The following is a 72,089-nucleotide window of genomic DNA, read 5'->3' as shown; positions in this document are numbered from 1 at the left end:
TATAAATAGGAAGGGACCCATAAATGCTATTTTTAGAACTTTCTATTTTTAGCAGTTTCACCTCTCACCCAAGGTGGCCAATGACCTCACCAGCTAAACTGCTATTTTTAGACGTGATATTTTTAGACATTCTATTTTTAGCACATTCTAAATTTAGCATTTCTTGTTGCCCACTTTTCAACAATAACTGATCACACACCTTTTTGTAATCATATTCTTGAAATTCATGAAGGAAAATCTTCGAAAATTCATCCCAACTACATATAGAGGCAACTGGAAGTGATAAGCACCACTATTTGGATTTTCCTATCAATGTACACGTAAATATTCTGCAAATAATATCTTCATCAATATTGAAATTATTTCAACTTAAATAAATTGAAAGAGATGACAAAAAGAAGATGTCTTACCATTGTATTTTACTTGAGACAGGATCTTTACTTCCTTTACTGGAGTGGTTCTTCGATGAGGTCCAATAAAGAAACTCCAAGGAAGTCTTTTACATGGATCCATACTAATAAAATAAAAATATTCAAAGAAAAAAACTTATCATGCCCTCCTAGCGCCAAAAATTTTGAGGGCTCGAACTTCTCCGCCTCAACATTATAAGGGAGACCACCCAGTTGGGACCTTAGAGCAACTCCTTTTCTATTTGGAATGGTGGCTCCAATTGGTTAAGCTAGGTCTAATTTACTTCTCTCTATCTCTACTGGATTAAAGTATGACATTCACTTACCAATAAAGAAGAGACATTAGATCAACCCTCTTGCTGATCATGCAAGAAATGTATCCTTAAGGTGATTTGGAGCTCAGCCAAGCCACAACTAACTTTTTCATGTTTGATCAGAGGACTTCTAGGAATGTAGAATTAAATCTAAATGCAAGAAAAAGGAAATAAATCCTAAGTCTATCTCGTTTAGAATGATATAGATCTAACCCAACTATGAGAAAGGTAATTAAATTGATTGATATTTCGACACACCTGGTTTATGATGAATATATAGATAATGAAGTAGCTCAATTAACTGATATTATAATTCACTAAACATGTTGTTTATAGATCTATTAACAATGAATGATGAACCAATAACATTAGGAAGCAGTTCTCATAATGCCAATGGAAATTAAATCATACTTAGATGACATATTTCTGAGTAAATAGTTATTCAGATACCTAATTTAATCATACGAGCATAAGAGGAAATTAACAAGATATCTATGAAACAAACAAATTAGATAGTTAATCTATAAGACAGGAATTCATATCTACAATATTGCATAATATAAATCCAATTAACATAATTCTGCCATCAAAAAATAATTTCATATTAAAAATAATAGTATTTCTAATACAAATAAATTTGAACCTATTCTCCTTGTCTATTATTTGAATATGATATCCTACAATCTTCTCCAAAGCATAAACTCCACTGCTAAAAGCAATAGTTTCAATAGTTCAAGCTCTGCCTCTCATACATAGTTAAGATTTGCAAAAGATAAATCCCAACAATTCCTAGATCTAATATTGATCCTCTCTACCTACAACCTAAAATCCCTATTACAATAGTGTTTTAAAAATTTCATAATTGCAGAAGAGAGAAGCCCTTTTCTCATTCTACAAACCATTATTTTAATCTACAAAATGAATTCCAAAATAGGAGAGCCGTTGAAGAGTAATTTTGCTCCAACAATTTTCACTGGTTCAAATTATTTCTTTTCTATTCTTGGAGCAATACCATTGACTGAAATATTTTCCTCCACACCTCTTCAACTATTTTCCTATCAAAACCAATCAAAATTTATTGAAATTCAGCTTAAAATAAAAAATATCAAATCTGAAAAATAAAATATCTTTAATTAAAACTCAATTTAAAAAATAAATAAAAGTAAATATGAGTTTTTCATTAATCCCTGTAAATTTCATATTAGTTTAATATAACATAGTCGAATGGATCTTCTCTTAATAGAGGCTATGAGAAAATGGAAATGCAGTAAATTAAACTCAGAAAATTAATTTTGCTTACAAATTCAGAGCTTGATTTTATGCTGAATTTTACAATTATGAATCTGGTCTTGTAACCACTTCATAAATATTCTCCATGATTTTATCTATCCAACAAGTCATCGTGGGCCACATTTGGACAAGTAAAACTCAACTTATAAACTTCCAAAGTTGAAGTGTCAAAATTGCCAAATTCTGAAAAAATTTGTTGCCTGGGCCAAAAATAAGATTTTTTGAATTAAAATCTTATCCTAAATTAAATTAACAATTAATAGTTAATTAATATTAATTTAATTGTAATTACAATGTTAAATTAAATTACAAATTAATTACATACAATTAAAATAAAATTTATTTAAAAATTAAAATGGATTAAAAATTAAGTAAAATAAAAATTATATTATATTATAATTAAATTATATTATAATTAAAATTAAAATATAATATATTATAATATAATATAATATATATTATAATATAAAATTCATATAACAACATTCAAACCAAAAAGATGTGTACATGAAATAAGAGGAGGAGGTATTTAATGGAGGAGCGGGAGTCATAAGGTGAAGAACCTTAAATTAAAATTAAATAGTTATGACATAAAATTGGATGTCGGAGGAAAATTAATATAAGAGGTTTTAAGAGGTATGTTGAATGAAAACACCGATATCCGATAAGTCGATATCGACAGTTTTAAATGTCGATAATTTTCTTAAATATTGAAAAAAATTGTATCAGGAGTTTTTATATCGGGTTTTTTTATATGAGGACTTTTGTAAAGGAAGGGAGGAGGTGAGGAGAGGTGAAGTAGGGTTTACTTGGAGTGGAATTAAAAATCTTTAAAAATTGACTACAAATACTTGGCAATTTTGATATTTCGGGTCTTGTAATTTCTTTTAAAATTATAAATTGAAATAAATTATTGAGATCGTGACGACACATTATTTTAATTTTTCTACAATTTGGCTAGACAGTTTTGTAGTATCATTAGTGAAAAATGAAAAAATTAGTAAAAATTAACTAGGGATTAATATTTACAATGAATTACTAATTTAATTACAAAAATTAAAATATTATACATTTTGTACATTTTTTAACCCAAGTGGTAAAAATTATCGAACTTCGGATGAGCATCATTTGGAAACCATGTAACCAAATGAGATGAAACGAGTACCAAAGGAAGCTAGGGAAAATTCAAACTCAATGAAGCAATCAAAATAGAAATCTGACAAAAATTAAAAAAATTGAAAAATTGTAGGACACTTAAACCAAAAGAAAATATTAAAAGGTGATTTAGCCAAGAATTTATGGAAAGGGTGCCCATTATTTGAAGTAAATAAGTAAAAAATGCATGGTGTTAGGTTTTCCTTACAACACATTCTTACATGTGTTGCTTGCGTTTTGTTTGTGTTTGCATGTGTTGCTTTCGCGTGTTTTCATGGATCTTAAGAGTACCTCCTAGAGCCACCTCCAACACACTCTCTTGCACTAGTTGATGTTGTTTATCATTAGTAGATGTGTTAGATAGATTCTTATTTCATAATGCACCTTTTGGTTTCATTTTGACACTTGTTTCATAAAGGTATATCTTAACTGTCGCACTTGGAGATAATTGTCATTTTACTATCGTTTTACTATACACTTATTTGTTCTGGGTACTTTGAGTCTTCTTGTCATGTGCTTGGGTGCTTATGTGTTTTTGATAATGTTCGAGATCTATTATATACTCTTACTCTCTTCTAAAATTAATCTCACACTTACTCATTTCTGGAGCCTACATTGTCCTCGCAACTTGTTCGATCATGGACCAACCCTTTATCCCTTAACAACTGTGCATTGCTAAGCCACAATGAAGCACTCTTTCCCCTAGAACTAGGTGCTATGTAGTCCTATAGGACAGTCTCTCTCAATTGCGTACTTTAGAATCCTAGTGCTGATCCAAATATGGAGTCTAGATCCAGAACCGCTAATGCTTAGAGTGGAGGAGAGAACCCAACACCAGAACATTGATGAAAAAGATAAATGCATAAACTAAATAGATCCAAAACAAAATGTGAAGAGTGAACAATATATACAATAAAATTCAATTATTTATTAAATGAGAGGGAAAATTTTGTTACCTCTACATTATGTGGATGAAATTCAACATTTTACAAAATTAGACTCATTATTTATGACCTTCATAAGTTACAATACCATGGGTAATTACCATGGGTAGTTACCATAGGTGGATACCATGGTTCAATACGATGCCACTTCCCATTAAAATACCATTGGTGGATACCGTAGGTGTATACCATGGTTAATTAGCATGGCTCAATACGATGCTACCTTCCATTCAGACCAATCTTCCCCCATTAGGAAGCAATTGTTCCCATTTTGTGAATTTCCCTCCTCACAAGCCTTTTTTGAATAGAGGAAAATGAAGTTTTAGGATTTGTGTGATTGACACATAATTGTGGGTTTGTGGATGGCCCAATACCAATTGTTGTTGAAGACAAGTGTTTGCATGGTTGACCCATAAGTAAGGTTTTGTGTTGGACCCATAACCATGTTGAACAAAGATTTGCCGATAGAGATACCGTGTATGCTTGTATGTCAACTATGATACTGACAGTGTGTGACCTAGAAAATGGACTTTTATGATAAGGGTTTTGCGTGGTTGACCCATAACCACAATGAATAAATATTTGAGGATAGATATACCATGTAATTCTTATGGGCCAACTATGATGCTGACAGTGTGCTACCTAGCAAATGGACTTCAATGGAAAGGGTTTTGTAAGGTTGACCCATAACCATGGGTTTGTGGATGACCCATAACCATGTTGAGATACATCTCTTTTTGAAAATCTTGGAAGGAATCTGGTGGCTTATATTTGTAAATTATCACTATCTATGGAGAGGCTATAAATTCCTCATCGAAGTATTCAAGTTTCACGTTTGTGGTTCCCATTGCTATGATTTAATAGACCCACCATGACATTATCTTTGGATTAGGATGGGTCTTTTGTCATAGCCATAAGTATTCTTCAAGATAGTCAGCAAGGATAGATCCATAACCAATAATGTTGAGAGCGGAAGAGATAACACAACACTAGAAAATTGATAAAATAAAAGAAATGCATAAACTAAATACATCCAAAACAACATATGAAGAGAGAACAAGATATACCATAAAACTTAATTATTTATTAAATGAGAGGGAAAATATATTTGCCTCTACATTGTGTGGATCAGATACCCCATTTTAGAAAATGAGGCTCATTATTTATAGCCTTTGTAAGCTACAATATCATGGGCAGTTGTCATAGGTGGATACCATGGGTTAATACCATGCTACTCTCCATTTAGATCAAGTGGCCATTCACTCAGATCTACTAATTGCAATTGCCTAATGCACAATCTTGACTAGCATGTCCTTTCATTGCACACTTCACAATCATAGTGGATAATAGAGCCCCCTCTAGACCCTTGCAATGTTCAACTCTACAGACCCATGAGCCTTCTCTTTAATCACTACACATTGCATAGTCACAGTGTGAAACCTTGTCTCTCTTATCTCCTTCACTTGCTCAACCGCATAATGATTTGGTATTTATTCCCTCAATTACACACTACATAGTTCTAGTGGATAGTAGGGCCATCTATATTTCATTGTATTTCTCAACTGTGTAATCCTTGAGTCTCTCCCTCCATCATTGTGCATTGCACAGTGATAATGCCTAATATTGCCACTATTTCTAACTAAACTTTCCCACTGTATAGTCCCTGACCCGCCTTCTCATTAGACACTACGAATCACATAGTTACGATGCCCAAAACCTCACTCTCAGCCTCCTAGCTATGTGCACTATGAAATCAGAAGGTTTCCCTCTTAATTCTTTTCCACTATTTCATTAGAAGATGCCTCACATGAGCGAAGGTAGAATAGGTGGTTATGAGACTCGTATTTTCTTGTCATGAGTGAATTTAATTTGTGGGTTGAATCACAGTCTCATGGCATGATGATGATCAAGGAGGTCAGCAAGAGATATTACAAGAAGTAAACATGTGGAGACAATTCACAAAGATGCTATCATGCAAGAATGGAGGAACCTTGGACCATGACAGATGGATGGAGACCAAGATGACATTAAAGGATCTAGCATTATAATAAGATCCTTTGGAGGATGAAAATGAAGCATCTTGCAGAATAATCATTAGGAGTTTAAAGACATCTACAAAGAGATGAGCTTGGCCTTATGCATTATGAGGTCTTATGTTATCATGGCCAAGTCATGGCTTCTGAAAGTTTCACCAAAAAAGACGTATTTGGTTAAAGCATTTTTGCCACATTATTTGTGGATGTAATTATATAATTTCAAAAAAATGAGAAAATGTAAAATGTGTGAAAGTCACTAAAGATTTTTAAAGTCATGTAGAATCTTAAAGGTCACATACGAATTTGAAAAGTCACATGTGAGATCAAGATTGATGAGGGAATGTCAAGAGTCACAAGGGAGGTAGAGAGTCACCTCATTTGTTATATATACACCCTAATAGATCAAGAAAAGGAATTTTCACCTTGGATTCTCTAGCTTGGAATAGGAGAGAATAACATTCTTTGGAGGACGAAATGGTGACTTTATTTTCACTATTGGGGCTAGTTTTGCATCATTGTAATAGTGTATATTGGGAATTTCAATTAATATACGAATCTCTCAGAGTCAACACACTTTCATGCATATGTCGTGAATTATTGTAAGACTATTCTGTCATTATTTGTGGTGTATGTTTATGTTTACACATACTAATGAAAGGTAACCATTTCACTGGCTTTATTATAAATCTTGTTCTATGTGCATCATTATTTTCTTTTATGATCATTATTATATTGTGAACTACTTTATAGGTTAACCAATGACTATGTCCATGCTCTTGTGTGTCTCCTTTAGGATATTACTATATTACTTTTATTCTAGAGGATCACTCTCACTTTTCCCTTCCATGAAAGTACCTTATATACATTGAAATTATAAGCCTCACAGTGTCAATGTACTTGCTTGTTTCAAAGTTTTTTTGCATAATATCTTATGTTGATAATTGCAACTAAGGAAAATACCTAAGAATAATTATGGTTGGCCCTATTATATAGATTGGGCTCCTACTCCAAACAATGTGAGGTCTATTTGTGAAATCATACTGTGGAGACCCCCTTTGTTGGTGGATTTCCAACATTATCAACAATGTCAACTATTTTCACATATATTAGCATGAATTAACCCCATATATAGAATCTCTTCCTAAAAGACTAGGTAAGCACCCTAACTAAGAACCTTAGTGATTCGATACATGAGGATATATGGTGTTAAATATTACATAAATTACTTTAATGTAGTAGATAAGTCTTTACCCCTGTACCTTATTAAAATAGAGGAAAATAAATCATATGATGCTTTCATGATTTAAGAGGCCCTCACTTAAAAACAAGGAAGTGAACAGGTGTACGAAATGCTTGACATGGATTATTTCCTATTGAATTTATGGTTAAGGATATTACAACTCATCAATCCACACCAAGGTTATTAGATAAACATGTGGATCGTTGTCTACTAATTTTTTCTGAAAGATTCATGATTCATGATTTCAAGCAGGTGGAATTTAGGAATTTGGAAAACTGGCTTTGGAACCACACATTCATGATGGTTATGAGGAAACTTGATGGAGTACTACTTTGGGGACCAATTTTTTTTTCAAATAAAATCAGTTGAATAATGGTTTAACCAATGTTTTTTAATTGTACCATAATCCTAAAGAGGGGTTTTTAACATATAACACTTCGTTGATGTAATAAAGTGGAACTCATTTTGATGGCTGGTAAAATCATAGTGACATAATATTTAAATAAGAGAGTTATATTGTATTGATAACATAAATAGTTTCCCATTGGAATGATGTGGGATCAAGCCCATTCTGTTAAATGAATTCATTGTAAAGATCATGTTTTCTACATGAGCCTATTGATCCAATTTTAGTCTTGTTTGCAATATTTCTTGTTTATTAAGAAATAACACAATATACATTAAAAAAATTCCTTCCTTATGTTCAATACAACTACAACAAAGCTCTTTGCAATATTGTTGATCATATAAATTTTCAAGATTTCCTAGTGTTCCAACAATTGGCCCTAATTGATGTAGCTATCCCCATAGAATAAAAAAGAAAAGAAACTCCATGTGCTTAAGACATGGAAAACACAAAAGAAAAATTGTTGGATGGATACAACACATATTCTAGTAGTAATTTCGCACTATTATATGAAACAAATACCAAGTACAAGAAACAATACTATTACAATAGGATTCTAGGTATGTTTCAAATTGATGAAATTTATGTTTGTAGTTGTAAAAACGTGAGTTGTGGTCACCCAAAATAAGATCAAACTAATTTATATTGGCCTTATAATGACACCTAAAAACTTAGTGATAATATTTTGAATTGAATTGCCCAACTTGACTTTCCATACACCCTTTCTTTTATGGGAAGCTTCTCCAACCACATGATATGCATTTATTGGACACCTTGGAGGTGGAAGAGTACTTGGCCCCTAAAAGGTCAACCCTAACTATATTAAACATGTTATATTGGACATGATGAAGATAAATCATCAGTGAAAAATACAAACTTGTAAGGTTTCCAAGTAGAGTAGCTATATCACTAGGGAAATTTGTTTAAAAAGGCCCAAATTGAGTATATGTTTCCCTTTCTAGTGTAGGGACATGATTGAATGAGGACCATTACTTCTCGACATGACATGACTAATTAATATCAACATTTCAAGGGAAGGATTCCAACGCACATGGACCATAAAATAATTTTTATAATGCTCCAAGAGCACCAAAATAGAGTTCATATGTGGGAGTTATGGCTCTAGGAAACTAACAAATAAACTAGACTCCTCAAAATCTACCTTTTGTTTGCTACCTTAATGACTAAGGTTAAGACTTTTGGATCCCAAGTTTTTCCCTCTCAAGATTTTTATTATGTTAACATACAGTACAAATATCCTATTATATATTTATTAATGAAAAAATGTAACCATTACATTCTTCTAAATAATAATCTGCTAATGTTCTTACCACTTCATATTAATACACAAGTTGTAATATTTTTAAAATTTAGTAATTTTTAAGTTGTAATATTTTTAATAGGGTTTTCCCTTTTCCCTGGGACTCTCTTGCAATGTTTTTTGATGTTTTTCCTTTAGAAGTAAGAAAGGAAATCTTGTTTCTAGAGACGAAAGAGTATGGGGAAGGAATGTATCACTCATACTATGAATTGGTGGGGGAGGATATGAAATGGGTCCCTGATCTTCTTAGGTTATGGAAAAGAAGAATCCATTTGATGACATCTATAGCTCTTCATCAACAAATTCCAACACTCTTACTACTTATTTTTAGGGGAAACAAGTGGAAACCTATAATATTTTTTCCTCTTTAAGGGACATTAAGTGTATGTTGTGAAACCAATGATTCTTCTTGGATAATGTGGACCAACATGTATCTTGTGTGGAAATATTATTTGTGAGTGATTTTACCTCTTGTGATCATACAAATCCTCCAGATGATAGTGCTCAAACACCTTTAATTTCTTCAGACCATAAGTATAAATGGTGGTTTCTGGTATTTTTGTCCTCAATTTTCATATATGTCCTATAGGTTGTTTTATACTGTGAAGTATACATCTTATCTCTATTCCTAGAGCATGGAGCTATGATATTTTAATTTTATTTTTATTCTCTAGTTCTTTTTTATTCTCTGGGAGCCACATGTCTCTCAATATTTCTATGGGATTTCTTTGGAGGGCTTTTAGTCCTTTTATCTGGTTTCTCCTAGCATATGTGGTCATGGGTAACTGTGGTATGATGCATAAATTGTTTTTATATCTTATAGAAACATAATTCTGTTGGATCTCTAACATACAAACTAGACTCCTCAAAACCTACCTTTTGTATGCCACCTTAAGGACTAAGGTTAGGGTTTTTGGATCACAAGTTTTTTCCTCAAGAATTTTTATTATGCTAACATATAGTACAAATATCTTGTTATAGATTTATTAATGAAAAAATATAACCATTGCATTCTTCTGAAAAATAATATTATAATGTTCTAACCACTTCATATTAACATCTAAGTTGTAATATTAATATATAAGTTGTAATATTTTTAAACTTAAGTAATTTTTAAGTTCTAATATTTTTAATAAGTTCCTCCCTTTTGCCTACAACTTTCTTTCAATGTTTTTTGATGTCGTTCCTCTAGAAGTAAAAAAATAAATCTTGTTGCTGGAGATGAAAGAGTCCGGGGAACAACGATATTGTAATACCATCCTCCCACATTTACCCAAGTTAAAATGTACGCTGAGGTAAACATGTGGCGATATGCTACTATGTTGTGATTCAACTCCCCATGTACAGTTGAGGAAGTGGAAAATAAAAATCAAACCAATTTGACCTTCCAGACATGCTATAGAACCTTTAGGGGCCAACCAACCCTTTCAGGTGACCAACCCTTGAGACAACATGACATTTCACTAATATGGACCCCCATATAATACTATGACAAGACATGCATGCAACTGAGGCTTTCCAATCGCTCCCATAGCAAGGAATGCCATGGACTATGGACTTTTCAGCTAGATCTGAGCCACTGACCCCAAATTTTGTGCCACTTTTTCAAGGCAAGGACTTAGGCCACTGCCCAAAATTTCATGAAACTTCCAAAAATGATAAATTATAATGGAATAAGTCTAGTAATGCAATCATTAGTACAATTACTTGATTTGACCCCTGATATCCATGAAAATAATTTTGTCAAACATGTCACAAATATGTAATTTACATGTCATAACAAAAAATCTGAGCATAAGGGTCTCATACTTATCTGAGATTCATAAAGAATAATTGTTACCTTATCCCAATGGCTTCATTATCATATATTATGCCATATATTAATTGTACATTCATTTACAAATCAAAACATGATGAGATTCATACATCAAGTCTGTCGTAAGACATACTCATAACCAGCATATAAGCCACAGAAATGACAAGGATGTAAAAACTGTAAAATCCACATATAAGATAATAAATTTACACATGAAATACCAAGGATAAGAAGCTATTATTAATGAATGCAAAATCCAACCATGGGACTTCCACGAACCACCCGACCATAGATTGGATGAAACAAATCTTTCTTTCAGTCAATCACCCCCATGGAATATTCCAAGCATGAATGTGGGACTCAAAACCAAACCAAAATATGTTTCCTTAGTCTTTACCATAATCCCCACCAGACCAATACACCCTAAACAAGCATGGATGCCACTAAATATCTCCACCGACATCATGAGGAATTTTTCTACCTCCTAGTCTTTGTCTTTACTGTACATCTCGACATTCACTGATCAAGGATTCCTAAGCCTAATCGAGACTCCACCCTCTAGGGTTTAACGTATATCCCCCCATTCGCCAGTCGGGGATTCCTAGGCCTTATCGATGGAACACAGATTTAGGCTTTATTGTATATCTTTTCGTTTACCAATTGAGGATTCCTAGGCCCACCAAGGCACATAAAATCTGACTTTACCGCAATCCCACCTTCTCCAGTCTATGGATTCCTAGGCCTTGTGGTATTTCTTTTAGAGACCACCTCACTCAGTTTCGAAACCATCTAGTATTCCAGCTCAACTAAATACATGAGAACCCATCACACCATGGATATCTGGAAATGGCAAGGTAAGGAAACGCTGAAGAACATTGTCACCTGTAGAAAAAACCATGCCAGTGAGAGAAAGAGAACCAAATACACAAATGCATGTACCATGCATGCAAAAAATAGCAAGGAAATAACCAATGAAAAATTGATACCTGTAAATAATCTTGTTTTAGCTTCTAGATACTACTCTTCCTTGCTTTATCTTTGCTTCCCTTTTCCTTTTGTTTTCTTCCTTCGCTTTCATTGATCCAATGCTAGAGTGCTCCAAGAAAACTATAAGTGTGCAAGGTTATGAGAGAGAGGGAATAAAGAGAGAGCTCCAAAATTGAATTGAAAAAAAGGTACCTGTTGGCTTGAGGGGCTCAAATCCAGGTTCAGAGTTAGCTGCGCTAACCAAGAAAACCCTTTATCAGCATCCCTTTTGGCAACGATCTGCTCGCGCAGAACGCAGTCTCACCCAAGGCAATATTGGGGGGTGCTGGAACTAGATTTCTGCATCCAGAAGGATTATGGACCATGGATATTGATTTAGTCTGGCTCACCTATAGATCTATTAATACGCTACATGATCTTACTTAATATTATACTGAATCTGATCTATTTATACAAAAAGATTACTTGCAGATCTAAAGTTCTATCTACTGTGCATAAATCAATGGACCTTAATTGTAATTAACTATAACAAAATTAATATATTAATTATGATCTTATCTTTTACTTGTGCAGCACCAAAATTAAACAACAATTGCATAAAATAAAGTACAAAATATAAGTACACAGATATGCCTTCAAAATCTTCTTTATTATCTTTAGATATTCACAATTACAATCCTTCTTACCCTATGCACACAGCTGCAGGGGCCTATGCACACAACTAAAAACTTACTAAGGTCTCCACGAACATAGTTGTAGGATCCTTCCCCTTCACTCTAACATAAAAAGATATGACAATTTTAGACTCATATCATCAAAAGATATCCATCGATCTACTTGACTTGTCACTAACTAAGACAAATTTTTATATATCTTTTTCCCTTACAATACCATGGTCCGAAAACCATGGGCGGAGCTCAAAACATACAAATTTATCCCATAATTTTACAAAATAATGGGTTTTGACCCACCCTAAAGCCCCTATGAATCCTAAAACATTGCACGAAGTGCATTCCCCTCCTCAAAATGTGTGTTCTTTACAAAAATTTGACAAAACATTGACCTAGGGGAACCCTACACAATAGGCACCCAACACAAAGATGTGACTTGTCTCGAGTCACTTAGATGGTATGTCCTGAATCTTCACTTTGAGACCACTGTATGCATCCTTTAAAGGTTGAAGTGTATATTCACACTACGTGGTTTCCTGTCGTACTTCCTCTACAAGTTTCTCTGTCATCGTCCCTGTTATCGTGAGACCGATTGTTCTTTGTGTCTTCCTAATGATTTGTAGCTCTCTCTCAATTGTCTATGAGAGATAAATTTATTCATCGGCCAATGGCTGCATCAACATTGAAATGAGTTGCTCCGTTTTCCACAGCTCATCGATTTGTCCCTGCAAAATTTTTCCCTCCTGGAGATGGGAAAACCATTACGCAGGTGTTAGAGTCCATGCTGTCACTTTGTTTTCATCAAAGTGTTTCTTCTTGTAATGGATCTCTACCCATATATTTTGTACATGTGGGTCCTCTTGCAGAAAGGCCTATATATCCATAGTGTCTTCGAAGATCTGGCTATAGTCCTTGACTGTAGTAGCTATATTCTCCATAGAAGCCTTGGTTTTAGGTATTCACTAGGCTCGAATCGGGGATACTTGATCTGATCGTTAAGATCCCAGTCCTCCATGTGTAGCTATGCCACCCTTTCCAATAAGTCTCCCTCAATCGACATATCATCCAATAACAGTGGTGTAAATACTTTGAATTTTATACCATCTGGGTCCTTGGTAACCTTTGAAGTCAGCGTTCATGGTGGCATATAGGATGGCAACCTCAAGATTGGTTTCACATCTTATGCATCGATATATTCTACTCTGCCCATCACTTCTTCCACATATGAATCTTGGGGCTCCATTGGTTTCTTCTACTTGTCTAGCCTCTCCTTAGTTCTCTGCTCCTTAGTGATTTTTCTTATAAATTGCTTGACTGCAGGCGGCTTCTTCTTCTATGCACTTGCACCAACAATTTGCTTCCTCGGGGACCTTAGCCCGGTGACATGCATTGGAAATATTGAAGTCATGAGGAATCTTAGCCCTTGTCTAAGAAATATTTTTCTCAGTCTCCTCCCAATTCATGCAACAAAACGCACGACTCACACTTAAGAGAAAAAGAAATAGTCAAAATCTCAGTGAGAAAAATGTTCGAATGTGGAGCGGGTTGCCATATTTATAACCTTTTTGAATTTCAAACTCCATGATCTCCTTCAAATCCACCTTGTAAATGCAAGTTTGCGAGCATATTTGTCTATATATGCTCACTAAATGTGTTCCCCCCACTCCTTTTAATGGAAATTTCCCTATCAAATCAACTATAGAAACCCTAACATTCACATTCTAGATGAACTGTGTCAGACCCTTCCCTACAACATGGATACTCCTTCTTTGTTGCAGCTTCCTCCATCTGAGCCATCTTCCTGAATACTATGCAACACTTCCTTCTTGACGAAGTCCTCCTTTGGCAAATTAGTTTAAATTCTAGTGCTTCCTTCCAACTACTTGTAGCACTAAGACTTTTCTCCATTCATATAGTCATTACACAGTGCCATAGATGGAATCTGCCCTATAGATTTTCAAGCTACTACCATACTCGCCCAGGAAATAATTCTACATTTAGATCTATGAGATGAACTACACCACTATCTGAGATATCCCTGACAATGTATGGTCCAAAGAAATGCATTTTGAATTTTACTGGGAACCTTGCCAACTTACTATCTTACAACAAAACCAAGTCTCCATTCTTACAAGTTTTCTTCTTAATATGTCGGTAGTGCAAGGCCTTTTCCCTCGCTTTTTGAACTTGTTGGCACAATCCTATAATAAAATAATGTTCCTTGAGTGCATGCATTTGTTTCAATCCCCCCTCCGTAATGTCATTGTCTGCCATGTCTATGACTGCGGAAATTCTAAGACTTGGTACTAAGTATTCCATAAGCATTACGACTTCATGTGTGTAAACTAATCTAAACCAAGTCTATCCCATCAACTTCTTGAGGTAGTCTTGTATGCCCATAAAATTGTTGGTATGTGCACATCCCATTAGTTTATGTTGATCTTGCATACTTTAGTCAGAGCGTTATTCAAAATTTTGTTGAAAGCCTCAACTATGTCGTTCGGCTAAGGATGATAAGGCATTCTCTTCTAATGATGTACCTAAAATTCCTCCGTCAATGCTTCAATAGTACTGTGTAGGAATTGTGATTCTCGGTCGTTCATCAAGATCTTTGAACACCCAAATCTCAACAAGATATATTTAAAGATGAATTGTGCAGTGGTGTTTGTGTTGCAATCCTTTACTGGATGTGCTTCAGCCCACCTGGTCAGATAATCCTTCGTGGTAGTAATGTATCCCGCACCATTATTCTTTCTTGGTGGATTTATCGGCCCAACAAAGTCCAACACCCACTTATCAAAATATTGTAAGGTGACTTGTGGATTTAGTGGAAATTCATCCCTTCTCGATGGTCTTCTAGTCCTCTAGTAGGCATCGCAAGCACTATAATATTCTTTGGAACCCTTGTGCACCATGGGCCACCATAGTCCCACTCTTAAAATATTCTATGTAGTGGCCTTTCCTGCATAGTTTCCTCTCGCATGACCACCATGTGCTTCTGCTAAAATACTCTATCTTCCATGCTTAGGGACATATCTGCACAATATCCCGTCGAGGCCCATTTTATACAATTGTCCGACAATTAGAGAAAAATCCCCAGCTTTGGCTACGAGTTCGTTATTTTTTTGAGTCGTATACTCCACACAAGCTACTCCATTAGACAAAAATTAAATGGTATCATTGAAATGATCATCAGCAACCCTTACTGTAAAGAGTTGTGCATTGGGTAGTACCTCTTCAATGTTCGTTGGTTCTTCATCGATATCTATTCTGGACAGGTGATCCGACTCAACATTTAATCATCCTAGATTGACTATTACTTCAAAATCATACTCTTGGAACAATAATAGCCACATACAAATCTGCCCCCACAACGCAGACTTGTTCACCAAGTACTTTAATGCAGAATGGTTTGTAAACATCTTGAAGTTCATGCCTAATAAGTAATTCCTGAATTTCTGCAATGCGTACACCATAGCCAAGCCCTCTCATTCATTTGTGGAATAATTCCTTTCTGCCTTAGATAATATTCGAGTCATAAACGTGATGGGGTGACAAGATCCCCTTCTCTTGGCTGTGCTAAGACAACAACCAAAGATATGCATGACGCATCTACATGAACGTGGAAATTCTTCTTCCAATCTAGAAACACCAGGATCAACACAATGACCATTTTTTCCTTTAAGATGTTAAGGTTCTTTTGACATTCATAGTCCCCACAAAAGGTGACATCTTTCTTCAGTAATTTTTCTATCAGCACAGTGATCTGCACATGGGCCTTTATGAACTTCCGATAATAACTAGTATGTCGTAGAGTCACACATATCTACTTCACATTCTTCAATGGATCAAGATTGATAATAAAAATAGTTTTTGTAGGGTCCACCATCATCCCCTTCTTTCAAATAACATGTCCCAGTAATATTCCATATGGTACACAAAAATTACACTTTTTCAATTTCAACGAAATTTGATATTTCCTGCAAGTGTCCAACATCAAGAGCAGGCTCAAAACATGCTTCTTTAATAGTTCAAAGATTGCCCAGTCATCAATGTAAACCTCTAGAAAATTGTTGACGTATTCTTTAAATGCTACGATGAAAACTCTAGAGAATATTGCAGGTACATTCTTCAACCCAAATGACATGACTGTGTACTGAAACAATCCCCATTTAGTAGCAAAAGTCATCTTACTCCTATCTTTCAGCACGATCTTAATCTGATGATACCCTGAAAAACCATCTGTAAAGGACTAGGCCTCCTTTCCTCCCACAATCTCCAAAACTACATCAATGAACTGTGTTGGGAACGGGTCATGTGTGCATGTGTCGTTCAACTTTGTTAAATCAACATAAACCCTTATTTCTGCCTTAGTATTTTTCTCATGCACTACCGTCAGGCTTCCCCATTTGGATTCTTCCATGGGTTCAATTATTCCAGCTGCGACCATCTTCTCAAGCTCCTCCTTCAACTTCTCTTTGTATTTTGGGTTTAGCCTATATGGTCGTTGTTTTATGGGTTTTGCATATGGCATCAAAGTGATCTTCATTATGCCTAGATTACCTATAATGCCTTTTAACTCAGTGAAATTCATTGGAAACAACTCCTGGTACTCATGTAGTAATTTGGCAACCTTACTTGCTATATTGTCATCCTAGTAATCTTCATTGCACACAAATTTGGGCTCTGCCTCTGAGCCTATATTGACTTGCTTCATATTAACATGTTGTGTTATGTTAAGTATCTCAACTTCTAGCCCCGCAACGTTGCGTTGTCCTTCTGACTCTGGGATCTTAATTTTACATTGATCTTCCTCGCCCTCTTCCGCAGTCATATTATAACATTATATTGCATGTTGCAATTGCGCATTCCAATTAGGTTGTACCCAAGTCATTGGCTCATTTGGTGTCCAGAAAATTCCTACTCTGATTTCTTGAATGGAATCATCGATACACTAAAAACCATTTTCAGAGATAAAGGCCAATAGCAATCTTTCCTTTAGACCATACTAGTTGGCGGTGCCATGGCCTAGCTCTGTTTCGAGATACCAATTCATCGGTATCACATCCAAAGTGTGAAAAATATGTGTACCCATTTCGGTTGAGGTTTTTCGCCCCATGCCATAGTCCAATTAGACAAATGTTCTCGGGGATCATCCTTACCATTATACTTTTTTGTGAGCCTCATGTTTGCATGACTAAAAATAAGTCTCATCAATTGGCAAAACTACTTCCAATCTCCCCACCATCGCACAGTTGTAGACCTCAAAGCTATATCCAAGGCCTTGAATCGTTGTTCATTTGGTACATCCCTCTCAAACTCATCAAGAAATAAGCTGACATCACCTATCCCATCATAGTAAGGTAAATTGTGTACTTTTGTTGAGATGCAGTGAAGAGATTCTGTAAGTCTGTTACAACGCAAAGTAGAAACTTCGTGGAACCTATTCTGGCAGTTCTCCAATCCCTCATCAGAGTTTGAGATACATGAAATATCCTTTTCCCAGCTTATCCTCCCATCTGCAGTGGGGTTGATCCAATATTTGTCCCACACAGTTAACTTATAGATATGGTCAATATCTTCATTTCCATATTTGTCACGGACAAGTTCTATATACCACAATCCTTAAGAGGGGTCCAAAGGAACAACGACCATAGTACCACTCTTTTTTAATACCATGCTTCTTCTTTTCAGATTGATTATGACGTCCATATCAAAATCCCAATCGAGTCCAAATAAATCCGGATATATATTGTTGTCATCCACAATCTTAATAACTCCAAAGTCTGCCACCACACTTACTCCCTCAGTGTCCATAACAACGCCATGCAATCAACCCATCAAGATGATTTTTTTTTTATTGGCCATGCGCAGCTGAATCGGTGACCATTGTAGCTTTGGTTTCCCCATTCGCTCCTAGGTCTGCTTCAGTAATACATTCGCATCTGATCCCAAGTCAATAATTACTTGATCCATTTCGAATTCATCGATCTATGTAGTTAATCACATCTCTTGGCTGATTCTTTTCTTATTTCTGTATATTTTGCTTACTATGCATTGTTCAGGCCGTGGCTTTTCATTACTAGCGCAGTTTTTTATTAGTTCTTGCAATCCTTCCACTGCTTTTTGATCCCTTGTCAACTTCATACACATCTGCAAAAATGAATTCAGAATGGTCAAATCAGGGTTTGCCTTCGTAGTAACCGCTTTAGGATTATTCTTCTGTGGTACTAGTTGCATATGCGTCTTCGATGTAGAAGATCTTGGGTCCATGAATCTCTTCTTCGCTTCCATGAAGGTTTCTTTTTCCCTTTGCATATTGAACCCGATATTCTTTTCTCCAGCCTTCCTAACCCATGTATCCACCATAGGACTTTTTCCCTCTGTTTTATCTCCTCCCTTGCTGGACCAATTCTTGTCACCATGTTAACACTTAGATCATCATCACACAGTTTAACCCTCATCATTTGCAAGTTCTACATAGGATGTTGATTCATCTTTTCCTGCATTTTAGCCATCAAAACAAGAAAATCATCTATTACATGGTCAAACTATCTACAATACCTACTCGAAGGAGTAGTGGGGTTTTGACAATCCAGTGCAAAATGTCCATCTTCACTGCAGTTATAACAAATAATTTGACCGTGACCTCATCTAGTGTCCTCTCCTTGACTGCGTCGTCAGCCCTGAAATCCTTCACAGGTTGGAGGTGAACAATTATCTTCCTGCATGCAACCTTTAATTTTCCTTCTGTATGTCGTAGTTTTCTCTATCATCAAATCATAGCTGTGACAATTTCTTTTGTCATGTCCTACTGACCGAAATAAGTTACAAAATAACTACTTTGGCGACTACACATACTTCTGTAACAAATAATAGTGGTCAGTCGGGTGTTGGCTTGCAACTCAACAAATACTACAACAGACACTCAATCTAGTACTTGGTCTGACACTAGGTTCTAAGATCAGAGGACTAGGACCTCCAGCAGCCAAATAATCATGATAGATAGGACACTGGTCCTTATAGTGACCTTCCACTTTACACTTTATGCACCAAATGGTTGAGTGCATATCAAGCTGAACTTATTTTCCCTTCTTCAAATCTTGTAGCTCCATATGTAAGCTCGTTAACTAGGTCTATATCTGTTGAACTCCTATGTGAGTATCTTATACCGACGATGCTTCTAGCTTCAATGTAATTTCTTATGCCTCAGCTGTAATCTGAGATGCGGCAATAATGTAGCTATGTACCACTCTTTATGGTGCTCATCAAAGATATGAAAGTTGACTTGTACCAAGAAACATTTTAATCTTTGATATAATTCCTAGCTAGTCTCATTGACTGCTTGCTTAAACTCTTTTATCTCTGTAATGCATTGCAACTGTGACTTTGGTTTCTTGAACTCTACGTTCAGTGATTTCTTTTTCTCAGCTAGTGAAGTGGTTGGGTTTGTTTCACTATACTTAATATACCATGACAACGCTCTGTCCTGTAGAGTTGTGACAAGATGATCTTTATTCATATCTTCATGATTGATCTATTGCAGTTTCCATATAACTTATGTAACAAACCAAAATTTTTGAATGGAGTTCGAATTTTCCACAGTGTTCATGTTTTGAAGTCGACGTTTCGAGTCTGCAACTAGACTCATCATCAGGACAAAATGTGAGGAGAAAAGAAGGAAATTTTAGGTATAAATATGAAAACCCAGGATGTGAAGCCCAATGGCCGACTCTTTGTCTTATTTGATGATTTAATTTAATTGTTTTTAAGCTTTTTGATTTTACATTATACCTATTTTTAATAACTACCTAGTAATTTATTTTTAATTATTATATTAATATTATAATTTTATATTTTGTCTTATTCTGTCATTATGCCTTATAATTAAATTTTGCTTATTAATTATGGTTTATGCTTATTGATATTTATGATGCTCTTCTTAATTAATTAAAATGTGATTTTATTATTTTTGTTATGAAAGTTATTTATTATGTCTTCTTATAAATACTATATTTGTTATTAACATCTCTTTTTGTAATTCTCCGATTATTTAGTATTATTTTTATTAGTATTTTTAATATTTAATGCTTTTATGTTTATATTTATTATTTATTATTTATGGATTAATTATTATATTAATATTACACTTTTATATTTTGTCTCATTTTGTCATTATGCCTCATAATTAAAGCATAGTGCAGACATTTGCTAAGATATTTAAAAATGTTCTCATACATTTGCTAAGATATTTAAAAATGTTCTCATATACATGTTTATGAGGCATAATGACAAAATGAGACAAAATATAAAAGTGTAATATTAATATAATAATTAATCCATAAATAATAAATAATAAATATAAACATAAAAGCATTAAATATTAAAAATACTAATAAAAATAATACTAAATAATCGGAGAATTACAAAAAGAGATGTTAATAACAAATATAGTATTTATAAGAAGACATAATAAATAACTTTCATAACAAAAATAATAAAATCACATTTTAATTAATTAAGAAGAGCATCATAAATATCAATAAGCATAAACCATAATTAATAAGCAAAATTTAATTATAAGGCATAATGACAGAATAAGACAAAATATAAAATTATAATATTAATATAATAATTAAAAATAAATTACTAGGTAGTTATTAAAAATAGGTATAATGTAAAATCAAAAAGCTTAAAAACAATTAAATTAAATCATCAAATAAGACAAAGAGTCGGCCATTGGGCTTCACATCCTGGGTTTTCATATTTATACCTAAAATTTCCTTCTTTTCTCCTCACATTTTGTCCTGATGATGAGTCTAGTTGCAGACTCGAAACGTCGACTTCAAAACATGAACACTGTGGAAAATCCGAACTCCATTCAAAAATCACACCACAGTAATTTGCAAACAAAAACCAAAATTTCTTTGTATCCTCTGATCCTTGACCCTTAAAAAAGGCATCTTTACTACGTTAGCATATTAAATGGGGGAAGTGGAGGTGGAGGTGGAGGTGTAGGTGTATGAGGTGGAGGTGGAGTGCTCGGTTGGGGAATCCCAAAAGGTCCTTGATTATCTGACTGTGACGCACATCTAGGTGTGCTAGGGTTTGTTCTTTCTTTTTCACTTTCTGATTCACTCAATAATGGACTGTAAATAGCCTCAGGGAAATTATCGCGGTCTATTCTGAATCTCTTTCTGCTCTGTGTAGATCCAGTATTGTTTCCTTTAAACATCAATTTTCTTGCATGTGTAGTACGCCCTTCTCACATAACAACATCTTAATCCAGGGTTTTAAGGAATTCAAATAATTACTTCGTTGACCCTTGAAGAACCAATGCTCAGATTTCGTGTAGGATATCGATGTCTCAATCGTGAATTCAGTAATAAATCCTTTCATAACATTATCGGTCTAGTAGTCAACAACTCTTGTGATCTTATTTTTAGTCTCCTTGAGTTACTTAATCAGCGCAAGGGTCCATGTAGTAGGCTCGTAGCACTTCCAACAGGTCTTAGTTTTAGCTAGTTTTGAAAGCCACTCATGTAGCTCGTTAGAAAACAATGCGAAGAATATCTCATGTTGTTCTCTAAAGATATACTTATGCAACCATGTTTCTGTTGGCAGGCGTGAATTTGTATTCTCTTGTGCTGCAAATTCGCGCAACTTCAGATTGACCCAATCTTGAATCTATTTTGTTGCCTGATGCCACATCACGTATCCCTTAGATAGATCTCAGTCTCGCTAATGGAACCATTTGTTGGTTTGAGGGACTCAGACCCATGTTTAGAGTTAGCTGCGCTAACAAACAAAACCCTTTATCACCAACCCTTTTGGCAACGATCCGCCTGCGTAGACCGAAGTCTCACCCCAGGTGATATTGGGGGATGCTGGAACTAGGTTTCCACATCCAGAAGGATTATGGAGTGTCGATATTGACTTAGTGTGACTCACCTACAAATATATTACTAGGCTATGTGATCTTACTTAATATTTTACCAAATCTGATTTATTTATACAAAAATACTACTTGCAAATCTAAAGCTCTATCTACTGTGCATAAATAAATGGACCTTAATTGTAATTAATTGTAACAACATTCATATATTAATTATGATATTATCATACTTGCGCAACACCAAACATAGATAGTAATTTCATAAAGTAAAGTACAAAATCTAATTACATAGATATTAATTCAAAATCTTCTTTATTATCTTAATATATTCATAATTACAATCGTTCTTACCCTACGGACATAGCTGCAGGGGCTTGCGCACACAACTGTAGACTTACCAAGGACTCCATGCGCGCAGCTGCAGGAGCCTTCCCCTTCACTCTAATATAGAAATATATGACAATTTTAGACTCAAAACATCAAAAATATCCATCAAACTACTTGACTTTTCACTTACTAAGACAACCCTTTATATATATTTTTCCCTTACAATAATATGGTTTGAAAACCATGGGCAGAGCCCAAAACATACAAATTAATCCCATCCTTTAACAAAATAAGGGGCTTTGAGCTGCCCTAAAGCCCCTATTACTCCTAAAAACTACATGAAGCGCATTCTGCTCCTCAAAATGTGGGGTCTTTACAAAACGTTGACCTAAGGGGACCCTACCCGACAGTGCCAAATGACCCTCAAAAGCCTTTTTATTAATGAGGCCTCTAATTTCTTCAATTTTCCATTACTTTCCTTCATTTTCCTCCTCACATGCAACGTGTGGCCTTTCACCTTCCTTTTCTCCAATTTTCAATTATTTTCATAAATAAAATTCCAATTAATGCCACTTTGTCTTTTCAAAGCCTTTGGCATAGCCTTTGCCAATTTCCTTAGCCATAATAAACCAAATGAATGCCCACACTAGGATGTTTTTCCCAACATTCAACTTGGAATATGTGTCTCATGACCTTGGTTATTATTTTTCCTTTATTGACTTTATTGACTAGGGTTGTTACAGAACCCTACCCCTTGAGGGAACTCCATCCTCAGTTTTTAATGACACCTACAACTAACAAGACTGATGAAAAGGAAAGCATACTTCCCATGGAGATTTATAACTTTGCTCCATGAAGAATTTACAATGATCAACCTGCTGAGAATAAAACCAACATAACACATAACAACATAAAAACCATAACAACATGACACCCATGATGCTTATTGGAGCTTTATAACAGGACTCATGGTGGTATTTACATCCATATACATATGTACATATACCAAAACATCACACCAAAATATATTCCAAAAGCATTCGCTTAACCAACGAATAGAAAAGGATACATAGCCTACATCTAATTCATCATCTCCCATGTAGCTTCATTGGGCCTAAAGTGCTTCCACTACACTTTAACCTACTCGATTGCTCGGTTCGAGAGCATGAACATCTTTCTCTGCAATATACACTAAGTCTCTTATGGAATTCCCCATATTCTCAACCCGCAATACGGACCAATCAATCACATGTTCAACATATTTAACATACTTCTTAAGCAATGACACATGGAAAATATCATGGACTTTCACTATCAAAGGCGGTGCAAGTCGATAGGCTATTGGTCCAATCATTTCAAAAATCTTAAAAGGTCCACAAAATTGAGGTGCCAACTTGGCACATGATCCAATCCTCAAGGAGCTCTTCTTGGGATTAATGCGCAAGTACAGTTGTTCCCCAACCTGAAATACCTTAAAAAACCTATTCAAATCTATATAAATTTTCTGCATTTTTGTGTTGCCTTTAGATTCTTCTTGATAACCTACATTTTGTGTTCCATCTATGTCAACATGTCCGGTCCTATGAATACCATGTTCACTGGATCACTCCAATTGATGGGATTATTACAACTCTGCACATACAATGGCTTGAACAAACTCAAACTCATCCTTACTAACTCCTGATACTCATTGTTGTAAGCAAACTCAACCAATGGAAGGTACTCCTCCCATCTCCTCTGTTGATTCATCACATACATACTCAACATGTCCTCCAATATCCTGTTGACCCTCTCTTTTTGATGTCGCCCAATATCCTGCTGACCCTCTCTTTTTGATGTTATCCAATATCCTGTTGACCCTCTCTTTCTGTCCATCTATCTGTGGATGATAGGTTGCACTGAAGGCCAACTCTGTCCCCAAACATGCAAACAACTCCTTCCAAAACTTGGAAGTGAACATAGAATCTATGGATGACACAATATTTCTTGGAACGCCATGCAACCTCATTAAATCTCTGTTGAATACCTGTACCACATCACTTAGATGAATAAGTAGACTAAAGTGGAATGAAGTGCACTACCATACTCTACCTGTCCACCACAACCATGATGGAATCATGTTTTCTATATGTCCTCGAAAAACTTATGATTAAATCCATGGAAATTTTCTCCCACTTCCACTTTGGAATTGGAATCGGCTATAATAGTCCACCTGGATGCTTACACTATGCTTTCACCTACTGATAATCTAAGCATTTAGCCACAAAATTTGCCACTTCCTTCTTTAGATTTGACCAATGATAAAAATTCTTCACTATTGTCAATGTCTTCTGGTACCCTGGGTTACCTAAATATAGTTTTCCATGAAACTCTTGCAAGATAGTCTTCTTGAGCGCACTGTTATTTGACACATTTATCATGTCCCTAAATATAATGAACCATCTACTTTAAGACAATAGTCCATATCCTGACCACTTGTACCCTGTTGTAACCTATGCATAAGCTCCATGTACATGTCATCCTGTTATCCTACATGTAAGATATGATCCTCTAATTCTATCCCATAAGAACTCATAGTTTTTATGTGATTCACATGTACTCTCCTGCTCAGAGCATCTATAACCATGTTCTCCTTACCCTTGATGTAACCGATCTCAATTTCAAACTCACTGATCATGACCAACCATCTATCTTGCATGGCATTCATATTCAATTGGTCAAATAGATACCTCAATCCACTGTGATCACTCATAAATGAAAACTTCCTACTAAGAAGATAGTGTCTCCACAGCTTCAATGCATGGATGATCACTTCCAAATCAAGATAATGTGTCAGATAATTTTTCTCATGCTCTTTCAATTTCCATGACTCATAGCATATTACTTGTCCTTCCTGCATCTTGACTCCACCAAGTCCTTTCTGGAAAGTGTTTGTACACACCACAAACTCTTTGTTTTGATTTGTAATCTTTAACAGTGGAGAATTTTTCAACAACTGCTTTAGTTGCTCAAAAATAGCTACAGATTCCTTTATCCATTCAAATTTATTATCGTGCCTCTCTAGTGACATAATAGTATATGCAATGTGAAATAATTTCCTAATGAACCTCTTCTAATAACCTGCTAGCCCCATAAATGATCTTACCTCTTCCACATTTCTAGGAGTTTCCCATGCCATGATACCCCTTATCTTCTATGGATCCACTACTATGCCTTCCTTGGAAAAACATGTCCCAAGTAATGTACCCATGTCTGAAAGAAACTACATTTGTTAAGCTTGGCATACAATTGATGCTCTCTCAGTAATCTCAACACTGCTGCTAAGCGCTTAACATGCTCTTCCTCATTTTTAGAATATATCAAGATGTCATCAATGAATACAATAACACACTTTTCCATATAAGGATGCAACACACTATTCATCAAGAACATAAAAGTAGTTTCCAATTGGAACTACAACAAACTCATAATGCCTATACCTGGAACGAAAAGTAGTATTGTATATGTTCTCTTCTTTAATGCATACCTCATGGTATCCTGATATCAGATCAATATTCGAGAACAATGCTTCTCCCTTCAACTGATAAAAAAAAGTCATCAATCCTCGGCAACGAATACCTGTTCTTGATGGTCACCTTGTTCAACTGCTTGTAATGAATGCATAGCATGAAAATACCATCCTTCTTCTTCACAAACAACATTGATGCACTGCGAGGTGATACACTTGGCCTAATGTATCCTTTTCCAGAATTTCCTTCAACTACAGCTTCAAGTCTACATCTATGGCATGCCCATCCTATACAGTGCCTTTGATGCTGGTTATACTCCTAAAACCAACTCAATGGAGAATTCCACTTCCCAGTGAGGCAACAACTTTGATATCTCTACTAGAAACACATCCTAAAACTACTGCAAGATCAATTATTATCTCAATACCTCTAAATCCTCAACATCCTTACCTTTATCGCTAGAAATATGCATTGCAAATAACACACACCCTTTTCTGTGACTACGCTTTACCTTCATAGTTGTCACCATTCTAACTGATGTTGCTTTCTTCTTACCCTACAAGACTCTTTGTTCTCCATTGTCATCCAAGCACTCAATGACATTGTAATAAAAATCCACCTTGGTCCTATGAGGATACAACCAGTCCATACCCAAAACCATACTATATGATCACAATGGAAATATATTCAAATGTGTTGAGGTAGCCATACCATTCAACTCAAATGCACAAGCTGTTACCTAGTGATACACTCTCTTCTTTGTACCTGTAGCCAACTGCACTAACCAAGATTCTACATACACTTATTTATTCAAACCACACTTATCCACTAGGCCAGAAATAACATAACTATAATTAGATCCAGGGTCAATCAAAATGGAAACAACTTGATGAAAATGCTTACCATCCATCTTGATAACAGTTGCATTCTGATCTACTGGCTTCTTGTCCAACCTTGCATAAATTCATGTAATGCTCTGCTGAACATCCCCAACTATTTGTGCTTAGTGTGCACTATAAATATGAGGTTTACCACCTTGATTCTACAGATAATCCATCTTAATATGCTCCTTACCACATTCCCAACACTACAACCATCTTGTACCATCACCTTTATTGTGATTCCCTCCATGTTGTGACCCATTAAACTTCTTGTGAGGTGCACCATTTTCTTTCTCACTTGCATCCTGAGGCCTTGTTATTTTCGGCTAATATTTACCTTTAGATCTGTCTTTCCCTTTCCAACCTTGCTAAGATTTCGTCTTACGCTTTGACTTCTCATAAAAATGCTTCAATTTCTCAATAACTTCCTCAAGTGATCGAGGCTCATCATACTCAATCTAATCTCTAAATACTAATGGAAATGCATTGACAAATCTCTGAACTTTTTCCTTCTCATCCTTCAGAAAAAATACATACCTCAATAACTCTAAGAACTTCATTGTATAATCCTCATCTATCATCAATCCCATCCCTAGATCATAAGATTTATAAGCTTTGTTGTTGTAGTACCTCTCTGACAAGGACTTCTTCCTGAAAAGTCTCTTGAATTCATGCCAAATCAACTCTTTTATCCCGATGTCTCTAATCCACATCTTATCTTCCCACCAGATGTCTTCTTTCCCTTTGAGGCTGAAGATAGCTATTTTGGCCTTCATATTCTTGGTGTATTCGTGCAACTCAAATAGTCTCTTCATCCCAAGTAACCACGCCTATGCATCCTCCATATTCTTCAAACCTCCATCAACGGTAGGTGGTTTTGCTTTCTTGAACTCATCTAGAAAATATCCCCTGTAACTCCTCCTGAAAGGATGATAACGATGACAATCATAGTGCCTGTCAGAACCAAAACTAGAATAGAACCTATCCTAGAGCCTACAATATTTGTTCGTGTCATCCCTATCTAACCTGTTCCAGCCATGAGACCTAATTTCATATAACCCATGTCTGATATGATCCTAAGCGTTACCTGTCTCTGTAATTCTAAAAATAATCTAAAGAATTACCGTATTGACTTCCACTTGTTTCTCTTGTGCATAAATGATCTTGTCATTTTCTGCCTTGCAAATTCTTATTTTTTCCTTCAAATTTCTTAATATGTCTGGTAAGTCAGAAGAATTCCCACCACTAAGTTAATTATCTAACCCATAGGGGAAATATTGTGAACTGTAGTCTGCCATCTTGCTATTCATCTTTGATCTCTTTCGTGTAAGTAGACCATGTCAACTAAAATGAAAACATAACATAATTAACATACCTATGTATAGTTCAAGGGAGGATAACTCATATGCAAGATCAAGCAGATTAGCATGATACATGTATAATCATAATCACATTAGCATATAAAATCAATATAACCACTATCCAGTTATCAATGCCCGATCCTATCAACCACATATCATGACCTCATGCATGAAAACTACAACAATATCAATGTATGAATAACAATATATATGAATCGACATGCATAACATTAACCAATGCATAATCGACATACACTCATGATGACCACATCCAACAACAAGTCATCCACTTTCACATGGTAACACCACTATAACCATGGCCACCACCATGCATACACAACAAGTACATAGAATAGAATCATAGGGAACAAATATATGCAACCAACATGAATGCATTACCAACACACCACCCATCTAGTCGAAGGGGTGAACCATGCTCTGATACCACTCTGTAACACCCTCCTCCCATATTTACCCAAGTTAACCAGTCTGTTATGGTAAAAGTGTGACGATAGGACACTATGATGTGATTTAACTCCCCATGTATAGATAAGGAAGTGGAACTGACAAATCCAAACCAATCTAACTTTCCACACATGTTATAGAACCTTTAGGAGCCAACAAGCCCTTCCAAGTGACCAACCCTTGAGATAACTTAACATTTCACTAATCTAGATCCCCATCCGCTCCCATTATAAGCCATGCATGTGACTAAGGCCTTATTGTCGCTCCCATAACAAGGCATGCTAATGATTATCGAATTTTCAATTGGTTTTGAGCTAGAGACCCATAATTTTTTGCCACTTTTACAGGGCCAGAACTCAGGCCACTTCCCAGAACTTCATGAAACATTTAGAAATGATAAATAAAAATGGAATGCGACTAGCAATTCAATCATTGGTAAAATAACTTAATCTAACCCCTACTAGTCGTGACAGGAATTTCGTGAATTTGTTTTACAAATATGTAGTCTAATAGTCATAACAATAGATCGATCATAGGGGTCTCATACTTATCTAAGATTTGTAAACAAGCATAGTTTTTTATCAAAATAAATGCATTATCATCTATTAGGTCATATATTCATTGTACATTCATTTACAAATAAAAACATGATCTGATTCATACATCAAGTCTATCATAAAACATACTTATAACTAGCATATAACCAATAGAAATAACAAGGATGTAACAACCATAAAATCCACATATAGGCCAATACATTTACACATGAAATACCAAGGAGAAGAAGTTATTATTAATGAATGTAAAATCCAACCAGGTATGGGACTTCCACGAACCACGTGACCATATATTGGATGAATAAAATATTTCTTTCAACCAATTACCCCAGTGCCATAGTCTAAGCATGAATGTGGGACTCAAAACCAAACCAAACCAGGTTTCCTCAGGCTTTACTGCAATCCCCACCAGATCACTAGGCCTTAAACAATCATGGATGCCACTAGATTTCTCCACCTACACCATGATGAATTTTCCTGCCTCCTAGTCTCTAGGTTTTATCGTATATCTCGCCATTCAGAGGTCGAGGATTCGTAGGCATAATCGAGACTCAATCCTCAAGGTTTTACCATATATCTTGTCATTCAACAATTGAGGATTCCTGGGCTTGTTTGAGGGCACAAGCCTCTACGATTTACCATATACCCCGCCATTCACTATTTAAGGATTCCTAGGCCCACCGAGGCACAAAAAATCTCGCTTCACCACAATCCCACCTTCTCCAGGCCAAGGATTCCTAGGCCTTGTATCTTTATTTCAGAGACCAAATCACTTAGTTTCGAAACCATCTGATGTTCCAGCTCAACCAAATACAAGAGATTCCATCACACCATGGCTATTCGGAAATGGAAAGGAAAGATTGAAGAACAATGTCACCCCTAGAAAATCCCATGCCAGTGAAAGCAAGAGAACCAAATACACACATGAATGTACCATGCATGCCAAGACTAGTAAGGAAATCACACATGCAAATCGATAATTGTAAATAATCCCATTATAGCTGCTATATGTTGCTCTTCCTTGCTTGATATTTACTTCCCTTTTCCTTCTTTGTTCTTCCTCTACTCTCCTTAATCCAATGCAAGAGTGCTATAAGAAAACTCTAACTATCCAAGAGTATTTGAGAGAGAATAAAGAGAGAGCTCCAAAAATGAACTGGAAAAAAAGGTACCAACTGATCCTCATAAGCCTTTTTATTAGTGAGGCCTCTTATTTCTTCAATTTTCCATTATTTTCCTTCATTTTCCTACTGACATGGAACATGTGACCTTTCACCTTCTTTTTCGCCAATTTTTCAGTATTTTCATAAATAAAATGGCAATTACTGCCACTTAGTCTTTTCAAAGCCTTTGCCATGTATTTTTCCAATTTCCTTAGCCATAATAAACCAAATGAACACCCACATTTGGATGTTTTTCCCAACATTCATCTTGGAATACGTGTCCCATGACCTTGGTTATTATTTTGACTTTATTAACTTTATTACATGGAATTTTGACCAGGGTTATTACAGGTATCACTCAGATTCTGAATTGGCGGGGGAGGATATGAAATGGGCCCCTGATCTTGGTAGGTTCCAAAAAATGAGACTCCATCTTATGTATTCTTTGTATCTTCACCAACAACTGGTCACTCTCTTACACATTATTTTTAAGGACAAACAAGTGGAGACCTATAATATTATTTCCTCTTGGGAGGACATTAAGCATATGTTGTGAAACCAACGTTTCTCCTTGGATAACATGGGCCAATGTCTGGCTCATGTGGAAAGATTCTTTGTGAGTGACTTTTTCTCTTGTGATCTTAAAAATCCTCTGAATGATAGTTCTCAAAGATCTCCTTTAATTTCTTTGGACCATGACTAGAAATGGGGGTTTTAGATATTTTTGTCCGCAATTTTTATATATTTCCTACAAGTTGGTTTCTTCTAGGCGGTCTGCATCATATCTATGTGTTTAGAGCATGGAGTTATGGCATTTTTTTATTATATTTTTCTCCATTTCTTTTGGATTCCGTGGGAGCCATGCATCTCTGAAATTTTCTATGGGATTTCTCTAGAGGACCTTTAGTCCTTTTATCTAGTCTCTTCCTAGAATATGTGGTCATGGTTATTGGTGGTATGATGAAGAAATTATATTTCTATCTTGTCGAAACATAATTTTACTGGCTCTCTAACCTACAAACTAGACTCTTCAAAACCTACCTTTTGAATGCTACCTTAAGGACTAAGGTTAAGGTTTTTGGATCCCAAGTTTTTTCCTCATAAGAATTTTTATTATGTTAAGATATAGTACAAATATCTTGTTATATATTTATTAATGAAAAAACATAACCATTTGAATTCTTCTAAAAAATAATTTGCTAATCTTCTAACCACTTCATATTAATATATAAGTTTTAATTTTTTTAAATTTAGTAAATTTTAAGTTGTAATATTTTTAATAGGGTCCTCCCTTTTGCCTACGATTTTGTTGCAATGTTTTTTGATGTTGTTCCTTTAGAAGTAAGAAAGGAAATATTGTTGTTGGAGACAAAAATTCTCGGTAATGACCATATCACTCAAATTCTAGATTGTCAGGGGAGGATATGAAATGGGCCCCTGATTCTGATAGGTTCTAGAAAATGTGACTCCATCTTATGAATCCTCTGACTCTTGAACAACAAATGGGCACTCTATTACACCATATTTTTAAGGAAAAACAAGTGGAGACCTATACTGTTATTTTCGCTTTGGAGGAAATTAAGTGTATGTTGTGAAACCAATTCTTATGCTTGGATAATGTGGACAAATGTCTAGATCATGTGGAAAGCTTCTTGTGAGTTATTTTTTCTTTGGTGATCTTATAGATGCTCTGGATGATAGTTCTCAAACACCTGCTTTAATTTCTTTGGACCACAACTAGAAATAGTGGTTTCATACATTTTTTTCCTCAATTTTCATATATTTCCTATAGGTTGGTTTCTTCGAGGAGGTCTGAATCATATCTCTATTTTTAGAGCATCGAGCTATGACATTTCTCTTTTCTTTTATGCTCCATTTCTTTTGGATTTCGAGGAGCCATGTATCTCTGAATTTTTTTATGGGATTTATTTGGAGGGCTTTCAGTCCTTTTATCTGGTTTCTTCCTAGAATATGTGGTCATGGGTATTGGCATTATGATGAAGAAATTATTTTTCTATCTTTTGGCAACATAATTCTACTAGCTCCCTTTGGCAAAATGGTTAAGGTTGTTTTTGGTGTTAATTTTAATTCATTTGCAGCGCATGGACTTGTTTCATTTGTAGGATTATTGTCTTATTGGTGGAGGTCATTTTCTTTCATATCTAATCTTGTAGAAATTCTTGGGCTTTTGAAGGATGGTCGTATTACCTATTGAGACTGTTTGAGTCATGTTATATAATGAAGTTTGCGGTGTGTCTACTGGTGATTTTCTATAGGGAATTGGTTGGTTTTGGGTGCCTTTAGGCTACTATTGGAGTTTTCTGTGGATAGTCCAATGCATCTTCTTCTTTTATATTGATGGTTTCTGTGCACCCATTGTGTGCTTTAGTTGGCTATATGTACCATGGTTGTCAATTACGTCAACATTAAATTGTCACCTCCCTGCTCCAAGTTTTTGTAGATCAAATAGTTAAATGTTGATAATATTGTTATGGTGTTGTGTCATTTTGGTTTGCTATTGGGTGTTAGGTTGGCTAATATGGTCCTAAGCAATTTTTCTCTATTCCTGGTTGATTGGGTTAGCTGGTGGATATGTGAACTATGGTAAATTTTACAAATGTAACCTTCTTTTTATTATGAATATAAATCATAGTAATTTACCAAAAAAAGAAAAAAATAGTTTCCCATACAATATTATACTTTAAAATATTATATTATATGATATATTTTTATCAAATCATATTTCTTTCATTTTTCTTGTGAGGTAATAAATTCTTCATTTTCCAACATCACCTTCCACTCTATTAACAATATTATAAACTATGTGCATATAAAGATCCAAAAAATCATCACTAAAAGTTTTCAATAGTTCACTCCATAATCTCCTATACATAATATATTTTGAAATAGTGGGAAAACCTATTATATTTTATTTGTCAAATCGACATTGGGGACAACCATCATTGGCTATTATCTACAAATGCAAGTTGACTCATAATTATTACTCAAGGAAAACCATGCCACCTAAAATTATTCATTGTGGTCTATAAAAAGGCAAAATTTCACTTCTACCAAATTCATTTAGATCTTGGATCATTAATCTTCATATATAAAAAAGATGAATTCTTAAACCAAACAAAAGAAATTTTAAGATATGCTCTAAAATATCTATTACAACACATTAAAAAAAAAAAAACATTATTTTTCCTTATATTATATAAATGCAATATTAACGTAGCATATCAAATATCGCGTTCATCCTGAATAAACACCCCCGAAAATAAAATGTGTTTGAATACTCGAATTATGTTTGTCTCTATAACATATTGGGCAAACTTGTAACTTTTTCAATCACATTAAAAAAAAATATATCATCGCTAACAACCCTTTCTTCAAACGCTGTCCACTTACGCACCCATATTTCCCAATTTCTAGTGAATTTTTAACCTCTTTCATGTTCATCTCCCCTCTTGGTCATACCACCACCAATAATTGAGATACTCTCAAGGGAATAGAAGACAAACCATAAAGCACAACTATGCAACCACAATCCATGGCATAATGCCTATCATGACCGTGCAATGGCCCAACCACCTGGCGCACGTGGCACCGACAAGTCTCACCATTGGGTTAAGAACACTAATGGTTCAATCCTCTGAACTATGCCTGACTTCACATCAACTTAGTTAATTTTTGTTCGAGTGTTTGTCTTCTTAGTTATGCAAAATATAACAGCAGTGAAAACAACGCACATGGTATATAATGGGAGGGGGAACTCCCTTTCAAATTCCGCAACTGTAAAATCACTTTACAAAATATTACCGCGACCAGTCATACCTATGGCAATGCATTGCCTTCATTATGGAGATTTCTTTTACGGTTATTGGTCCCGTCCCTTGCAATGCATGTGCCTCCCTTGTACCAGACTATTTTCTTGACTCGACTATACACTGCAAAGTAGGTCGTGCCAATCCATCGACTTACTCTCATTGTTGTGTAAACTATGCCGCTATACTCCTACTTCTCGTCAACACACGTCTGCACACTTCTGGACCTCATGAGTTGAACTATCAGGTGATCAGTCCAACATACATCTAATCCATAAGAATGCACATTCTTGTGTCTTCACGTAGTTTTTTCTTCAACATTTCGTCACACTTCTCCAAGGACCCCTTTTTCTTCAAGGGTCCTTTGTTTAGGTGGCATGGTGCCTCTATGCTTTCACAAAGCACCGTGCTCACCTTCCACAAAGGCTTTAGTGCACATGAGAAGGTAGGAAGTTTCGTTCCCAACTCTTGAACATCCAAGTGTCTGATTGATGTTGTGAATCCAAAAAATGTCTCACCTCATCAACTTCCTTTGACGTACACCCCAATTTTGCAAGCTTCTCCCTTGTTAATTGAAAATCTTAGATGCCCATAGAATAGCTAAAATAATCGACTACGTCTCTCGGATCTATTCTTCCTTCCTCATCCTCCTTTCTTGAATTCGAAGAAAAGTTCAAGGTCTCCATCTATTTAATGATGTATTCTTTCACGGTGATGGGGGATTTCATTCCTCCGCCTTCCTCTCGCTTTTATTTCATGACTTCCGTGACAAAGCTTACAACTTTATTTTCCCTTTCCATTAAGCTTCAACTTCTTGCTATCCCGCATGTCCATGTATGACGTGCAGATCCTTCTCGTATAAAACCATGGAATTAACTCTTGGTCGATAACCCAAACAACTTTTCCTTGTCATCGGAATAGTCATGGTTTTCCCATCGACAAGAATTAAGAGTGTGTCTAGGTCCACCATAGCTATAGCCTGCGCTGTTGTCAAAAAGTCCAACCAGAGTACCATAACGTGATCGTCCATCTCCACTACCCTTAGATCTGATTGGCCAACCACCGTCCAACCCTTACTTGTGTATTGTGTATTCTTGAGAATGCCCATTACGGACTTCATCCCGAAATTGATAGTCTTGACTGCACTGAATTCTTCTCCATGTCAGTTTTTAACTTTAAAGATTTTGCCGCCTTTTTGCTAAGGAAGCTTTTCGTAGCCCCCTGAGTCTACTAATGCAACAAACGTCTTCCCACATATAGTTTCCTGAACAAAACTTACTTCTAATGCACTAGCATGCCGTGGAGGTTTCATTTTGTGTCTTACCTCGACAATCTTCTTCATTGTTTCCTCAATGGAACAACTCTTCACCCGTCAACTCAATTGTTGAAGGTTAACTTCGCCATCTGGTGTTTTTGAACAGTTCGGACTTGCTTCGCTTCTCTTTGTTGGTTGATTCATGGTACCAGCCTGTCATACATCGACTCCCTCGTTCGTCTTTAAAGAGGCTATGGTTCGACCTTCTTCTTATTGACCCGAACTTCCTACCAAATTCATTGATATGTTTGATTTCCTCTTCTTCTATCGTCACGAAGCCAAGAAAGTCCTTAATTTCTTCTTCAACCTTCATGACTTTTTCTTCCACTTTGGCACGTTCCTCCCTTAAATGATCTTGATTTTCCATAAGCTCTTGAAGTCTACAACTTCCTTGCTGTATTACATTTTCAAAGTAGATATCCTTCTTTAGATTATATCGAATAATGTTCAGGCTGTTTCGCAAAGCTGCTATTCCTTCCTCCATTCTATCCAAACCTTCCAACATTATCGCAATTCGTTGGCACAACTACCGGTCTTTTTCCTCGTGTCTTTCTTCCATTTGAACTGATGTATTTTTCACTTTGGATGTCCTCCCGAACAATCCTTCACTACGCAACATTGTCACGAACCTTGGCTCATATTATGCTGCCAACTCTGTATTCCTAAGTCACACTCTGACCAATTTGTGTTTCGACCTGCTTGTGAGTAGTCGTGCCACTAAATCTCGTTGTCCTTAATTTGTTAAGCTTGGCCCTGGTTCTACACCCTTGCCACTACCAAACATGTTTTACTTCAGCTCGGTCCTGCCTGAACCAAGCTTTGATACCAACTGTCACGACCCTGCAATGGCCCAGCCACCTAACGTGCACGACACAGGCAAGTCTCACCGTTGGGTTAAGAACACCGACGATTCAATCACCCGGACTACACCTTAATTCACATACGCTTATTTAATTTTTGTTTAATTGTTTATCTTCTTAGTTATACAGCGAAAAATACAACAACAGTCAAAGCAACGTACATGGTATATACTATATAATGGGAGGGGGAACTCCCTTGATGGAAATTTCTGTTAATTTCAAACACAAAATAAATTTACACAGAGAACAACGCTCTGATTTTCTACAGGATCTTAATCATATAAAATAATAATAAAAACTGTTATAGAATTTGTCTTTTTCGACTCAGAGGGATTTACAACAGGAACTTCAGTTCCAGAATCTGATTCCACTATCTCAGAAAATTATATCTTCAGCACTGTTGTGCGGTGCAGAGAAGAAAGAACTCTTCTTGCTAATACTCTACTCGCATCTCTGCACTTGCATTTTTTTTTTATATATAATGAACAACACAAAATATCTTTTCAATACGTGTTGCTTTTCCCCATACTTCCGTGAAATAAAAAATAATAAAATTTAAAACTTCACCTACATTTACCAACCCTAGTAACTATCATTAATTACACGGCTGAAAATATCCTACTGGAATTTAATGCATGGCTTATCACAATATCGCACCATCGCATCGCAGGAAGAGAAAGGATGTGCCACCGCTTCTATAACCTTTAAATCATGCGATTTGCGATATGCGATCAGATCGCATCGCGAAATCGCAATCGCATACAATCTAAAGGACGAGGTAAAAGTTGACAAGAAAGGAAGTGCGATATGCGATCTGTGATCGCATCGCAGAGAAAAAATCTGCTGTTTGAAATTATCATTCCAACACTCCCCTTTAATTTTAACTGCTGGGTTTTTTCTGCATACCCAGGCATTTCCTGAAATGATCAAAGCTTTTCTTTGCCAATGGTTTTGTCAAGATGTCAGCTAACTGTTCCTCTGTTCTGCAGTGCTGCAAAACAATCTCACCATTGTTAACCAATTCACGTATGAAGTGAAATTTGGTGTCTATGTGCTTTGTTCTTTTATGAAAAACAGAATTTTTAGACAATGCTATTGCTGAGATATTGTCACAGTAAATGGTTGTGCCATTTTCCTGTTCATGACACAAATCTTTGAGAACTCTTCTCAGCCACACTGCTTGGCATGCTGTTGCTGTTGCTGCCACATACTCTGCCTCTGCTGTTGACAAAGCCACAACTGATTGCTTCTTGGAAGCCCATGAGATGGCTCCCGATCCCATATGAAACACATATCCCGATGTGCTTTTCCTATCATCAACACTTCCAACCCAATCACTGTCAGTGTATCCTGTCAACATGAAACTTTCAGAAGAGGAGTATAAAATACCAAACCCCTTCGTTCCATTCACATATCTTAGAATCCTCTTGGCTGCTTGCCAATGAGTCTCTTTCTGTCTTTCCATAAATCTGGAGATTAAACTCACAGCGTGCATAATATCCGGCCTAGTTGCAGTCAAGTACATAAGGCTGCCAACTATGCTCTTATACAATTTTGGATCAAAATCCTTGCTGCTGTCTTCTTTGGTCAATTTCAACCCCATTACAGTTGGAGTCACAGCTGCTTTGTTGTTCTGCATGTTAAATCTTTTTAACACTGCTTCTACATATTTATCTTGAGAAATGAAAACGCCATTTTCACTTTGGTCTACTTCAATTCCAAGAAAATATCTTAAGAAGCCTAAGTCAGTCATTTCAAATTCACTCTTCATGACTGCTTTAAAATCAGCAATGAGAGACGCATCATTGCTAGTAAAAATTAAATCATCTACATATAAAACAACGATAATAATCTTACCGTCATTATCCTTTATGTAGAGTGTGGGTTCACCATCACACTTATCAAACCCATTGTCAATCAGATAAGCATCTATTCTGCTGTACCATGCTCTTGGAGCTTGCTTCAGCCCATAAAGAGCCTTTTTCAGTTTACAAACTTTATGCTCTTGGCCTTCAACTTCATAGCTCGGAGGTTGATCAACATAAACCTCTTCTTTTATCACTCCATTTAGGAATGCAGATTTAACATCCATCTGTTAAATCTTCCATTTGTGTTGTGCTGCAATAGACAACACTGTTCTGACTGTTTCCATCCTTGCTACTGGCGCAAAGGTTTCATCATAGTCTTTGCCTTGTTGCTGCTTGTAGCCTTTCACAACAAGTCTTGCTTTGTGCCTGTCAATCTTGCCTTCAGCATTGCTTTTGGTCTTATAGACCCACTTAACTCCAATGGCATCTTTGCCTTCAGGGAGGTCCACTAACTCCCATGTTTTACTTTTCTCAATTGCACCAATTTCTTCATTCATTGCTTCAATCCATTTATCTTCATTTACAGCATCTTCAAAATGGACTGGGTCATCAACATGACAATATAAAGCGAATAATGAATTCAGACCGTATTGTTACTTACCTCTCCTTGTTCATAAATCTCATTCAGATTTCTGAATCTTGGTCTTCTTGGTGTGTTAGGAGTTCCATCCAAACTTGAGGGTATTTCTGATCCCTGTGATGTGCTTGGAGAAGCACTTCCTTGACTTCTCAAGGTGGTTCAAATTCCATATTGTGGTGTGGTTTGTTGTACTTGCTGTGGTGGAGGAGGAGCCACCAAGGAAGGATTATTTGCTTCTGTCCCTTCCTCTTCTTCTTCGTGAGACACAATTGTCTTCACATTCACTGTCTTCTCTAAGCTTCCATCCCAAGCTTCATCTTCAATGAACTGCACATCTCTGCTTACTATCAACTTCTTGGTGGATGGATTATAGAGTTTGCATGCTTTTGACTCATCACAGTAGCCAATAAAGACACACTTCTCCCCCTTGCTGTCAAGCTTCTTTCTTAGCTGATCCGGTACATGTGCATATGCCACACAACCGAATACTCTCATGTGAGTGACAGTTTGTTTTTGACCACTCCATGCCTCTTCTGGTATTCTGTTCATGACAGCTTTAGTTGGGCATCTATTCAAGATGTAAACTGCGCAAGTAACAGCTTCTGCCCAATACTCATGCGGCAAGTGTTTTTCCTTCAGCATACTTCTGACCATGTCAAGAATGGTCCTATTCTTTCTTTCAGCAACTCCGTTTTGCTGATGTGTATACCTTGTGGTGAACTGCTTTTGTATGCCATTCTCTCTGCAAAAACGCAGAAAGTCTTGGGAGATATACTCTCCTCCTCTATCTGTTCTGAGCACTTTGATATAATGCCCACACTGCTTCTCAACAAGGGTTTTGAAGTGACGGAATTTCTCAAATACTTCACTCTTCTGTTTCAGCATATACACCCATGTCTTTCTGGTGTAATCATCAATAAAAGTTAAAACATATTTATTTTTAGAAAATGATGGTGTTTGCATCGGTCCACACACATCGGAGTGAACAATGTCCAATGGTGCTTTTGCCCTTATACTCTTTCCTGCTGGAAAGCTTTCTTTTTGTTGCTTGCCCAAGATGCAGCCTTCACAAAGGCTGTTTGGTTTCTCGATCAATGGTAATCCCTTTACCATTCCCTTTCTGTGCAACAGATTCAGGCCTCCAAAATTGAGATGTCCAAATCTCAAATGCCACAACCAATTCACATCTTTCAGTTGTTCCTGAAAGACTTCTTGTGTTACAGCCGCAATAGTTCTGCCTTCCTTCAAATCTGCCCTGAGTTTGAGAGGAAACATTCTATTGCTGGTCATTTGCACCTGTGCAATGATCTTCTTACTTGGAGGTATGTCTCTGATAGTATACAAATCATCTTTGAAGAACACGTTGTAACCTTTGTTTATGAGCTGTCCAATGCTCAAAAGATTACATTTCAGACCAGGTACATAGTATACATCTGGCACAATCATCTGTTCTCCATTTTTTGCTCGGATACTGACTCTGCCCTTACCCTTGACAGATATCGTATCATCAGCCCTGTTGTTACCTCAGATTTCACATTTTCATCCAGATTGGCAAACATTGCAATATTTCCAGTCATGTGATTACTACAACCTGAGTCTAAGAACCAAAAATCTTCTTGTTTGTCTTGTGCTATGTTACATGTTAACAACACGTTCTTTGGGTTCTTATCTTCTTCATTTGCAAAATTAGCATTCTGCCTATTATTCATGTCACTTTGCTTTTTCCTACATTCATTGGCATAGTGCCCATATTTCTTACAATAATGACATTGGACTTGGGATTTGTCATACCTTTGTCCATGAGCTTGCTATTTGCTTGAACCTTCATCTTGGTTCTGATTGCAGCTCCTTCCGTTTGTGCTTGCAGGATAATTTCTGCCTCTGTTTTGGCTTCTTCCACGACCTCTGTAATTTGCTCTGCCTCGACCTCTTCTTTGGCTAAAAGACATCTGAGTCTTGAATGCTTGCTCAAAAGAGGAATCTGTTCCTCTACTCAGTCTATGTTCATGAGACAAAAGTGAAGCACTCAGCTCATCTACCGTGAACTATGAGAGATCTTTTGATTCTTCTATTGCTACCACAATAGATTCAAACCTTGAGGGTAAACATCTCAAGATTTTCTCTACAATCCTTCTATCTTCAAGAATCTCACCATGAGATCTTATCTGGGTTATCAAGCCAATAACCTGAGTGAAGAATGAATCTATTGTATCAGATTCCTTCATGCTGAGATTTTCAAAGTCTCTCCTCAACATCTGCAACTTTGCAGTCTTCACCTTCTCCATGCCTTGATAGGCAGTTTTGAGAATATCCCATGCCTCCTTAGATTTTGTTGCTGCTGCAATCCGTGGAAAAACACTTTCATGCACTGATTGGAAGAGGAAAAAGAGGGCTTTGGCATCCTTCTTCTTGTCACTCTTCAACTGGTCTCTTTCTGCTACTGTCAAAGCAGCCAGCGCTGTTGCATCTGCAGGTTCAACATAACTTGTTTCAACCAGCTCCCATATTCCTTGAGAAGCAAACAATGCTTTCATTGTTATGGACCAATAACTATAATTTTTTCCATTAAACTGTGGCAGTTGGGGATTCGTCAAACCAGTTCCAGCATCTGCCATCTTAACCTGTGTCAATAAAGAAAAGATACTGACCCAAAAAAAAAACAAGCAAAAACTTTCTCTGCTGGAAAAAATCTGCTCAATAAGCTTTTTATAGCTCCTACAGTGAAAAAACAAACTCTTGTTTTTTGACTCACTGAGTGCCTAGACTAGCTCCGATACCATGATGGAAATTTCTGTTAATTTCAAACAAAAAAGAAATTTACACAGAGAACAACGCTCTGATTTTCTACAGGATCTTAATCATATAAAATAATAATAAAAACTATTACAGAATTTGTCTTCCTCGACTCAGAGGAATTTACAACAGGAACTTCAGTTCCAGAATCTGATTCCACTATCTCAGAAAATTATATCTTCAGCACTGCTGTGCGGTGCAGAGAAGAAAGAACTCTTCTTGCTAATGCTCTTATTGCTAATACTCTATTCGCATCTCTGCACTTGCATTTTTTTTTTATATATAATGAACAACACAAAATATCTTTTCAATACGTGTTGCTTTTCCCCATACTTCCGTGAAATAAAAAATAATAAAATTTAAAACTTCACCTACATTTACCAACCCTAGTAACTATCATTAATTACACAGCTGAAAATATCCTACTGGAATTTAATGCATGGCTTATCACAATATCGCACCATCGCATCGCAGGAAGAGAAAGGATGTGCCACCGCTTCTATAACCTTTAAATCATGCGATTTGCGATATGCGATCAGATCGCATCGCGAAATCGCAATCGCATACAATCTAAAGGATGAGGTGAAGGTTGACAAGAAAGGAAGTGCGATATGCGATCTGTGATCGCATCGCAGAGAAAAAAATCTGTTGTTTGAAATTATCATTCCAACATCCCTTTCAAATTACCCAACTATTATAAAGTCACTGTAAAAAATATTACATCGACCAGTCATGCCTATGGAAACACACTACCTTCATTATTTACGAAAGTATATGATAGAGGTGCCATTTTGCCCAAAACCTGTCCAAGTCTCGGCCCTGTCACAATAGTTCGGCTTGTGGCGTTCCTCTACCCAAATGAACTCAAAACTTGTCCTTGCAGTCGTGCAGACTCCTCCGTTTCCTCCTGTGTCGTGCAGACTCACTTCATTCATGCAAGCTTGTTTTGTTCTTTTGTTGGTCGATTCATGGATCCTTAGCTCATCTACCCTTCTCCTTATTTATATGCTTCATCGCCATGCCAATATACTTGGGCCAACGTGTTCATGTTGAACACACATCATGTCTATTTTGTTGGCTGACATAACATGTCTGCCAATCGTGTACCATCTGCCTCTCGCATGTTGTGCACTTCACTCCATCGCCCAGGTTGTCGACCTGGCACTTGTGTTGGGCGTGTGCACCTAGTGGGCACAAATGCTGCCCAACTTGCCGACGTATCTATACTCTTTATTTGCATGTGTGCTCGTCCGCTCACACAAGCACTCATCAGTAATCGCTCAGTCGCTCGCTCACTCGACGTGCCCGTCTGGCCTGTCACTCGCCCGCTTGCTTTCCCATGTGCGCTCTTGTCTCGCCCGACTTCTTCCCCGTGCTTGGCAGCCCGACGCACTTGACTCGCTCATGCGCCCAACTCACCCTCTTGCCTTGCCTACGCGCCCAACCTGTCCTCTCGACTCGCTGACCTGCCCGACTTATCAACTCAACTCACCCACGCGCCCATCTCGTCTGTATCGCTAGTTCTGCCCAAGTGTGTCACCCTTCGGCGCCCGACCACTGTGCAGGCATGCCCAAGGCACCTGCCTTGCGGAGTGTAGCCGACCCATCATCGGTGCTCATCGTGAGGCCCTGACAATGCGAGACCCACTTTTCATGTATATAGTCCGTTACCATTCTTCACATTAGTTTCATTGTCAGTTAAATGTGATTAAAAATCCGTAGAAATCGTTAACATATTTTGTATAAAATTTTGAAAATAGAAATTGTTAACATTTTTTATTAAAATTTTTGAAAATCAATAATAATAAATTGATTCAACCGAATTATTTTGGAATTCCAAGTCTACTTCATAAGTTATTTTGAAATTCCAACTCTACTTCACATAGTGCATAAATAACAAACCAATTAGCAAATTTTTTATTAAAAGCGACGAATACCAATAATTGTAAAACTAATTCAACGTTATTATTTTGAAATTCCAACTCTACTTCCTATATGCATAAATAACCAACCATTCCATGAACAGCGAACTATAAACAAACACTCACAATACTGGAACACACCAACAAAGTGAGGAAAAACACCGAGGGAAACCAATAAATCATGTTATACCAGCACAAACACACTAAGAATGTAGTAAAGAAAACACCTGGAAGAACAAATGATTCGTTCACAAGGAAACATATTTGCACAAAGCTCGCTAACATCTTAGCGCCCATCGAAGCACCAAATATCAGTGAAGCATCCTTGTGGGGCTCGCTAAATTTGCGCCTCTCAGCCTAAATAACTTTTCAAACTAAAATCTCTCCTACTATCATAAAATTTGGTACAATTATATACAGCTATTGATGTGGATTGCCTCAACGTTGCAACGCTGAGAATCAACGTGTGCTATTTGCTTCACCTCCATCATGCAAATCTTGCATATATTTATTCAATTTTATGCACATCACGGCCGGTCAAAACATTCCCTCATTATTATAGTTTTTCTAATGAATAAAATGGCGATGATATAGTTTTTCTTTTTTCATGTTAAGTCGCCGGTTTGAATAGAATCCCAACTAGATGATAATTCTGACTACGCTAAGTGGGAACTTTTCTTTCTTCATGTTAAGTCACCGGTTTGAATAGAATCCAAACAAGATGATAATTCTAACTAGGATGGGAGATTGATTGTGATTGACTGGTAAAGTGCATCTGAACCGATCATCTTTATTATGGGGTTCCCGAGTCAAAACCCTTAGAACATCTAGCCTGCATTACGATTATATTAATGCCTAAAAGCTCGGAACAAGTAAATTCGTGCATCACGGAGGGAGATGAATCAGAACCTCGGTTTACTTTGGATTTACAAGTGGGGAACACTTACCAAACTTAGTAATAATTATTGTTCAGCTTAGGAAGGATCTCCAATATATAGCAATTCTTTGTATGGTTGGAACTTAGAATATGAATTTGAACAAAGTAGAGATATATTATTTCGTAATCTTCAAATTTTTATAAATAGTTTAGATCTATTTTAATTACGGATCTATCAAGCGTAAAGAGGGTTCAACCTTTTTTCTAGTGCAAAACTTGAATAAAGAGGGTTCAACTTTTTTTCTAGTGCAAAACTTGAATAAAGGATTTCACTTAAAGAGATTTGATCCCTCTCAAAACTTGGTAGATCCGAAGTTAATATGGATCTAGGCTGATTTAATTATTAATTTTATTTTTTAGTTTAATTTTTATTTTTATGTAATTTCACTAAGTCAAGATTTGTAATTAATATATTTTTTTCAATTTTTTTTGTTTTTTTTTTTTGTTATGGGTCAAAATGTTTAGATAACATAATATAACATGACATTTGTTGAATTTAGGCTTTCGTGATCCATATCATGTTTTTTGAGAAGAGTTTTCTGCGGAAATCACATTATAATACATTTGTCAATTGATTTTGGCTGAAAACTCTTCTCAAAAACATAACATGACATTATAACATCTCCTCCATGGTATTGGCCCATAGTATGGTATGGTTAATAAATTCTATGGTAAATTGGAGCGAGTATCCATGGTTGAAAATCTTGTTATATTGTAAGTATTATTTTGATTGTGAAATGAGAGATGGTTTTTGGACATGTGATATTGATGAGCCATTGTATTGGCCCGTGGTATGGTATGATTAATAATATCCATGGTAAAGTTGGGGTGGATACCCATGGTTAAAAATATTGTTATACTGTAAGTATTAAGTATTTTTATGTCCTTATTAATGAAATTTAAATATGGTTACAAAATTATTATTTTAATTTATATGGTAAAATGTATCTTAATTTATAGTTTCTATTTATATCTTATATATTTTAATGTGATAGAGATTAGATATATATCTAAAAAGTAATAATAATTTTTTTCTTTTAGATTTAATCAAAAAAATATTATAAAATTAAATTTAAATTAAATATTTATAAAATATTTTGATTGTGAAATGAGAGATGGATTTTGGGCATGTTGTACTGATGAACCATGGTATTGTAACAAAGTCTATTTACGAGTTAATAATATCTATGACAAAGTACATGTGAGTATCCATGGTTAAGTATCTTGTTATATTGTAGTTTATTGTAAATATTAATGGTTTTATGTGCTTATTAATTAAATTTAAACATGGTTACAAAATCATTATTATATTTTATAAGGTAAAATAAATTTGGTGGTACTTATATATTTTATATCTTTTAATGGAATATTTATATTATTATTTTCAGTTATCTAAAAAGTTATTCCTAATTTTACTAATAAAAACAAAATTACGATGTAACAAATTTAATTTTATTTCAACATCTCCCCCATATTGGGTTCTATATTACTTACATGTAAATATTTACCAATCAATCTTTTAGCTATTATAAATTGGACATATTAATATAAATTCAACATATTAAGCCAACATATAAAAATGTTTACAAGCTTTCTTACATTACACCTACACGTCACACCTATACTGGGTTGTAGAGCGCCTTTTAGTGCTATCAGTGCAATCATGACAGGGCGGTGGAGTTGAAACATATCCCATGTCACCAATGGTGACTTTAAATAACGCACTTGTTAGAAGTCTATTATCCCATATCAACAATGATGACTTTGAATAACGAAGCTTGTTAGAAGTCTATTTTATCTCACAATGTTTTTTGTGTGTTTCTACAATTTTCTCAATTACATGGCGACACATTCGAACGGTTAATGGAGTTGAGAAGGTACTGAGACACTTCTTCATTTTTACTCCTTTAATAACTCCATAGTCGAAATAGGCAAGGATTTTTGCTCGATTTTTTGGTATAATTTTGCCAATTTATTTGGAAATCTAGGTTGTTTATTGTTGTGTGTGGAGCATGATTGTTCAGAGGTCTTTGTTTTAGCCGGATGTATACCCCAGGAAGTTTGTACACCCCTCCACGCGGGGGGGGGTGTGAGGGGGACTTGTCCCCCCCCGCGGGGGTCCAAGGGGGCCGATTCCCCCCGGCTGGGGCGTTCGGGGGCCAGTGGTCCCCCGGCGGGGGCTCGGGGGCAGCGCCCCCGAAGCTAAAAACAAATGTAAAATTGCCTTGTAAAAGTATAGTAATTTCTAGTCAATCTGAGCTGTTCATTAGGCGGATGATCTGACGGTAGAACTTATGTTTAGTTTAGGGTTTTTTGCCCTAGAAGGAAACCCCTCTCTTTGTATGAGGGCACTGTATTGGAGGCTGAGATATAGATGTGTATTCTGTGAGCAAGAAACAGAGAGGTGAGGCTGTGAGAGAAAACAGAGGATATTACAGCAGATTTGCTGTAGGTTGTGTCTCTTCATTTTGCTGGATAATAGAAAGGAAGGATTGGCTGTTTGGGGTGGACGTAGCCCAAACTGGGTGAACCACGTATATCTGTGTCTCTCTTGTTTTGTGCGTTTTTTGTGCTTATATTTCTGCAATATTTTATGTGTTCCATTGCTCCGTAATATATAATTTTCTAACAACTGGTATCAGAGCCGAAGGTCTATTTGGCTGATAAACTCGCAGGAAAGAAGGGTTCCTGGTTCGAGTGGGAGCAATGGCGAAAGATGGTAAGTTTAGGGTCGAGAAATTTAACGGCCAAAACTTCTCGCTGTGGAAGATGCAGATGGAAGATTATCTGTATCAGAAAGATCTATACCTACCATTGGGCGGAAAAACAAAGATGCCGACGGGTATGAAAGACGAAGAATGGAACCTTCTCGATAGAAAGGCACTTGGAACAATACGGTTGTGCCTTGCTGCGTCAGTCGCCTTCAACATTTCGAAGGAAACCGCGACAGAGGGTTTGATGCAGACGTTGTTGAAACTATATGAAAAACCCTTGGCCTCAAACAAGGTATTTCTTATGAAACGGTTATTTAATATGAATATGGCGGAAGGTGGATCTGTTGCAAACCATTTAAATGATTTTAATACAGTTACAAGTCAGCTAAGTTCTGTAGGGGTAAACTTTGACGATGAAGTTAGAGCTCTGTTATTCTTGTGCTCATTACCAGAAAGTTGGAATGGTTTGGTAATGGCCATTAGTAACTCCGTTTTTGGATCTAGTACTTTAAAGTTTGATGATGTTGTCGGTGCTATCCTTATCGAGGAAATGTGACGGAAAAGCTCCGGTGAGACATCGGGAAATGCTTTGAGTGCAGAGTCTAGAGGAAGAAAAATGGAAAGAGGAAAGAGCTCAGGATATCGCAGAATCAAGGAAAGGCAGATCCAAGTCCAGATCGGGGATAGTGTGCTGGAAATGTGGAAAGAAAGGACACCTAAAGAAAGACTATATATCTCGGAAGGGAAAAGAAGAAGATGCACAGTAAGAAAACAATTATGAAGCAAATGTGACAGGTGAGGTGTTACAAGATGCTTTGATTCTTTCTTTCAAAAATATTACTGATTCCTGGGTGGTAGATTCAGGGGCTTCATTCCATGCCACACCTGATAAGAAATACTTTCATGACTATGTTCAAGGAAATTTTGGACAAGTTCGTCTGGGTGATGATAAACCCTGTAAAATCGTTGGAATGGGTAAGGTTCTTGTAAAACAGCAGAATGGAAACCAATGGCTATTAAAGGAGGTAAGGCATGTTCCAGATCTAAAGAAAAATCTGATTTCAACAGGGCAGTTAGGCGGTGAAGGTTGTGTGACAACTTTCACAGATAAAGCTTGGAAGGTCACCAAAGGAGCTCTGGTAATAGCAAAAGGCGAAAAGGTTGGTACATTGTATTTATGCAATGGTATTTTTGACTCTGTTAATGATTTAACTTCCAAAGGAGAAGATGCAACATTATGGAATCATAGGCTCGGACACATGAGTGAAAAGGGGATGAAGATTCTTCACTCAAGGAATTTGTTTCCGGGTTTGAAGAATGTTGATTTGGACTTCTGTGAGAATTGCATTTATGGAAAACAGAAGAGAGTCAGATTTATCAGAGTTGGGAAAGAAAAGAAGAATGAAAAATTAGAGCTTGTGCATACAGATGTATGGGGACCTGCTCAGGTATCATCTCTCGGTGGCTCTCGTTATTATGTTACTTTTATTGATGATGCCACTAGAAAAACTTGGATTTATTGTATTAAGAATAAATCTGATGTATTTGATACTTTCAAGAAATGGAAAGCTTTGGTTGAGATTGAGACAGGAAAGAAATTGAAGTTTCTTAGATCAGACAATGGAGGTGAATATTGCAGCAAAGAGTTTGATAGATACTGTTCAGAGCATGGAATTCGCAGAGAGAAGACAGTTCCAAGAACACCACAAGAAAATGGTGTGTCAGAAAGGGTGAACAAAACAATCATGGAGCGTGCAAGGTGCATGAGATTGCATGCAGGATCGCCTTTACAGTTTTGGGCAGATGCTGTAGATACTGTTGTTTATCTAATAAACAGAGGGCCTTCAAGTTCCTTGGATGGTGGTGTTCCGAAGGAAGCATGGACAGGTAAAAAGGTAAACTACTCCTTTTTAAAGCCTTTTGGTTGTGAGGCCTTTGTCCATATTGATAAAGAAAATAGAACAAAGCTTGAGGCAAAGTCAAAGAAATGTACCTTTATTGGATATGGTGTTAATGATTTTGGTTATCGCGAATATGATTACGAAAACCACAAAATCATTAGGAGCAGAGATGTAATATTCAATGAAAAGGTCTTGTATAAGAATCAGTTGTAGGAAAAGAAACAGGAAAAAGAAAACAAGGAATACGCAGTTCTTGATGAAATCACTGAAAAAGGAAAGGTGCCTGAAAATAATAATAATCAACAACCACAACAACAACAACCACCACAACAACAACAGGCACCCCAAACACCTGAAAGTGGTGTTAGAAGATCTACCAGGATAAGTAGACCCCCTGAACGATACTCTCCTTCATTATATTATTTATTGTTGACTGATTCTGGAGAACCCGAATGTTATGAAGAAGCAATGCAGGTTGAAAGCAGGAAGAAGTGGGAGGTAGCCATGGAAGAAGAGATGGACTCCTTAATGCATAACCAGACTTGGGATTTAGTCAGGTTGCTTGCAGGAAAAACTACATTGAAGAATAAATGGGTTTACAGGCTGAAGGAAGAAGATGGAGGAAAACAGAGGTACAAAGCTAGACTTGTGGTGAAGGGGTTTGCACAGAAGAAAGGTATTGATTTTGATGAAATATTTTCTCCCATTGTTAAAATGACTTCAATCAGAACTATTTTAAGTCTTGTAGCAGTTGAAGATTTGCATCTTGAGCAGTTAGATGTAAAGACAACCTTTCTCCATGGGGATTTGGAGGAAGAGATATATATGCAGCAGCCACAAGGATATGAGGTGAAAGGGAAGGAGAAACTAGTGTGCAGGTTGAAGAAGAGCTTGTATGGCTTAAAACAGGCTCCAAGGCAGTGGTATCTAAAATTTGACAAGTTTATGTCTGAACAAGGTTATACTAGATGTCACTCTGATCATTGTGTTTATCTGAAAAAGCAAAATGATGATAGCTATATTATATTGTTATTCTATGTGGATGACATGATTGTTGCAGGATCTAACATGCAGGAAATAAATGTACTCAAAAGAAAATTGGCAAATTCATTTGCAATGAAGGATTTGGGAGCTGCAAAACAAATCCTTGGTATGAGAATCACTAGAGACAGGAAAAATCGCAAATTAACATTGTCTCAAAATGAGTACATACAAAAGGTGTTGAAAAGATTTAATATGCACAATGCAAAACCAGTTAGTACACCTTTTGCTAGCCATTTCAAACTTAGTAAGGAAATGTGCCCAAAGACCCAAGAAGACATGGATTATATGTCTAAAGTTCCATATGCATCAGCAGTTGGAAGCTTAATGTATGCAATGGTCTGCACAAGGCCTAATATTGCACATGCAGTGGGAGTTGTAAGTAGGTACATGAACAATCCAGGAAAGGAACATTGGATGGCAGTGAAATGGATTCTCAGATATTTGAAAGGTACCACAAATCAGGCATTATGCTTTGGTGGTGCAAACATTTCTCTACAGGGATATGTTGATGCAGATATGGCAGGTGATAGGGATAACAGGAGGAGCACTACAGGATATGTATTTGCTGTTGCTGGAACAGCTGTCAGTTGGATTTCAAAAATCCAAAGTGTTGTTGCACTTTAAACAACAGAAGCAGAGTATGTTGCTGCTACAGAGGCTAGTAAAGAAATGATTGGTTACAAAGGTTTATGGGTGAATTGGGTAAGGAGCATGATATGGGCACGTTATACAGTGATAGCCAAAGTGCCATTCATCTTGCAAAGAACTCAGCATTTCATTCTAGGACTAAACACATACAGCTCAAGTACCATTTCATACGATCAGTGTTGGAAGATGGAGAGTTGAAGCTGGAAAAGATACACACTAGCCAGAATCCTGCATATATGCTAACAAAAGTTGTAACCAGGGAGAAACTGAGAATATGCTCAGTTTCAATTGGTCTTCAAGGATGACGATGAAGATGAGAAACAACCAAGTCCAAAGAAGAGTCATTGTCCAGCAAATGAAGCAGCGGTGGAGTTTCTACAATCATTCTCCAAGTGGGAGATTGTTGTGTGTGGAGCATGATTATTCAGAGGTCTTTGTTTCAGCCAGATGTATACCCCAGGAAGTTTGTACACCCCTCCATGGGGGGGGTGCGGGGGGGACTTGCCCCCCCCGCGGGGGTCCGGGGGGGCCGTTCCCCCCCCGGCTGGGGGTTCCGTGGGCCAGCGGTCCCCCGGCGGGGGCTCGAGGGTAGCACCACCGAAGCTAAAAACAAATGTAAAATTGCCTTGTAAAAGTATAGTAATTTCTAGTCAATCTGAGCCGTTCATTAGGCAGATGATCTGACGGTAGAACTTATGTTTAGTTTAGGGTTTTTTTCCCTAGAAGGCAACCCCTCTCTTTGTATGAGGGCACTGTATTGGAGGCTGAGATATAGATGTGTATTCTGTGAGCGAGAAACAGAGAGGTGAGACTGTGAGAGAAAACAGAGGCTATTACAACGGATTTGCTGTAGGTTGTGTCTCTTCATTTTGCTGGATAATAGAAAGGAAGGATTGGCTATTTGGGGTGGACGTAGCCCAAACTGGGTGAACCACGTATATCTGTGTCTCTCTTGTTTTGTGTGTTTTCTGTGCTTATATTTCTGCAATATTTTATGTGTTCCATTGCTCCGTAATATATAATTTTCTAAGCATTTGAGATTGAATTAGGTGATCTATGGGTTCTTGAAGGCATTGAATCCATTTGCACCATTAAAATAATATTCAAACACTATTATTTTAATATTTTTCTTTTAAAATAAAGAAGAAAACTAAAATGTTAATTAATTTTCCAGGATTTCGTATATAATTAGGATGGACTTAGTTAGGGAATTGATTAGTTGTTTCCCGTATTTCTAGTTATGGAGACATAACTATATCCCTCTGATTTTGTTTGTATATAAACCATTTTTTTATCAATAATAGATCACAAAATACTATCTGTTTTTATAATGAAGTTCTCTAAGCCTGCTTAACAATGGTATCACACTGCGAGGTCTAGACAACACCAGAGCAATGGTCAATTGTGCTTGGTTCAAACTCCATTAAGGCTTTGCAAGGTGGATGAGTTCCTGTTGTGGACGCATGAGAGGTGAGGTGGACAGTTTCAAACACATGAGGTGGATGAGTTGGAAACACGTTTGGAGGAGCCAAGAGACAATAAATTGTTGAGCTGATGGTGTTGACAGTTCATAGGACCACTCCTCTTGTCCATGGGACCCTCGTGACAAATTGTTGACTTGGCAATGCTGACAATGTGTGGGACACTGGTGGTTTTGGGAACCACCTCTAACATCACTTTTGGTGGTGTTTGAATCTAGGGAGGGTTCCCCCTGAATTAAATGAGTGTTGTCGATTAAAGTGATGAGTTATTTTGCCAAAACACCTTTTGGGACCACCTAGCCCATTAAAGTTCGACAAGAAATGTGAGGTCGGGCACCTTTCGATACATTGGGAGCTACTCTGAATTGTCAATCTTGTTTGATCGTTACATGTACATGGGACTATCTCCTTTTCTAATATTTGTGTGCCATCACACCATTGATTTGTACTTGTTGTCTGTCATTGATTTGTTGTGCTATCGATTTCGGCCTATCAATGGACAGAATAAAATCATACTATTTACATTAGATTAATGTTTTTTTAGTGGACGGGAGATAACATGTGTTTGTGTATTACTCCACTACAATTTAAAGGAGGCTTACCTATCATTAAATAATTTGTTTTCTATCAGTAGAAATTTCGTATAGTCACGATTTTGACTGCTAAATTTTTAAAAAATGAATTCGTTGGTTTCTCTAGTCGATGTTGTCCTTTCAAGAAAGGAAAATTATCAGGATTGGTATATAAAAGTTAAAAAGACACTTATTTTAATGATATTTTGGAAGGAATTTATGAAGGAAAATGAGATAATGCTCCAAAGCAACCTGAAGAGGAAAAACAACTAGCGATTTGGAAGAGTAAGGATAAAAAGGCTTATGCGTTGATTTTTTATTTAGTAACAAAAGAGGTAAGTAGATATATTATTCAAACTAATATAAAATATGAAGCATTAGAAAAATTAAAAGAGCTTTATGATTCATGTTCATAATTAGAGATGATTCAATTATTATTGAAGTTGCTTAATATGGAGATGAAAGAAAATGATCAATTGAAACTTGCATCTAAAATTAAAGCCATCAATAATGAAATTGGATTGACTAGTGTTAAGGTTGATATACAACTTACTCCCTTTGTAAAATCCCTTAACCCTAGTTATTCACACTACTTGGAATCTCTCCAAGCTAGTGGACAATTAAAAGATTTATATTTTGACAAATTAGTAGGAAAATTTGTAGAAAGGGAGAATGATTTTGGAAATAAAGAATAAATACTCAATTAAAATGCTTAAACTTTGTGTCTTTCTCAAAAATATAAAAAATCTCAAGAAGAATGAACGATAAATAATAAGGGTGGCAGAGGTCGGGGTAGGAGGAATTATAGAGGAAGGGTGGGGCAAGAATAATCAGGGATATAGATATCATAATGATAAACAACCAAGAAATTTTCCTAATAAAACAACTATAAAATGATTTAGATGTGGTAAATTTGGATATACTACTACTAATTTTAGAGTTCCCTAGGAGAAAATTACTGAAAGAAAAGAAGAAATGAATGCAAAGAAAGATCATTCACCTCTAGATAAAGGACAATCATCTGATAATGCACATCATGTTGTTTCCCATTGTAATTTTAATATGGATGATGTCTTTAGTACCGATTTTTCTTCATGGAATGACAATTGGATCTTAAACACGGGTGCCACTTTTCATATGACCATTAGGAGAGATTTGTTTGAAAATTTCAATGGTACAATTGATGGAGTAGTTTATTTTGCCAATAAACTCAAATTAAACAACCAGGGATTGAATCTATTCAATTAAATATGCCATGACTTGCACATTATATATTAAATGACGTTCTCTACATTCCATAATTTCAAAGGAATTTATTATCTCTTATACAAATAAGACAACATGGAAATTCAATACACATGTTTGATGGTGTTGACGGTGTTGGACCCACCAACATGTAAGGGGATCTCCTCGGTAAGAAGTTCCAATTAGATCTCAGATTGTTTGGTGTAGGAGTACTAGTAGTGGGTCGTACGGTAATGCCTTGACCGCGATTTCGCACAGAGACAAGTAAGATGTCCCTGTTGGTAGCAAGGGTGTGATAGCGGTAGTAAGTCAAGGAAGGTGCATGAGAGGTTCTAAGACATTGAGGGTGAAGTGAGTGCACCCCTTGGAAACCTGTAATACTACGTGGCTTGGAAGGGAACAGATGTGCAAAGATGCATCACAAGCTGGAAAGAAAGTTAGCGAGCAATCCAAAGTGATGGTTAACCCAATAGCACATTTCAGAAAGATTCATACATACTTATACAGAATAGTCCATACATGCATGTGTAAGAAAACAAATACATATATCATTTAGAGTAAACCAGATAGCATAGAATACAATACAACATATGCATGAAACGTGTTGGATCTGCTATATTAAGAAGTGTGAGTTCCAATCATACAATACATCCATGTCCAACCACTAGTTCCAATAGCAGAACATTACAACCACAACTGCCTGCTCTTCTAAAGAGATGTACTAGCTCTGCGTAGTGGAGAACCAAGGCTCATTACAATATTGTTCAAAATTTCTCTAAGATAGTCCTATCAGAAGCTTGGATAATCAAAAGTATTTAAAATGAGTTATGAGGTTCTATTTATAACAGAGGTTGTGGTGACCCTTGAAATTCCCCTTTGTGACAGTTCGTCTACCCTCATGAATCTTCATCTACTCTATTATTGTTACATCCAACTATCGACACTTGAACTTCCAGTTGACAACACATTACATTACTATGCACATGTGCCCATGTGAGACAAAATGGCTTGAACAAGCCATGCAAGACATCACTGGCACTTGCTCTGTTGTGGTGAGACCAACTCTTTGACATGCTTGTGATGGTGAAGGTGGTGAGTTGATGCTAAGCTTGGTCATCCATGATGGTGTGCTTGTGCTCCATGATGAAATCTTGCTGAAGAGAACTCTTGCCTCTATTGCATCCATGTGCATTGGTATGACTCTTCCATCCAACTCGTCTGCTAGCATGCAAATGGTTTTCTTGGGTGTGGCCGAACCGGCAACACAATGATGCATAGTGTCTATGTTGATCTTCCAGCATGTGTTGGTGGTTATGCGCATCAACTGGCAACTGCATGTTTAGCTCCAGTGGGACTTGCTTCTTGTTTTTGCCTCAGTGAATGTGTTGAATGAGTTAGATGGCATGTGTGTGCACAATAACATGCATGTTGTTGCATTCCCTTCCATGAGATAAACAACACCGCTCACCATGCCTGCTCTGTGCCAGCTGTCAGGATGGATCTATCACTTGTATAGGTGTAGCTTCATATATCTATGCATGTTGCGCCCCCTGTTGTACCTGTTCCTACTACAAATCATTCTCTTGTCTGTGTAGCTCTTGTTCTTCCTTGATTTGTTGCTTCATCACTTGCAACTCCTTCTTTGTACTTTTTGTTGGAAATAATACTGAGAGGGGGGGGGGGTGAATCAGTATTATCAGGTCAATTATTTTTTATCTCACAATCAGATTTGTATACGCTACTTCAGTTAGTAAAAATCACGTATGTACGCAACTATATTAAAGGAAACTAGCGTATAACCAGCAGACTTGTAATTTAAATTATTCTTCAGATGTTGATCATTAATCTGTGCATGAAACCATATAAATAGTAACCAAGAACAGTAAAACAAAATAGGCAGTCACACATAAGAACACAAGATATAAGGTGGAAACCCAATGTGGGTGAAAACCACATGCTGCAATTCGTCTCTATCTTCTTTTAATTAGAAACTTCTTTTTACAATGTATCTGTACTAGTGCAGTCTTATACCAGTATTTAGGCTGCTACCTACAGAAGGCTACAACCTTCTCTCCTTTTCCAGCTTCTCCTGGAAGGGAGCTACAACCCCCTTAACTCTTGTACTAGCTAAGGTACTAGTACGTAGGTGCTGACCTACAGAAGGCTACAACCTTCTCTTTTCTTCTAGGGACCACGTTTCATAAATTTTCAGACTAGATCCATGAATAACATCAATCAAACATCAAGTATATTTGTATCAACCAATCTCCTTTGTACAAACCAATACTGAATCAACCAATCACTTCTCAGAAAGATGTAACTAGAACACAATAACAATAACCAGAAACCAGTCCTGAACCCAGAACACTGTAGTAGTAAATAGAAGTAGCTAAAAAATATTTCTTGAGTCGTACGCTACTTCAAAATGTAGAACCTGCATTCATACGCTTCTGTATCAAGGCCAACCAGCGTATACACTATTTTGACTTACTGATCCAGTGTGTATACACGCCTCTGCTATGCCGAACTGTTATAGACATTTTTGTGCCTTACATCATTGAGCATGAAATGTCCATAATCTAAGGGATCCAAAGTCCCTAAACATGTTGTTCCTACCCCTAGAGGAACAAGGCTAACAAACCACAGCAATTCACAGAAGTTCTCCACCAAAAACTACTCAAAACAAGTCAAATCAGGATCATTTCAGTGGCTACACTAGCTGTTTGCGCTGAATGTCAAAGCCAACACTGGCTACCTGTGTTGAATGTCAACTGGAACACTGGCTACCTGCGCTGAACGAGAATGGACAAGTGGCAAGCTCATTTCTCAAGGTGTCAAAACCCAGGAAGCTTCCAAAATGACACTTGCCTCAGGGAATTCGACTGGTGATGAGTAAGAGGTTCGAAATCTCCAAGTGGAAGCAATAACCTCCAAGTGGACTCAAGAACTGACAGAGGGAGAGGACACTAGTCACATCTCAAGCTGACTCATCCTCTCTCCAAACATCTATATATGGATCTCTCCTCCATGAGATCTAAAGGCTGGAATTTTATTATTGCAAAGAATTGCTGTTGCTTTGAGACTGGAACTATTGGGTGCTTATTGCTTTGAAGGGGGTGAAGATAGGAATTCCATTTGCTGGGAAGGAGATGCTGGATTGGAGCCGTCTGGGTTGTATCTCTTCCTGAACCTTGTTATTCATCAATAAAGCTATCTTGGTTTCTCCTATATGCTGATGTACTCTTGATGTATGATTGCATTAGTATGTTTAGTTTATTTCTAATCCTGAACTAGTTATGAATATGAATCCATGTCTTGTGTAGTGTTCTCTTCTTGTGATCTTGCAGAAACCTCTTGAAGTTGGGCAAGCGAGAAGGCAAGTAGCTGGGAACTCTCCAAGAGAAGAGAAGCTGGATCGAGGGACAAACGGAAGACACCGGTTAGTCCATCTATCTCTCTCTTCATTCTTAATTCATAAAGGAAAGAATACTAGAATAGCTGTCTCTGTTTGTTGCTAAGGCACTGTCACACCTTAGGTGGATAGGATCGTCCTGCATAGGCATTTTTCCCCACAACAAATTGGCGACTTCGCTGGGGAGATCTGTTTAATCATTTTATTTGTGTTTCTATCATTGTTTGTTTCATAGACTTGACAGCAACATTCGAACCGCATCTGCTTTTCCCGGATGCAAAGTAGACAATTGCTGCTTTGATCCAATCACTGGACTTGTCTATGATCTGAACTATAGACTCAAAAATGATTTGATGATCCTTTGTGATAGATCTTAGTACTCCCTCAAAGCATCCCTTTAGTTGTACCTTGCTTGTTGCTTTTATTTGGCCTGAAACAGTGAATTAAATAGCAATCTGTGACCCAGAACCTGTGGGAAACGAGAGTTTCTCCTTCAGCGCAGACCCAGTGAAGGGATTCTGCATTTCAACACAGGTCCCGTGAAGGCTACCTGCGCTGAATGTCAAAACCCCTGTGTTGAGGTTGCGCTGAACCAGTTTGCCCTTGTGCAGCTGGGGTTCTCTGCTCTGTTTTGCCTTGTTTTGATCTCTGATTTTTGCAGCCTGTAACCAGCATAGGTACCAGTCTGATAACTCCTTTTCTCTGCTTAGATTCCGCCTCCTTTTGTACAAAAAGACTGTGAGTGTTTTTATGTGTTTGTGGCATCATTTGCATTCTTCCTTTGCATAAGTGAAATAATCATCCTGTAGCCCTTGATTCAGATCTGTTGATTGTGATCTTAGGAGAGAGTTCATTGGCTGTTCGCAGTTGATTATACATTTTCTTTTGCTTATTGGTTTGAGTTTGTCTCTTTTAAAGTGTCGAAACAAGAGTTTATTTCGAAAATCGTTAAGTGTTGTAATCTCTTCTACCCTTTCTGATTTCGAAAAAGTAAACTTGTTTGTATTTGTCATTTAAAAGCAAATTCAAAGTTGTGCAAAAAGCTTTCTTTGTAGGCATCAATACTAAGAAAGCGGAAAACAAACACCTGCATTGTGCATTTGCATTTTGATAGTTTGCATGATTGATTTAGGAAAAGTGCATTATAGTGTGTTGATTGCTCTTTGAGAGAAGATGGTGTCTTTCTTTTCCCTTAGTAGCTAGGATTTTCAAAGTTGAAAAGATATAAAGCGTGCTTATCATCTTTAGACTGCATTTAGGAATTTGTATCATACATCTCGTGGTGAACCTTGAAAGGCAAACTTTAAAAAGATCAACCTAAAATAAATTGAATGAACTTAACAACGCTTTGCAACATAACACACAACATAGAGGTCTAGGCTAGAGATGTGTTCCGGCGTCGTAAAGCCTGGTGACTGTCGATCTCGTGGATGGTGGGTGATTCCTCCTGAGGGACGATATCACCAGTACAGATTGTGCTCCCACGTACCGTCGCGTATATATTGGGAGACCCCTATAGGCATAAAACCTTTATCCTTAGGAAGCCGTTTCGGCCGCCCTACTGATCGCAATGCACTGAACACAGCATTCAGGAAGATCGACCGCCCGTACCCTAAAAAGTATTCTGCGGTTTTGCAAAAATTTTGGCACACCCTCTGCCTAGAACTCCAGAGCAGTTCCTTTTGGCCTTTTTCAGACTCTATAACGGAAAAAGTCCATCCGAGCATTTGTCACTTCGGGCTCGTTAAAACATCGAAGGAGACTAGAGTCATCTTTAGCTTTTTCTCGACTCTTTGAAAGTGAAAAAGCAAGTTGTGTCTAAAGCGTCGTTAAAATTTATTTTAAACGAAACAATCACCCCTTATTCCTGCGTTGATCTTTAGGTTGAAAAAATGGAGCACACCAATCAAGGAATTCCCCTTGGTGGAAATCCTAGTCCCTTCTCCTCTTGGGGAGATGTTGGTGCACCCCACATGGCCACATTGTCGCTTCCAGGACTGACAATTGGCCTGCCAGTCTGGCTCTTTTCAACCAATGTCGTTCAGACCACCACTATTCCTGAACAGTCGAGTCAACAGTTAGACCAGACCAGAGTTTCCAACCAGCCTTCTACTTCATCTAACTCTTCCTCTCCTCCTTCCTCCTCGCTTGACGGAACTGGTAAAACAAAAAACCAAGTTCCTAAGGAGAAGAAGGAAAAGAAGAAGAAAGAGAAGGAGAAGAAGGAGCCAAAAGTGACTGGGGGCAAACAAGTGTCGTCTGACAAAAATCCACACACAACACTGACAAGGCCTAAATCGCCATGTGTCATATGCAAGGGAGACCACTTCCACAGAGATTGTCCCTGCATCCCTCGGATACTAAGGGACTGGTCTCCCCGTTTGCACAATTCGGTAGCATCAACCTCTGATAGCCATGTTGACTGCTCACCGTCAACTAGTGAAAGTGAAGCCACAGGACAGAGAGGGAAAGCTAGATTTCCCTGCAAACTGTGTGAAGGCGACCACGCCATCCACCGTTGTCCCTTCTTAGACGAGGCTAAAAGAGTTTTGGAAGATCACCCGGTTTTACCAGTGCAGCTTCCTCCTGGATATCAAAAACTCCTGCCAAGTCCTTCACTAGTTGAGAATCCGGCTGGCCCGCCCAGGTGGTCAGCCGAAGCACCTATCATTGAAGATGAACCGTCTGGATCCATGCCTGACGAAAGTCAAAAGGTTGAGACGGCAGTTGACCCGGTTTTGCCTTCAGAGGCTCTATCTTCGAATGATACCATCACAAAAGAGAATAAAGACGACACCGTCCAAATTCTCTTCATCAACACAGACTCCGACGAACAAGGGGGCAATTTGCCCATTCCTTTATCGCAGGAAGGAACTTCGTCAGAGTCATATCCGGCCGTCTATTCGGTCCCACCACCAAGCAACCTAGTTGTCTTGTTCGATTGGAACCAACTAGGCAGACCCCGGTTGCGAGCCAGCATACCATTCAGAATTATCGTTCAAATATACAGAATGGTAATGGCTGGCACTATCATTGATGAGGGGGCATCTGTGAGTATCCTTTCCTCTATTGCTTGGAAAGCGCTTGGTTCGCCAGCGCTTTTTCCTGAAATGAGAAATCTATCAGGCTTTGATAAAGGAACCAGTCGACCTTTAGGGATCCTCCCCAATGTGCCCATTACATTGAAAGGGAAGACCGTTCAACTGAACTTGATGGTCGTTCAAGGACCCTTGGATTATAACCTACTCCTTGGACAAGACTATATATATTGCATGGGAGCCATCGTCTCCTCACTCTTTAGAGTAATGTGTTTTCCGCATGAAGGAAGAGTGGTCAAGCTCGTGGACCAACTTTCGTTTCCCGGATCACGCATCGCAAATAGTCATATACCATCCCTAAATGGTCTATTCACGCAAGAAGTGTCTCAACCCACGGTCCGTCCTCCTGATGAGCGCGAGTAATCCGGGAGGATATGACTGGAACCCAGGGGGCATGCGTCCTAGTCTGTTTCGGCAGGGAAACTTTGGGTATAGAATAGGTTTCCGCGGGAGAATATGACTAGTCTGTACCCCGTCCGTCTAGGAAGAGGGTTATTCTAGAATAAGATTCTTTTGTCAAAGTTATGTGAGTGAAATAAACTATTTTTCACTCACCTTTGTCTATTTCGGTAGACATTGCCGAGGAAGTGTTTTGTTTAAACTACTAACGAGACAATCTTTGGGTAACCTGAAAGAGGTAAGCCTCTCTCGTTAAAACAAATGTTTTGGCGGAAGAGAAGTAGAGGTAACCTTGAAACTCTGTTTTATACCTGGGGGCATGCAAACCTTTTGGAGTGCAAGCAAGGGGCGGCTATTTATTTTTTAAATTTTTAGGTCCTCCCTTTAAACCTGTAGGTCTAACCCTTTAAACTCGTAGGATTAGTCGTTTCTGAACTTGCATAAAGAAAGGATACGGAGCAAAGCTTAGTGAGATGAAGCTCCATAAAAAATAGAATCTTGATGAGACACTCTTATCATATGACTAGGTTAATCGAGCAGTTTTAGCACACAGTTCATGCTCGTTAAAAAATAAACGCAAGATCCGAGCAGTTTTAGCACATAGTTCATGCTCATTAAAAAATAAACATAAGACCAAGCAAATGTTTCCACCCGCGTTTAAGCTCGTTAAAAAATGAACTATCCCGGTAAATAACCACTGTGAATGTTATATCATCAGCCATTAAAGCCTTGGTCGTGTTTGCACCGTCACCTCCACTTTTCCATTGGCCGATCGTTCACCTCCACCTGATTGTTTACCCATTTTGAGGAACAGCTGCGAAGAGTGATTTCACCTAGCCATCCTTGTGACACTGCCGTGATTGGAAAATTCCAACCTGTACCTGGAATCAGCTGCTAACCCTGTTTATCACTCGTTCCTCAAAAGACGAGTCTTCTTTAAGCTCTTTTCATCTGACTCGTAAAATATGAAAAGATTGCCGAGTTTTGGCCTTCCAGCTCGTTAAAGCGACCGGAAGAGCTATCCCTCCTCTAGATTTTAATCTTTTTGGACCTGAGGGATTATTGCACAAAAAGATCGAGCGCTTGTTTTATTCGGCTCGTTAAAACTATAGAAAACTCATCCCTTCTGTATTGTTTTATACTTTTTCGGACTTAAGGGATTAGATGACGAAAAATGACTTTTGGAGTTAACTTTATGTACCTTTTCAGACTCTCTAAAAATGAAAAGGACCGAGTTATCCTTGTCGTTAGACTCGTTAAAATCATTAAATAGCGACAAACTTGTCTTTAGACGAGAACGAGTTTCACTATCGCTAGGCTCGTTAAAACATAGCGATGGGCTTGCCCGAAGGGCAGGTTATAGAACAAGCATATGTTATCCTCCTCAAGCTTGACAAAAATAAAGAGGTACTGGTCAGCAATGACTGGGGAAAAATTGGGAGAAACTAAAGAAGACTTTGATGGTAGCAAGTCGCTCTTGAACATGACACTTTTCCTCCGTACCACAATCAGGTTGGGTTGTTTCATTCACCGGTCACATCCATGGTCTCACCATACCATCCATATTTGGGGTAATGCTACCGATCCATCGCATCAGTGTCGCCACATGTTCAAGAGAAGTCGTTCAGAAAAGTCAACCGTGTCCTATCCACTGCCATACATTATCCTTCATCCTTTCATGACCACCACCCTGAATCATATGTCACAGATCGTTTTCACCTCCATTAAAATCATTAGCTCCGTTCTGTGTCACTGATGTGGGATTCATTAAGGCCCTCCTTTGACGGATCGCTTCTTGTCGACATCAGCTCATTATCCAAGAAGTTGATCTAGGAACAACCCCTTCAGTACTTTGAAGCTTGCATGCCTCAATGGCAAGTTTCTCACTTCCGGCGATAGGTATACATCAATGACCTTCGACCGAAAGATTTTGCGTGGTGTTCGACGCCAAGTCCTTTATTCACACCACGTGAATTGTACTGCAGTACCTTGAGGGTCATTATCATTATCGGTGATTCCTCTCGCGCTTGTTAATGGTTTACATCATTGACCGGTAATCAAGCGATGTCTTTCCATGTTCGACTTCAGAACATTTCTCACATGGATCGACTTGTACTTAGAGTGAAGATCGAACGAGTTTGAAGACCCCGGATCTAGTTTCATCCATCTGGGTTGCGATATATATTCAGGAAAGATAAAGACATTGACATGTACATCATTGCAGCAGATAATCATCCTACTCAAAGGATGATAATTTCATCAAAATTATCAGTCTACCATCAGACGATTGTCTGTTCTATGTACAGGAAAATGAATTTATAAAGCTGAGCATGGGAATGCCTGCCTCAGCTAGATCATGAAAGCAGTATGAAAAATAATGTATTGTATTGTATCTTATTACAGGTCTCCTCCCAGCATTGGATGAACTTCGGATCCCCCTGATAAAGCATTTCACCCGATAAACAGCCTCATACTTTAGGGGGCAACTGTTATAGACATTTTTGTGCCTTACAACATTGAGCATGAAATGTCCATAATCTAAGGGATCCAAAGTCCCTAAACATGTTGTTCCTACCCCTAGAGGAACAAGGCTAACAAACCATAGCAATTCACAGAAGTTCTCCACCAAAAACTACTCAAAACAAGTCAAATCAGGATCATTTCAGTGGCTACACTAGCTGTTTGCGCTGAATGTCAAAGCCAACACTGGCTACCTGCGTTGAATGTCAACTGGAACACTGGCTACCTACGCTGAACGAGAATGGACAGGTGGCAAGCTCATTTCTCAAGGTGTCAAAACCCAGGAAGCTTCCAAAATGACACTTGCCTCAGGGAATTCGACTGGTGATGAGTAAGAGGTTCCAAATCTCCAAGTGGAAGCAAGAACCTCCAAGTGGACTCAAGAACTGACAGAGGGAGAGGACACTAGTCACATCTCAAGCTGACTCATCCTCTCTCCAAACATCTATATATGGATCTCTCCTCCATGAGATCTAAAGACTGGAATTTTGTTATTGCAAAGAATTGCTGTTGGTTTGAGACTGGAACTATTGGGTGCTTATTGCTTTGAAGGGGGTGAAGATAGGAATTCCATTTGCTGGGAAGGAGATGCTGGATTGGAGCCCTCTGGGTTGTATCTCTTCCTGAACCTTGTTATTCATCAATAAAGCTATCTTGGTTTCTCCTATATGCTGATGTACTCTTGATGTATGATTGCATTAGTATGTTTAGTTTATTTCTAATCCTGAACTAGTTATGAATATGAATCCATGTCTTGTGTAGTGTTCTCTTCTTGTGATCTTGCAGAAACCTCTTGAAGCTGGGCGAGTGAGAAGGCAAGTAGCTGGGAACTCTCCAAGAGAAGAGAAGCTGGATCGAGGGACAAACAGAAGACACCGGTTAGTCCATCTATCTCTCTCTTCATTCTTAATTCATAAAGGAAAGAATACTAGAATAGCTGTCTCTGTTTGTTGCTAAGGCACTGTCACACCTTAGGTGGATAGGATCGTCCTGCATAGGCATTTTTCCCCACAACACGAACCTACGTACAGATCTATAAAAGATAATTTACCCTTTTCACTTATTCAGACATCAGTTATACCCAGATTATTAGATTTATAGATCAAGTCATGCACCAAATATAACAGATCCAGCTATGCACCATAACCCAACTCTAGATCTTGCTCTTCATAAGATATTCAATTCTTGAGTGAATGCCTTTGCCTAATGATCTCTTCCCCCTTTTATAGTCTTAGGCCTTACTCCATGCCATGGTATAAAACCATAGATAGTCAATACCATGGACCCAATACTTGGGTTCAACTCTTCGGACAAGATACCATGGTATAAAGCCATAGGTCCAAGTACCAAGGACTAAATACCATGGACCAAAAATAATTTTTCCCACATGTATGCGCTTTTCCTTGCATGAAAGTGCATGGATATGTATATGCTCCTTTTGATCGTCTAACTCGCGTGTATACGAGACTTTGTTAAGAGAAACCTACGTATATCTCTTTTTCTTTCAGTCTGAGAGCCTGAGCAGTGATCTGTCATTTGAGTGAGTTTCCATCAAGGACAACACTTGTGTCATAGCACCGAACCTCTGTCATAATGCCAACAATCTCCCCCTTTGGACTTGATGGCAACCCCAAGTCACTCAAAGTCATTCTCCCCCTTTGTCATCAAGTGCAAAGGGTTATGCTCCCCCTGAGTTCATGCTGAAATCTCTGTTGTGTTGTGCTGTCCATGCTCCCCCTGACTGTAGGCAAGGTCTGCAAGAAGATCTTCTACAAGAAGATACATGACTTTACACATCATAAATGACCTTCCTATCAGCAAAGACTCATACATACATCCATCTCCCAACCAAGTGGGGATACACCAAAAGTTTACACAAGATAAAAAATCATCCATCCCAGGCATAGTGGGGAAACCAAAGTAGGTCGTTACATGACCTTGATAAGAAAAGAAATACATGACATAGAGACGAAATATCTACAAGAAGACTATGATAGTTATCAACAACTATCATCAGCAGCATCTGTTAATCATCATTCAGACCAACAACCATGTTCTCCCTCTGCACCTGTTCTACCTGGAACCAAAAACAACTGTGAAATTGATCCAAGATCTTCTAAGATAATGCCAATAATGCATTATTAGAAGTATATATGCTCCCCTTGAACCTATGCCAAATGGTCTCTATCAGACCCGTATCAGACTCTTTTCATCCTGAGCCTAGCCCACTGTTTGTCTTCAAACCAAAATATACGTGACTGTATCCACATAAGCCGGCCTATGTACGCGGATCCTCCTCATGAAACTCACGTATAACCACTTTTCTCTGAAATAGACAAGTTTCAATAGCAAGATGATGCGTCAACTACTCCCAGCCTCTGTCTAAGGTATTCAAATGTCTCCCTGGGCAGTGGTTTGGTGAGTATATCAGCAACCTATTCCTTGGAGGGAACATATTCCAATTTGACCTTTTGTTCAAGTACTTGTTCTTGGAGAAAATGATATTTGATAGGTATGTGCTTGGTCTTTGAATGCATGACAGGATTTTTTGAAATACTGATTGCACTTGTATTATCACATAAAATGGAGATAGGTGGAGTACAAGTGATTTGAAAATCTTGCAAAGTTTGCATCATCCAAAGGAGTTGTGTGCAGCAAGATGCAGCAGCCACATATTTCGCTTCAACTGTAGATAAAGCAATTGAACTTTGTTTCTTGTTGAACCAAGAAACAAATCTGGAACCCATAAAGAATGCACCACCACTAGTGATCTTTTTGTCATCCACGCTTCCTGCCCAGTCTGCATCTGTATATGCATGAAGTGTGATATCTGTATCTCTAGGATACCATAAGCCATAGTTTTGTGTTCCTTGAAGATATTTGAAAATCCTTTTAACCGCCTAAAGATGTGCTTCTTTTGGATTTTCCTAGAATCTTCCAACTATTCCCACTGCATGCATGATGTCTAGTTGGGTACCTATCAGATAGAGTAGACTACCAATCATGGATCTATAGGTTGGTTGAGGTACTGCTGCTGAATCGTCATTCTGCGTTGAGGCTGCATCTTGTTACCATAGGGGTACATACTGGTATCGAATCTTCCATGCCATATTTCTTCAAGATCTGCTTGAGGTACTTGGTTTGTGATAGAAAGATACCATCTTTATTTTGTTGGACTTGTAAACCAAGAAAATATGTTAGCTCACCAAGCAGGGACATTTCAAATTCTTTTTGCATTACCAAAGCAAAGTTTTGACTCATGGCTTCTTCGTTGCTACCTAAGATGATATCATCAACATACACAACAAGTATTAGCAATTTATCATTATCAATTTTTATATATAGATTGCTATCTATTGATCCTTTTGAAAAGCCTTGTTGATGGAGATATTTTTCCACCCGAAAATCCAAGCCCTTGGAGCCTGTTTAAGACCATAAAGTTCCATCTTAAGTCTGCATACAAGTTTTGGATCATTTCCAAGGATGAATTCATCTTGTTGCTCAATATAAACTTCTTCTTCTAAGTCTCCATTTAAAAAGGCAGATTTCACATCCATTTGAAATACTTTGAAATTCTGAAAGCTAGAAAGAGCAAGGAACAATCTTATGGCTTCAAGTCTTGCAACTGGTGCAAAAGTTTCTTCAAAGTCTATACCTTCTTGTTGAGAATACCCTTTACAAACAAGTCTGGCCTTGTTCTAATAACATCTCCATTTTCATTCAGCTTGCTTTTGAATATCCATTTTGTCCCTATGGCATTCTTATTGTTTGCTCTAGGAACCAACTCCCAAGTATTATTCTTTTCAACTTGCTCAAGTTCTTCATTCATGGCCTTGACCCAGCATTCATCTTTGCATGATTCACTTACATTTTGTGGTTCAGTGGAGGAAAGCAATGCTAGATAGCTTGAAGCTTCTAAGATAGTTCTTCTTGTTTGTACACCTGCCTCTTCCTGCCCCAAAATTTGAGTTTCTGGATGATTGTTCTGAACATACCTGGATGGAGTCTTTTCTTCTACCCTTATTTTCTCTTTTGGTGCCTCATAGGTTTCTTCTTCATCATAAGTCTGATTTGATGTTGAAGGATAGTCCTCATCATTTTCGAAATCTTCGGATTTTACCTGCCTAGGAATGTTTCCTTCTTCATCAACCACTACATCAATACTTTCAACAATTTTTCCAAGTCTTTTATTGTAACACTTATATCCTTTGCTGTGGGGAGAGTAACCAACGAGAATGCCTTCATCTGCTCTAGGTTCAAACTTGCCAAGGTTTTCATCAGTCCCTTTGATGTAACATTTGCTTCCAAAAATTTTGAAGTATTTTACCGTAGGAGTCTTACCATACCAAAGTTCATGAGAAGTCTGAGTGTTGTTCACCCGAACGTTTTTCTTGTTGAGAATAGTAACAGCAGCAAATGCAGCTTCACCCCAGAAGGTTGCGGGAGTTCCAGACTCATCAAGCATAGCAAGAGCCATTTGTTGAACCATTCTGTTCATCCTTTCCACTACTCCATTTTGCTAAGGAGTCCTTGTAGTAGAGAATTCCCTTCTTATTCCACGTTCTTCACAAAGATAAAAAAAAATTCATCCGAGGTAAATTCCCCTCCTCGATTAGACCTGATGCATATGATTCTACGATCTTATTTGTTTTCAACCAAGGATTTAAATGCTTTGAACTTTTCGAAAGCTTCGTCTTTATGCTTCAGAAGTCCTATCCAACACATCTTGGAAAAGTCGTCAATGAACAATATGAAGTATTCTTCTCCTCGAGGTGACCTTTTCCTGGATGGACCACACACATTAGTATGGACAAGTTCAAGTGGCATACTAGCTGATCCTTCCTTCTTAGGGAAATTAGTTCTGGTTTGCTTGCCAAACTGACATGATTTGCATATTGTATTTTTTGGAATTCTGATGTCAGGTAGATCACGAACCGCCTGATATTTGCATGCTTTCCTTATCTGAGAGAAGCTTAGATGCCCCAGCCTTCTGTGCCATAGCCAGTGTTCATCATTCTTGCTTAGATAGCATTATTGTTGTCCTCCCTTAAGTATATATAATTTATTTGGAGTTCTTATGCCTTTGATCACTGTTCGTCATGTATCAAGCTCATGAACAATACATCCATTTGATCGACATATTACCTCATTTCCTTGATCACACATTTGACTAACACTCAATAGATTATGTTTTAAGCCATCAACATACATAACATTTCCAGCTTTGACCTTTTCTTTCAAAAGAATGGAACCTTTACCTTTTATGAGTGTAGGGGAGTCATTTCCAAATGAGACCTTCCTTTCCTTTTCTAAGGCACTATATGACTGGAGTTTTTCTTTATCACTTGTCATATGTTTCGAGCATCCACTGTCAATGTACCACTGATTTTCCTGTCCTTCCGCATATAAGGCTATACCACATCTTTCTGGTTGCGGTTCCTTCTTTCTCCATGTTTTGGAACTCAATGAAGCTTTCTCCTTCTAAGCTATTTGCCGAAACCTACTCCTGCATTCAGAATCTTCATGACCGAATTTGTTACAAATAGAACATTCTATTTCATTTTCAAGAGCAGAAAAGTTATTGTAGGTCCTTTTCATGATCCCAGTCATACTCCTTTATTTTTGAGCTTCTCTAGTCATGATGGTCTTGTAGGAAACACATTGAGCAGCTTTGTGTCCAAAGTTATGACAAGAGAAACATTGGCCATTTAAGAAATTCATGCGATTCTCAAACCTACCGACCAAATGACTATAGTTTCCATTGACATCGATTCTTGAGGAATTTGAGAATGATTTACCTACGGTTGGTTGTAGCTTTTGTTCATCCTTGAAGTATATTTTCCCTGATTTACTTGGTGATCTCTATTCATTCTTGAAGTAAATTGTCCCTGATTTACCTGGTGATCTGCATTGTGCCTTTGCTGTCGATTGTCAACCTGTTCACTTCTCCTTGCTACATCAAGATAACTTTTGGAGGTGGATGGCTTCTGTGCTTGAGATGCTTCTTCAGTATATCCAAGGCCTGTCTTGTTTAGAGGAGAATGCTGCACTTTGATAATCTCATCTAAAGTTTCAGATCCTTTAGAAAATCTAAGATTAAGAGCTTTTGTTTTCTCAATATCTTTTCTAAGTCCCACAATTTCACATCCTAACTTTTAATTGTGTTTTTCCCTTTCAACCAGTTGGAATGTTAGAGTGTCTATAATCATATTCTTTTCTTCTAAACAAATTTTAAGATTAGAAATTTATTCATAAATACCTTCTTCATCTATAGCATCCAAGAAATCATCATCTTCGAATGCCATCAAAAGTCTATAATCATTACATTGTTCATCTTCATCACTAATTGAAAATCGATCGTTGTCTTCATGTGTATAATAGATCTTCTTACTTACATTATGTTTTCTATTCCATCTACCTGGTTCCTTACCTTTGTCAAGCTTATCTTTATGAGGACACTTGGCTACATAATGACCGACTCTTCCAAAAGCAAAGCATTTGAAAGGTAGCTTACCTCTGAATCTTCCAGAACCTCGTTGAAGGTTCTTGACAAAGTTTGATTCTTCCTCTTCTTCTGACATATGTTTTGAATCATTGTAATCTCATTTTCCTGAAGATTTGAATGCAGCTTCTCTCCTATATAATGGTGCCCCTTTTCTCATTTCGAAAGTAGTTAGGATTCCGTGTAGCTGTGACATGGTAATGCTCTATAGATTCTCCTTTTCTTCTATGGCAGAAACTTTTGATTCAAACTTAGAAGACAAAGATCTTAGAACCTTTTCAACCAAGGTAACTTCTTTTATTTATTCACCCAAGATTTTCATACGATTAACAATCTCATCTATATGTAAGAAATAATTAGCCACACTTTCATCATTATCCATTCTGAGATTTTCATATTGAATTCTGAGAGTTTGTATTTTTTCACGTTTTACCTAATCGTCTCCTTCATAGCTCGGAACGATCTTGTCCCATATTTATTTTGTGGTTTTGAGCTGCATAACCTTGATGAATTCTGATTGAGATAAACTTGCTAATAGAGTATTGCCAACCTTTGCATTTGTTTCATACTGCTTCTTACCAGCGGTATCTGTAGGAGTTGTTGATGGAAATGTGTATCCTGCTTCCACAATATCCCAAACTTCTGTACTAAGAGATTGAACATAGGCTGTGATTCTTACCTTCCAATAGACGAAGTTGTTCCCATAAAAAATTGGTGGCCTGATAGATGCCTCCTTTTCGTAGTTGCTCATGATGATAGATATTCCTCCAAGAGATCAAGCTTCTTCTGAAGGACCTGCTCTGATACCAATTGTTGGAAATAATACTGAGAGGGCGGGGGGGGGGTGTTAAATCAATATTATCAGGTCAATTATTTTTTATCTCACAATAATATTTGTATACGCCACTTTAGTTAGTAAAAACCACATATGTACGCAACTACAGTTAAGGAAACTAGTGTATAACCAGCAGACTTGTAATTTAAATTATTCTTCAGATGTTGATCATTAATCTGTGCATCAAACCATATAAACAGTAACTAGGAACATTAAAACAGTACAGGCAGTCACACATAAGAACATAAGATATAAGGTGGAAAACCAATGTGGGTGAAAACCACGTGCTACAATTCGTCTCTATCTTCTTTTAATTAGAAACTTCTTTTTGCAATGTATCTGTACTGGTGCAGTCTTATACCAGTACGCAGGCTGCTACCTACAGAAGGCTACAACCTTCTCTCATTATCCAGCTTCTCCTGGGAGGGAGCTACAACCCCCTTAGCTCTTGTACTAGCTGAGGTACTAGTACATAGGTGCTGACCTTGTTACACTAAAAAATGTCACCATGACTACTTACAGTTAGTATGGCTCAAATCAACAGTCATGCTACCCTCTTAGGCAAGTCTTATGCCTCTGCTATCCATCTCAAACTCAAAGAAGAGAGAAAGTCTTGTAAAAAATGTGTTTATCTCTGGGGTCGCAGGTTCTCTCTAGCCTTACCTGCGGGGACGCTCACAATGTTCACAAAAGTTGCGTCCTTGGACGCTCTGTATGTTAAGGGACAGGTGCGTCCTTCTGTAAAAGGCAAAATGCGCGAGTTTCATCTTAAAAAAGTTACTTGTGGTTACTTCTAGAACTTTCTAGAGGTCGGTTTGATGAAATGGATGCGCCTCCAGTTGGTTCATGTATCCCTATTAAGGAGGAA

The sequence above is a fragment of the Pinus tabuliformis genome, chromosome 3_2 (genome assembly GCF_031772625.1).
Source record: "Pinus tabuliformis cultivar Carrire ecotype Pingquan chromosome 3_2, CPIR1, whole genome shotgun sequence".
NCBI classification, from domain to species: Eukaryota; Viridiplantae; Streptophyta; class Pinopsida; order Pinales; family Pinaceae; genus Pinus; species Pinus tabuliformis.
The sequence above is the reverse complement of the archived record's forward strand: the minus strand, read 5'-3'. Positions refer to the sequence as shown.